Source organism: Hypomesus nipponensis, chromosome 8 (assembly GCF_054491055.1).
Source record: "Hypomesus nipponensis isolate SF chromosome 8, ASM5449105v1, whole genome shotgun sequence".
Taxonomy (NCBI): Eukaryota; Metazoa; Chordata; class Actinopteri; order Osmeriformes; family Osmeridae; genus Hypomesus; species Hypomesus nipponensis.
This window is the reverse complement of record NC_140368.1, coordinates 7,807,627-7,878,643: the sequence shown is the minus strand read 5'-3', so window position 1 is coordinate 7,878,643 and position 71,017 is coordinate 7,807,627. Positions and strand designations below refer to the sequence as shown.

General features: G+C 48.0%; 2 protein-coding genes across 6 annotated transcripts; both read left to right on the top strand.

The window, feature by feature from the left end:
• The first annotated feature begins 11,743 nt into the window (after positions 1 to 11,743).
• LOC146274992 (kinesin-1 heavy chain-like) lies at positions 11,744 to 26,476 on the top strand. The gene is made up of 26 exons (XM_084702875.1): positions 11,744 to 11,883; positions 15,286 to 15,373; positions 15,521 to 15,594; positions 15,738 to 15,842; positions 15,970 to 16,018; positions 16,183 to 16,238; positions 16,494 to 16,581; positions 16,860 to 16,984; positions 17,652 to 17,756; positions 17,915 to 18,060; positions 18,159 to 18,307; positions 18,610 to 18,803; positions 19,113 to 19,181; positions 19,474 to 19,680; positions 19,884 to 20,027; positions 20,269 to 20,457; positions 20,666 to 20,783; positions 21,030 to 21,085; positions 21,202 to 21,311; positions 21,523 to 21,624; positions 21,716 to 21,776; positions 22,012 to 22,083; positions 22,836 to 22,940; positions 23,086 to 23,302; positions 23,526 to 23,655; positions 23,883 to 26,476. Exons 1-26 carry the CDS (start codon positions 11,758 to 11,760, stop codon positions 23,887 to 23,889), a joined length of 2,892 nt encoding a protein of 963 aa, XP_084559001.1. The 5' UTR covers positions 11,744 to 11,757; the 3' UTR covers positions 23,890 to 26,476.
• Positions 26,477 to 27,182: 706 nt separating this feature from the next.
• arhgap12b (Rho GTPase activating protein 12b) lies at positions 27,183 to 64,147 on the top strand. 5 transcript variants are annotated; one of them, XM_084703127.1, is made up of 20 exons: positions 27,183 to 27,353; positions 31,107 to 31,902; positions 53,999 to 54,280; positions 54,635 to 54,778; positions 55,143 to 55,223; positions 55,789 to 55,914; positions 56,585 to 56,662; positions 57,123 to 57,200; positions 57,853 to 57,914; positions 58,020 to 58,101; positions 58,355 to 58,477; positions 59,065 to 59,169; positions 59,298 to 59,396; positions 59,634 to 59,736; positions 59,849 to 59,968; positions 60,161 to 60,259; positions 60,911 to 60,988; positions 61,232 to 61,366; positions 61,611 to 61,716; positions 62,335 to 64,147. In XM_084703127.1, exons 2-20 carry the CDS (start codon positions 31,207 to 31,209, stop codon positions 62,504 to 62,506), a joined length of 2,769 nt encoding a protein of 922 aa, XP_084559253.1. In that variant the 5' UTR covers positions 27,183 to 27,353; positions 31,107 to 31,206; the 3' UTR covers positions 62,507 to 64,147. The 5 variants fall into 5 exon arrangements, with proteins under 5 accessions (XP_084559253.1, XP_084559248.1, XP_084559250.1 ...); XM_084703122.1 differs by lacking the exon at positions 56,585 to 56,662 and having other exon boundaries at positions 27,184 to 27,353; XM_084703123.1 differs by lacking the exons at positions 27,183 to 27,353; positions 56,585 to 56,662 and adding an exon at positions 28,011 to 28,127.
• Positions 64,148 to 71,017: the final 6,870 nt, after the last annotated feature.

Sequence of the window (71,017 nt, the reverse complement as noted above, 5' to 3'; positions counted from 1 at the left end):
GAGATCGATTCACCATCACATTCACAAAGAGACTTGCCAAAACACAATTCACTAACACACACACATAACCCCCATTGACACTCCCCCCATCAAACACATAGGGTATACTACACTCCTCGGGTATATTTGGTAACCTCTGGCTATATTAGATACCTGTTTGACATTATTTCTTTGCTGCATTATGTATCGATAATGACGGAATGTCTTGGCTTCCAGCTCTTGCTCTCTATTCTTTATTATTGTGTTGTAATGCTTAAAACACAATATGTGAACTAAAAAAAGGGAGAAAATGGGGGGGAAAGAGAGAGGCTGTGTATCTTTCTTGTACTGCAGAATTGAAGTCGGACAAGTCTTGGTTTGATAACAAATGAGTTTATTTTGTTGGCCTTTGCCTTGCCAGGTGTGGAATATTGTATTCTGTGTACAATTTGGTCTGAAAAAGAAAATGATTGAGGCTTGCTGCCCCATTTCCTGCAGACACATTGATGATAGCATGAGGCCCTTCTCCACACCTCGCTGGCCCATTCTCTCAGGGCTTGTTCATTCTCTCAGGACTTGTTCATTCTCTCTGGATGTCTGCTCCTTAGCACAAGGCAAGATGGAGCAGCAGGAACTGTTGTGTGCAGCCCCTTGAGAGAAAATTGCCTCTCTCAATAGAGGCCATTCAGTTTGTATGGTACCATAAGTGCTCACTCCTCAGTGAAGAGGAAACTTGGAGAAAACAGTGCTGAAATGCTCTGGCAAGCACTGCTTTTTAACAGGAACACTGGGTCTCCATCAACAGTAGCTCTCACAGGGCTGACTGGTGGATTTATCTCTAATAAGCCAGCAAGCAAACTCGGCCAAAGGGATGGTACATAGGCTGTGTGTGTGTGTGTGTGTGTGTGTGTGTGTGTGTGTGTGTGTGTGTGTGTGTGTGTGTGTGTGTGTGAGTGTGTGTGTGTGTGTGTGTGTGTGTGTGTGCGCATTTGATCTGATCTATTTGTGTATATGTGTGGCTGTGTGAGCATGAATGTGTCACTGCACTGTCTTCTGCGACTTTGCCCAGTATCACGTCAACCTGGTGAACTGGATAGAACTGCTAAAGGAAGTGAATCATTGAGTGCTCGAGTGAGGGGACCTTCAGGTAGAAGGCAAGCACAGCAGAAGAAAATGTCTTGCAGTTTCCTGAGAGGCAATAGAAACAGCTTTCAATTGTTGTCTTCTTAATCTGGACGATTAAACCATCAATTGTATAATTGCTGTCTGTTTGTCAAGAAGAGGCAGGTTCAGTCTTGCACACGATGGTTGACAAGAATAACCAATGTATTTTTTCTGCATATTTGTAAGCTTTGTTGCCACAGCAACCTTTTCTTGACATCCAGTTTCTGGTTCTGTTTCTGGTTTAGTCTTGCGTGAGTTTTTTCTGTGGCAGTGAATGCTGCTACAGCTGTTAATTAGAGGAGTGCTTGAAAGGTCAGAGAGGCACTCTTGCACCGGAAGGGTTATGTTATACATGTATAATGCATGTCTCCACACAGGTGCCAAGATGTGGGTCAGTAATTGAATAAACCTATATACAAATATAGTTTCTGTACAGCCTGCATTCTAGTCAACGTTCCTCTTTCATTTTACTTGTCTCCCATACCACTGGTGACTAATTCTGCCCCAAAAAATCGAAATGTTCTTTCCAATAGGCCTACCCAATTAATCAAAACATATTCAACCTGCAACCACAAACATTTTAGTCCACAATTTTGGAAACCAACCACACATGGCTGTATTTCCCTGAAATGAACACGTTTCAGCCAGCATTATCAATGGCATAAGGAGCCCTGAAAATCAATCTGCATTCAGACTGGAAACTTTCATCAAGACAATAATGTCCAGTTGTGCATGTGTGTTTGGAGAGGAAGGAGTTGATCCACTACACCAAAGCAGAAAACAGTTAATTTCGGTGCCTTGGTCCTCTGTAATTATTACGCATCTTTTGTGATGTGGTTCATAAAAGGATAGGGGCAAATCAAGACTGAATCTCATGATTCAGATGTTGTGGAGAGAAATTAGTGACATGCATAGCCAAGCTTTTCAGCAATGTTGAGAGGCCTATTTCTCTGCAGCATAGACCAAGCCTTTTTGGCATTGATTTTCCGCCGTTATACTGTCGAACTGGCCTCTGTAGTCGTCAGTAGCTTTTTAGATCTTGCTGATTTACCTTCAGAAGAACATTGTCTGAGATTTTTCTACTGTGTGAATTTTGTGGTTCACTGCATACAACGACAACAAAACTCAATGTTGAAGGAAATCTTCATATTTGAAAAGATGTCCCTAGCCTTTACACCGCCACAAATGACAACCGGGGAGTGGAGAATTGGGTTTCAGAGAGAAAACCAACTTTTTATTTATTTTTATAAAATGAAAAATACTTCAACTCCATCCATGAGCAGGTAAAGAAAACCCTTTCCTCTCACCTTCCTGAATCTATTTCACTGGGGGCACAATAGTTTGTTTTCTCAGTATCACTAATTCAACCCAATCCATTTACAAATGTTATTTGGATGATAAAATGTAATTGTCGAGTATTAACTAACATAACTATTCATGCTATTGTAACTGCATTCTGCATTTTACTGTGAAAGAAAGTTGACTTTTCAAATTCAAATAAAAAGTAGATCTGTTTTTTTGACCTTTATTATGAAATAATAAAATCAACCAGAGATCCATCAGATAAATAGAACAAGGTTGTTCACCTAGTCAGAAGGATAGCTTGACAGCTGACAGAGGTGTGATTCAAAGACACAGCTAGGACCAGTACTGCTAGTACATATGACTCATAGCCGCAGCTATCAGTGTTTGAGCACGTCTACCTCCCCTCTTCACTCTCGAGTTCTCTCAGCTTGCTGTGGCAACATCCCTCCCTATGTTCCCTCAGCCTATAATCAGGGCAGTCACACAGGGAACTACAACAAAGAAGACTGGTGCTCATGTGACAAAGGTGTGTGGAAACATCAATCCAAAGCTTTTGAAATCATGAACTACTATCGGACAGAAATCACACCACCAACCTCGGAAATGAGGCTGGACTTGGCTCTCATTGGCCATCGGCCTGCCAAAGAGGCTGAACCTTTGTCTCACAGACAGGCAGACAGGTCTTCTTGGAAGTGTTTTCTTCCATTGATAGACCAAGCTGAGGAGAGCTGTGACCTTTCAATCATCCCCTCCGGGGACAGGAAGGGGAGGATCCACCACCTCGATGCAAGAGATTGAAGACGGCGGCAGGCTTTTGTTGCTAGGCAGCGAGGTCCTCACAGAGACAATGTCAACAAAGGTGGAAATGAAAGCTGGATCACGTTGGCCATTTGAGAATAAACACAACCATCCGAGTCCAGGGTCCATCTGTGTGTGTCTGTCTATCCATTCATCTGTCATATGTCCATCCATCCAGCACTCAAATTCATTGGTTTATCTATCTATTCCTCCATCCATCCATCCATCGCAGTCTGACATCAGCAGCAGCCTGAGACAAGTAATGCTTGAAGCACATTTGTATCCTGCTCTGTATGATCTTAAACATGTTCACTGACAGGTGATCATACCCCTCTGTCGTGTGTTGACCTCAGCAGTGCAGCACCAGTGAATTACATTGTCCTAATGGACCATTTAATCAGTGCCGACCTAAATGGAACTTTGATTACTGTTTAATGGTGTTTTATTGGCCCTATCAGAACTCATTACCCTTGACAATGTGGCCATGACGTTGATGGTACACTGAGACGGTTGAGCTTGTGGTCTGGTGACCGGAAATAAATGGAAAACTAATGGGATGCAAGTGTGTGTGATGGGGTTAGAACACCTTCCGCTCAAAGTTGTTTGGTCCTCTCAGTTTCTCTGTAGTGGCTTATCTGTACTTCAGCATCAGTGTTTGCCATGCTTTTCCATGAGATTAGATCACACAGGTAAACATTTGGGCAGTTTGATGTTATGGCCGACATGTTTTGAAACCACAAAGTTGCATCTCACGTTGGTTGACATGCTCTTTTCCCATCTAAAGTACAGTTTTAGATGCAACTAAAGTACAGTGTGCTCAGACCTAAAGTATGCAGGATATCCTCGTGACCCGAGGCTCTGGCTAATCCAGCTAGTTCAGAACCAGATTAAAGGTCGTTCCTGTGGCCATGCACAAGAGGCAATAGATGCAGTACAAAAGAGAGAGCGAGTGACAGAGATTTGGAATGGCGCAGGCAGAGATTCACACTCACACACCTGTTCCCAGAGATGGTGGGAGTGAGAGACTGTGGGATGAGAGACTGTGGGATGGGAGACTGTGGGATGAGAGACAGTGGGATGAGTGCAGGGAGACAGAGAGAGCTCGCCACCACAACAGGCCCACTGTTCCCTGGCACCTGCCTCCTCCCTTCCTCCCTCCTCTCCACTCCCCACCAAACAGACCCCTCTCTTAGGGCACTACTTTGAAAATGTAAAGGAGGGGGATAGTAATTTATCCCTCAAACCATGTTTAAAGCTCCGAAGAACCACTCACAAAGAAGGTCTTTCAGTGTACTGAGAAAGGCCAGGATAAACCAGCCTGCCTGCCAGGTATCTGCTCCTGATGTGGTTTTGAGGTTGCGTTCATAAAATGGCACCTGCCACCCATAGCCTGTTTAGGTCCTGACTCTACAGCTGACATAGGGAAGTCTACTTCCCTTTCCTCCTCTCCTGTTCAGAAGCCTTTCTGTGAGGCAAATCTCAAGATACCTTATTGACTCATTTATTTTTCTTCGGGAAATCAATGAGAGAAAAGTATAAGAATAAAACTGAATTTTGCAAAGCAATTTTCCACAAGGACACATCCTGTCAGGCAATGGTCAATCAATGAGATGGTTTTCCAGGAGGTTGAAGATAATTGCAATGATTGAATCAGTGGATCTGCTGACTAGCCTCTAACTCTCCTTTAATTTGCATGTGTGGGAGAAATTGATATCGTGTGAAATGCTTAGCTTGCCTTTCATTTAATCTTTCACAGAAGTCTGTGTAAGTATTCGTTCCTTATTTTACATTTAAAGTACAATGAACTAAAAGTCCAGTTGAAAACTTCTTCCTCACTAGCCGTTTTGCCCTTGACAGAAAAATGTCCTGTTGATGATCTTTTCATATATATATATGAGGGGTATATATATATATATATATATATATATATATATATATATATATATATATATATATATACACATATGTATATCTTGTTTGTGTTCAGTGCATGTGTGTCTGTGTGTATGTGTGCATGTGCTCCATCTGTCTGCGTGTGTTTACTGCACCAGGATACTAGATCCTGATAGGATGGGAAATCATTGGTCATACAGTGTATTGATTGAAAAGCCACTAAGGTGATTTTCTGTACCAATTATTATGTCAGTCAATATGACTTTAACTAAGTACATAAATGGTTTATGAATTCTACATGGACCATTAGATTCGGGGTTGGGACAGGAGGTAACATTTATAACTGTGTTTTTCAAATGTGATTCTGCAGAACATTCTGCAAAGCAATAAATAGATTGAGGAAATGCAAAAGATTGTTCATCCCAATGGCGTGTTTTGTTTGCCAGACTGCCTCAGGATTTACACTGAAACCTCTATTTTTGGAACCTGACACAATTGTTTTGTTTACTTGATGGCTACACTCATGCTTATTGGCTTAGGAGCCAGTAAGTGTCCCATATAGAGCTGTGACAAAACCCTTCCTGTGGCAATTTTTTATTCAGTCATTCACCAGTGATCAGTAGATCTTTTATGGTCTTTATTTGTTTAATTTGTTTGCATGTTTGTGTAACTGTTATGCGATGGTGCTTGTGTGTGTGTGGTGGTGGGGGGGGGGGGTATGTATGTGTGCACCTCAGTGTGTGTGTGCATGAGTTGTGCATGCTAATGATCATGTAAAAATGATGTGTATGTATCTAATGATCACAGTGTCATAGGTAATGACGTGTGAAGAGGATTGCCTGTATTCCTCTGAGAGACATCCCCCCACACGCAGTTGTGCAAACACACATGCTCACACACAGAGACACACACACACCCCTCCTCTGTTAATGAGGGGGAACACGCAGCCAGCTGGTGTGGCTCACACACACCTAATCCCCCCCTTCAATTTGTCAGCTCTCCAAATCCAATCCAGCCCATTTCCCATTCAGCACGTCATGCATTCTGTGAGGTCCTCTCACAGAATGCATGATGGTCCTCAGCACCATCCTGGTTCTTGGTGTCCTTTGCCCTCCATGTAGAAGCCTTTATCCCAGTGCTCTACCTGGCCAGACTTTGCTGATAGCAACAATTGTGTTGACCAGCTTTTGAAGAGAGCTGCCAACCACACCTAGTTTTTGTGGGCTTCCAGCAGTCTTCCACCTAGTTCCTGTGAGTTCAACATTTGAGTCATGGAGCTTGAAACCAACTCTAAAAAACAACAAATGCCCCAAGGCACAGAAGACAGGAGAGGGTGGATGGTGGTTTCATGATTTTGAAGGTGTACTCATGGCTTGATACTTTTTCATGCACTTTTGGGCAGAATTATAAGACCAGAATTTAGAGTTCTTGGACAAAATGACCCACGTTACAACTGAGGGATTTTCAAATGACAGGTAATGAGTTGTGGTAGAAGAGCACTGTTCGTCCAATGGTTTCTTTGTAGCTAAGATATACATAATCCTTGAACAATGTCTTCAACAAACTACTTAACAGTAATCTCGACCTACCTTCTGCTAACGGTACTAAACTAGCCCAGGACTAAGGCTAATCGTCGCAGACACCAACACCAGGTCCAAGCATCCAATGGCTGGTGCGGCAGGAAGATTTGACATGACCTGTGGTGATTTATCAGCAGATTACCTGGTCATCCTAATCATCCAATGTGTTGTACTAACGAACAATCTGGTTAGCAACTTGCTGACAGCCATAATTACGGCTATTATACTGGCTGACCAAATGTTTGCACAATTATTGATCCATTAGACAGCACCTTTGCAAACTTTTATATTCATGAATAATTAAAAACATTGTATTTCCTTAGGGATCCTTCACATTCAAAACAGATGCACTTGCTGTCAAATCTGTTTTGCATCACCCAGGATAACATAAAAGCCCAGAGTATATCCACACAGCCCTTGTATCACAGTGTTTCAATGTTAGTGTATGGTGATGCAGGTTCATGCTCAGTATACATGTTGTAGATCACATGTGAGCTCTTTCCCAGTACCTCTCCTCAGTGCAGGCTAACTAAGGACCAGCTGTGAGGTAAGCGCTCATGGCCTCTCCAGTCCCAACACCACCCTGGATGCTGCAGTTCGACGTGTCTGTGGCTGAATGAGTCTGATTAAGGCTTGTTCAGACGCAAGCTCGTGCCCGGCCCCCAGCAGGAAGGCTTCAGAAACACAGTATCAAATCAAACGTACCCCCAGAGGAAAGGCTCCAGCAACACAGTATCGAATCAAATTCACCCTCAGAGGAAAGCGACAAAACATCCAATCCAAAGGGTTTACCTGTTGACAGCTTACCTCTTTAGAATCCTTATGATGAAGTATCAGACAAGTATGGTGAATCATTAACTTAGAGGATAATAAATAAGTAGAAAGAATGTTGAATGTGTGTGCATGTGTGAACTGTTTCTCGATTAATTGAGTGACAGAAAATGGGGTGAGTGTAAACAAAAAATATGATTTTTTTTGTTTTGATGGAACTGGTAAGATAACAGAATGGTGCACTTAAAGTATAAAGATAAAACTAAAAACAACAAAACAATATAATTAACTTATGTTTGAACCTTTTCTTTGATTGTTTCATTTTATCAAATATTTTTTTTGGAATAGATAGGTAATGATATTAAACATTAATAAAAACTTGTAATATATCTAAAAACACAAAAGTGGTTCTCTAAGCAAGCATTACTGAAATGGAAGGACCATCTGCCATCTAGTGGTAAAGGTAGTTACTGTTGGATCCTCCTGCTACAGTTCACATCGTGTCACACAAGTTAAAAAACGAATGCCTTTATATAAATAAATAAATTCAAGTGTAAAAAAGTTCTTGGTTAATTCTTTACAGGCATAGTAGAAGTCAACATATTCAGTCTGCATTCTTTGTTTTAAGGTTTTCAGGATTCAGCATCTCAAGGACATCTCAATGTAACAACAATTGTGTCAACTCTTTTTATCATGTTTCTGTTTAGATTTTTTTTTTTTTTACATGTCCTTTATCAGGGAAAAGTGTGCCATGACAACAGACATCATCTTTGGTCCAGAAAAAAAGGATGCACTCTCTCTAATCAATTGTTATGCTACACTGCCAGGTTTGTCTTTAGAGGTCAAACAATCAACCGACAACACACTGGAATCAACAGGAGCATTTGCAAAGCAAGCACAGCCCACCGTTACCATAGAAACTTCAGATATATCCAATTGCCACTGAACACATATGTGCTCTGTCTGCTGGATGGTTTTTAGTGAACATTCTGTGGACTGAAAGCTATATGGATTGTTCTTAAGACCATTCTGAAAGGATGTTGTTGCATTGTCTATATAAGATACCTCCAATTCATATTATGTGAATGACCATCATTCATTGATTGTCTTTAAGAGGTTAACAGTGTGCTATACCTATGTTTCAGGTGTACTGCTCATTCAGCCTATGATTATGTGTATCAGGAGCAGTATGTATTTATGTTTGTGTGAATTTGTATATCTATAATCTAAGTCTATTCGTGTTTTGTCTCTTCATCTGTTCTTTCATTCAGATGTATGGATGTACAGCATCCAGCCATCCATTCATCTCTAGTCTACATGATGTGTGTATGTGTTGTTACTATGGTGACAGCCTTAACAGACTCTCTGCATGAGATGAATAGGGGGACACATGAGGCATCTGTCTTTGTGTTGGTGAAGGCTACACCACCCTATGGCTGCCTGCAGTCCCACCTGTTCCCTAATCAACATCCCATGGCCACATCAAAAGACAGTCAGGACCATGTCTTGTCTTGAAAGGAAAGCAGCAAAGCTGAAACCCATTCAAGCCAAACTCTTTAAGGTTCATTTTTTCTGATTGTATGCCAGTGTGCGTGGGATGCATGAGATGCATGGGTTGAATCAAACAAACCCGTTGGACAGCTGCCCAGTTTTGCTGGATCCTAGCCAGGTTAAATGTTCAGAATACTCCCACTCTATGAATACAGAAATGAGAGAAAAGGAATTCTGGAATTATATCCGATGTTTTGAATCATCATTGAACGTGTAGAAAAGGAATGAAGATAACAGATGACTTCCATTATTTAGAGAGACTACTCAAAACTCGGAAAGCCATGAATTACTCATCAGCACAATTCTTGGAGAACACTCATGGAAGAGTGTGTCAAGTATTTATTTTACATCCTGTGGAGACACAACGTGTTCAGTAGATTTCACCGCAGACAGAAAACTGATTTGTTTCAAATGGTCATAGCTATGATACAAATCCCCTACAAAGGAAATCTTTTGGGGATTCTTTGTTTATTAGTCTGCACCCCCACCCCCTTATTCACTCCCAATTACACCATATTTTGGAATCTATATGAATGAAAGTGGAGAGTGTTTGTATGTGAGGTTTCTGTTGTACTTATTATCAGGCTGCTTGGTATAAACAAGGCTGCTGGGACGCCTGTGCTGATTAGCCATTGCAGGGTTGTAATTATGACAAGACCGAAATATTGCGAGGCAGAGAGGACAGGGGCTGTTAGGCTGGGAAGAGAGATGCTGGAGTGGACAGAGTTGGCAGAGAGGACAGTGTTGCTCAAAAACAATCTGAAACAATTCAATATCAAGATGTATTGTTCTACCTTTTCAAAAAAAATAGACAACACAAGGGACTAGAACACATTTATTTGAAAACAAATTATATTTAAGAGATTCATTTTTCCAACCAATTCAACTTGTCAGCTCTTGATCTCATTATCCATGCTTGGTTTAAGTGCCAAACATGAAGCAATTCATCTTGACGGTGCTCACTGTTGTTGTAGTGGGGAGGAGGCGTCCACATCCCAGGGGGCAGTGTTTGACAAGCAGAGGGGAGCATATATTATTATCTGTGGCTCTACAGTTCTGTCAATCAATCCTCATTAAATAAGAATAAAATAAGAATTAGGATCAGAGTTTGTATCCCACCAAATGTACAGTACTATAAAGTGGGGGGAGGAAAGGAAATACAGGGAAAACGGGCTAAAACATTTAAAGAAAAAAGGAAGTAAGTCTGCCCACTGTCCTTACGCCCAAAGACCCCAAAAAACTACAAACGGTGTATTTCCCTTTCATCCAGACACAGCTGACAGTACAGGTATATTTGTCTGGGGTCCACCTGTTCCATCTGGAACCAAGCCCAGCCCTCTGAGTGAGCTCAGCACAACGCTGGCAGGCTGGCACAGCTCACATGTGTTAGATGAGAGGAATGTCTGTCTGAACACTGCATGCTGCCATCATTGATCTTCTCTTAGGCTCTCATTTGTTATCTAAACAAACACCTGTGCAACTGTGTGCTGTGAACTGTGCAAGCCAAAGGTGTGCACTAACTCAGCAGCATGACTCGGCAGAGATCTGTTAACTTTCAGAAAAGGATAGAGTCAGTTTATACCATGACACAAATTGCACAAATTGATGCAAATTGACATTTGCATCAAACAGCTTGTTATGTTTCCTGCTGGGTTTATTGTTACTGGCAAAATGCAGATTTATCGTAAAGTATTTAAAGTAGAGCTACCTCCCGCATACACCACTCAATCCCTGCTGAGGTTATGGTTGATTCACTGATTTCTGAGTTAATTACAGTCAGGCCAGGCCGCGTAGTGGTTTTGCTGTCGTGCAAACTTCCCCTTCCCTGTTGCGATTTCCCTGTTTGCTACCATGAGACAGAGCAGGCAGAACGGGGAATCACAGTGGGGTCCTGTGATAAGCCTGCTGTGCACCCAGCCTGATAATGACAGGACTGCCACCATGAGGTTGTTGTCGGTGGGTGTATGGCAGTGGGGGTAAGGTGGAGGCCATTAAGAACTACCAACAGGTTTTGACTGACCACACAATTTTCTTTCTGTGTTTGTTTGTTTGTTTGTTTTATTGCCAAGGAAAGGTATAGAAAAATATAAATGTGCACAAACTTAATAAAAGTAATGCATACAAATACAAGCGAGAAGGGCCAAAATAATACAATGTGTTACATATCGTATAAAGTTTCACAAAATAACTTAAAGCGGTAGCATAGTGCTTGCAGATCACAGAAAAAAAAGTATTATACCATAGGCCTACTCATTATTTTCTTCATTGTTAATGCTAATAATAGAAACCAAACAACAAATCCTTAAACAACATTGAGAAACCCATATGTAAGTTAATATAATAAACTTACCTGATCACTCTGTCGTTCTTGTGGGACCCCGGGCTGACGTCACCGGGACATTCAGATCACCCTGGCCTGGGTGAGTGGATCCAGTACAGCACGACAGGTCGGGATCGAGACCGGACTGTCGGCTGGCGCTGCATCATTATGTCTTCCACCATTGTGTGGAAATTATTTCCTTTTAATTGATATTTTTTCTCTGGAGTTGACCAAGTCAGAGAAGAGGAAAGACTGAGCCCATCATTGAAGCGTTCAGGGGTGCGGCCTCGGTTTGCCTCAGGACTTGTCTTGTTGTAGCCAGATACTGATAGCAAGTAGTACTGTTGTGTTGCAGCCGGATCGGTCTTGTAAGTTCATCTGTGGACGTAGGCGAAGATGGCGGACCCGGCCGAATGCACCATCAAAGTGATGTGCCGTTTTAGGCCATTGAACAGTTCGGAGGTGACGAGAGGGGACAAATATATCCCCAAGTTTCAGGGGGAGGACAGTGTACTACTTGGGGTAAGTCTCTTGCCACCCTGCTAACTAGCAGTTGCTTCGCCTAGTTGTAGCTTAGCTTGTAAAGTACTAGTAGGTGACCCTGTGGATATTTCATTAATAATGCACCCATATTTTTCATAAGTTTACTGTGTGGATATTGACAGTCCGTACCCCACCCTGAATGATCAAGTGACAAGAAATTGTTAGGATAAAACAAATTAAAGTGACAGAATAGAAAGTTAGCTTGCTAGAGCTAGTTTAGCATACACAACAGCAGCTACTGTAAACTAGATTACTACAAGGACAATTTGACAACTACCAGCTGAAACATTAATCAATTTAATGACGTTCAAGCGATCATTCTTTTCAGACTTGTTAACTTTAGCCTGTCAATTAGATGGCTAACTGGCATGCAAGAAATACTTTGATTTTGCTAGAAAAATCTTGGAAGCGTAGGCTACATGGTCCCAGTTAATGTTAGCTAGTTGACTAGCTAGCTAGCTTGTCATCATCGCACGGACCCGACGTCTCCAACAACTATTAGCTAGCTAGAGAATGTATCACATTGTATGGATCACATTGAAATAAGACTAGACAATCTCATCAAATAAGAGTTAACGAATTTCTTTTGGCTGGTCTTGGTAACCTTAGGCTAGCTAGCTGACTGGCTAACTACTCCCAGTTGACACATGACATGGGCATGGTCACGTTGAAGACGCAATCATCACAGACATTAATTGACAGATTTATTAGCTTAACTTCTACAACAAAGTAGGCCTACTTCTCTTTGTGTTTTATGCAAGCGGAGTATCTTGAGAAAACACAAACGAGGTTGAAGAATAGTAATGCATTGAAAACAGAAATCTATCTAAATTTCTTTGCCTAGGTCACACGCCCTTACAATTACACATGACTCCAGTCATAATCGTAAAATTGTTAGCTGGGTCAAACTTCATGGTCAAATTTGACGTTCCGAAGCAAAACGTTAGCACAACCAAAGCTCAACCCTCGGAGTGTTACATAAATGTGTGACAGACACTCCAGTCAGACACCAAAAGACAACATTTGGTTTGTGCTAGATTATGTTCTGAAGGGTGTGGCGTGCATCTCAATGGCTTTCAATTAAATGAAAGTTGTATGAGACTATGTACTTACTAAGATTTTACCTACAGGGGATTGCATAACTTGTTACGACTTGAGGGCTCTGCAGTAAATATTGTATGAATCCAGGATATTCTTCACTCTTTACATTGAGGCATGAATGTGGAAAGAAACTGGTTTTGTCCAACATCTGACCGATGATCATTTTAGACTGTGCTGTGTTGTCATTCGCACAGTGAGAACAACTAGATGGTTGAGGGGTGTGGTGCTATTATGAGGTGAGGAACTATGGGGTATTACGGGATAATACTGTAATAGGAGTGGAACATTTCTTTGACCCCATTTGTCTTTAAATAGATAACCCTGGTGGTGGATACATTTCTTTACCCAGAACAATGGGAATCACTAACAGTTCTCACCCCCTAGCAGACTGTGCCTGGGTAACAGTCCACCCCCTAGCAGACTGTGCCTGGGTAACAGTCCACCCCCTAGCAGACTGTGCCTGGGTAACAGTCCACCCCCTAGCAGACTGTGCCTGGGTAACAGTCCACCCCCTAGCAGACTGTGCCTGGGTAACAGTTCACCCCCTAGCAGACTGTGCCTGGGTAACAGTCCACCCCCTACCAGACTGTGCCTGGGTAACAGTTCACCCCCTAGCAGACTGTGCCTGGGTAACAGTCCACCCCCTAGCAGACTGTGCCTGGGTAACAGTTCACCCCCTAGCAGACTGTGCCTGGGTAACAGTTCTCACCCCCTAGCAGACTGTGCCTGGGTAACAGTCTACCCCCTAGCAGACTGTGCCTGGGTAACAGTCCACCCCCTAGCAGACTGTGCCTGGGTAACAGTTCTCACCCCCTAGCAGACTGTGCCTGGGTAACAGTTCACCTCCTAGCAGACTGTGCCTGGGTAACAGTCTACCCCCTAGCAGACTGTGCCTGGGTAACAGTTCACCCCCTAGCAGACTGTGCCTGGGTAACAGTTCTCACCCCCTAGCAGACTGTGCCTGGGTAACAGTTCACCTCCTAGCAGACTGTGCCTGGGTAACAGTCCACCCCCTAGCAGACTGTGCCTGGGTAACAGTCTACCCCCTAGCAGACTGTGCCTGGGTAACAGTTCACCCCCTAGCAGACTGTGCCTGGGTAACAGTTCACCTCCTAGCAGACTGTGCCTGGGTAACAGTTCACCCCCTAGCAGACTGTGCCTGGGTAACAGTTCACCCCCTAGCAGACTGTGCCTGGGTAACAGTCCTCCCAAGCAGGCTGGCTGCAGGCGTGTTTCTCGTCGACACGGTCGATGCAGCATCTCAGAGCAAATCTTTGCACCTCTTCCTCCTGTGCCCCCAGCTAAGACTGAGCCACCTGCATCTGTGCCGCAGTTTCGGTTGTGGTAAGTCTCGCTGAATCAGCGTATGCAGTAGGCCTATGTGCTGCCTAGACAAGGCTTTGATGGGGGCCTTCTCATGCGGTCCCTAAATCCCACCAGACCACCCCCGGCCCGGCCCGGCCCGGCCCGCTGCTGTGTTCTGTGGCTTCCCAGGCCTGAACACAGCTTTAGAATGAGCAAACACAAATCTCCCTCTCTTCCAGTCTGTCTTCTTGCTGTCTGTAGGACACATCTCTAAGCCTATCATGAAAAATCCTTCTCTTTAGCTCTTTTTTTTTTTGTCCCTTCTTTGTCTAATTTAGACCAGACATTATACGATGCACATCAGTGTCTGTTGTTACGGCCAGTAAGACCCTTTGCATATTAAACAGAGACAGATGGGGATGTTTTCTAGGCTAGCTGTCTCTGGGTATTAGTCTGGTCTTGTCAGAGCTCTTAGAAAGGTTAGATTGTAGATCTCCCTTCAGTAATGACCATCTCCTCACTGGCTAACCTGATTTGGAATGAGTGTTTGCCTTGTGAAAGTGGTCTGTCAGTGGTTCTCAAGAGCCAGCAACTAGATGGCTAATGGTCAGACTATTAATGACGTACCTGTACACTTGCATTGTGGTTTGAGTTGTCCGACACATAAGTTGTTTGAAGTGGGGGTTGTGTAGATATAGACATAAAGGTTGGAGGCACAGTGTGAAATGGCAAATAGGAAAGGCAAAGGGTGAATGGGCTATTTTATGCTTGGGTCAAGGTGACTATGGCCCAGTTTCCCCGACATGGATTAAGCCTAGTCCTAAGAAAAGAGAAAATTCAATGAAGATCTCCATTGAAAAAAGTGTTTAGGCTAGGGCAAGGCTTAATCCATGTCTGGGAAACTGGGCCTCTCAGTTGAACCTACTTGTCTTGTCTTTTCGAAATCATTCCTGACCTCATTGTTTTCGTCTCCAGGGCAAACCGTACATGTTTGACCGTGTGTTGCAGTCCAACACGTCGCAGGAGCAAGTGTACGAGGCGTGCGCTCAGAAGATCGTCAAAGGTATGCCTGGGCTACCCACACACAAGTGTGGTAACTTTAGCACCAAACACTGGTGTCAAGGTGACAGTAGACACATTCCACACTTCATTGGTTTGGCCTGCCCTCACACTAGCACTCTTATCATTTCTATATCCTCTTCCTCTACAGATGTCCTGGATGGCTACAACGGTACCATATTTGCCTATGGGCAGACCTCCTCTGGGAAAACGCACACAATGGAGGTCAGAGCTAGGGCTAGCTACGAGTTAGCTACTGTTGAATTACTGGTTCTAATGTGGTTGGTTCTTCCAGTAACTAGTGTTACTGACCTCCTACTACAAAGTGAACCTACAGATGGTTGATGATATGTCTGGGCTCTGTGCAGGGGAACCTCCATGATCAGGATGGTATGGGCATCATCCCCAGGATCGTCCAGGACATCTTCAACTATATCTACTCCATGGACGAGAACCTGGAGTTTCATATCAAGGTACGGCAAGTCAGCATTGATAGCATAGACCTGAAGATTGTTAGGAAGCCCACGTGTTCAGGAAAGTTAATTCATGTAGGAAGTCTGCTACTCTTGGTTGTTCGGTAACCAAATCTCTCCTTTACAGGTCTCCTATTTTGAGATTTACTTGGACAAGATCAGGGACTTGCTGGATGGTATGTAAGCGCTCTGACACTAAGCATTTGTCCCTAGTTATTTTCTTGTACTAGTCCTACATACTGTTGAGGCCTTCGATGTTAACAGTCAAGACAATCCAACCCCATGAAACACTGAATAACCGCGAAACACCGTGTCTTCATCTGACTCCCCTCATCCACAGTATCAAAGACCAACCTGTCTGTGCACGAGGACAAAAACAGGGTGCCGTACGTCAAGGTGAGAACCTTCTTTTACAGGAAACCCGAGGACAGCCTGGTTTACGGGAAAGTCTGGGCCTAGATGTGACACGCGGAACATGAGTGCATGACGGGGTAGAAGTAAAGGTCTTCATTTTAGTGTTCTCATTGATCGCAACGTTACCCAACAACACAGTCCCTCCCCCCATATCCCAATAATAATCATCCCATTGTGGAAGCCAGTATTGCTTTGCCCGTTGAAGACAGTGGTTCCTTGTGCGGCCCTTGTCTCCAGGGGTGTACCGAGCGCTTCGTATGCAGCCCTGAGGAGGTCATGGACACCATCGATGAGGGCAAGTCCAACAGGCACGTGGCCGTCACAAGTGAGCGCCCCCCCCCGTCTCCCACAAACCTCCACAAACATCCCAGATTCCAACCTCATTCCCCCCCAGCCCCTGCTGTCTCTCATGGGTTCCACCCCACCACATCTCCTGACTCTCTGGAGGTGGAGGCCTAGCTTATGCCTACTCGTACTCAGTTCCATCCAGCCACTCGGTAAACACTGAAGAAATGTTGCATGAGTAAAGTGACTGGATAGAGGCCCTCAACTCCTATTGTGTGTGCGCGTGTGTGCGTGTGTGTGCGTGTGCGTGTGTCGTAGACATGAACGAGCACAGCTCCCGCAGTCACAGCATCTTCCTCATCAACGTGAAGCAGGAGAACACTCAGACGGAGCAGAAGCTCAGCGGCAAACTCTACCTCGTCGATCTGGCCGGGAGCGAAAAAGTAGGAGCCCGTCTGTTTGTTTTCTTTCTCTCTCCTCATTTTTCTGCCTCCGCTTGCCATTTCGTCACACAGACACTCCGTGCTGACACGCCCCTTTTCCCCTTAGAGACCACAACCCCTCAACATGGGGATGTGTTAGCATCCTTAGCTAACTCAGCGCACGGTCATTCAGGTACAGGATCTGGGAGCGCCTGCTGCCTCCCCTCACACACGCACACCTCCTCATAATCTCCTCATCAAATAAGCTGACGATAAGCCAAGGATGGCATTAAGCTCCAACCAAAGACATGAACATTCCTCTTGTCACCATCTTCGTCATAATCTGGTTACTGTCACAACTTATCATGCACGGTTCTTATTGATTCCTCGTCTATCTGGTGGTGTTCAGAACGTACTCCCTGTGTGTCGACTTGACACTGTCGAGGGCCTTTATCTGCAGGTTGGGAATGTCCATCTTCTCTCAGATGATATGATCTAAGTTGGGATCTGAGTTGTCACAAGGACCTGTTTGTTGGGTTTGGGTTAGGGTTGCCTAAAATAATGTGTGACTGTGTGTGATGCTGTGTGCATGTGACCGTGTGTGTGTGACTGTGTGTATGTGAGACACTGTGTTTGACGTAGTGTCTGTGTTTGTCTCTTCCTCTGTGTGTCTGGTGCATGTGCGCAGGTCAGTAAAACCGGAGCGGAGGGTGCCGTTCTGGACGAAGCGAAAAACATCAACAAGTCGCTGTCGTCGCTGGGCAATGTGATCTCAGCGCTGGCAGAAGGCACGGTGAGATCACATTGGTGTGCAGAATCCAAAACACAGTATTGCCAGCAGGTTTTTAGGAAAGCCTTGCTCACAAAATATAAATCCACAGTTGTGAGAACTGCTCCCTAGCTGTGTAACTGCACTCTGGAGGCTGTTCTAACCCCCCCACCTCCCCCCAGTCCTACATCCCCTACAGAGACAGCAAGATGACCCGTATCCTGCAGGACTCCCTGGGGGGAAACTGTCGGACCACCATCGTCATCTGCTGCTCCCCCTCCTCCTACAACGAGTCCGAGTCCAAGTCCACCCTCATGTTCGGACAGAGGTGTGCCCGCCGGGCCTGGAACACACATGACGCACTCACACGCACAGCCTGCCACATGAACCTTCACTGGCCCCACCGTGTGTGTGTGTTCCCCTCAGAGCGAAGACCATCAAGAACACGGTGTGTCTGAACGTGGAGCTGACGGCGGAGCAGTGGAAGAAGAAGTACGAGAAGGAGAAGGAGAAGAACAAGAGCCTGCGCAGCACCGTCACCTGGCTGGAGAGCGAGCTCAACCGCTGGAGGAACGGTGAGCGCTAACCCCCCCCCCCTCCCCCAGGCCTGGATGGGATGGGCAGGCCGGCCACCTCGAAACAAATGCCCCTCTCCGCCTTTATTCGATCCACTAATCTCAGCTGATTCTCAGTAGAGTGACTTTATCGCCGAGTCATGGTCGTCCTCTCTTGGGCTCAAACAGGAAATCAGACCAACGTGTTGCCTGGATACCAAAGAAAGAGTCTTTTGTCTGCTCAAGGCCGCTTCTTATTAGACACGCACAGGGTCTGCGCGGCTATGTAGTCGACTGTTGGTGCGTGTCGCCCCCCCCTGCAGGCGAGAGCGTGCCGGTGGAGGAGCAGTTCGACAAGGAGAAGGCCCAGGCCGAGGTCCAGGCTCTGGACAACGTGGTGAACAACGAGAAGATGGCGCCCTCGCCCGCGGGGATCCCAGGGGTCCGGCTCACCGACGCCGAGAAGGAGAAGTGCGAGGCGGAGCTGGCCAAGCTGTACAAGCAGCTGGATGACAAGGTGGGGGCGGAGCGGGGGGGGGGGGGGGGGGGGCAAGGGCAGTCTGGAGTAGTTGTCGGGGTTTCAATGCCTTCACCTGAAGGACGAGGACATGTTCCGAGCAGCTGTTAGTTATCCCAAGACGTGTCATCCGCCGGTCTCTCTCTCTCTCTCTCTCTCTCTCTCTCTCTCTCTCTCTCTCTCTCTCTCTCTCTGTCTCTGTCTCTGTCTCTTTCTCTGTCTCTCTCTTTCTCTCTCTCTCTCTCTCTCTGTCTGTGTCTCTCTCTCTCTCTCTCTCTCTCTCTCTCTCTCTCTATGTCTCTCTCTCAGGATGATGAGATCAACCAGCAGAGCCAGCTGGCTGAGAAACTGAAGCAGCAGATGCTGGACCAGGAGGAGGTGAGCCCCCCCCACACACACACACGTCCCCCCTCCCCACCAGTCCTAGCCTCTGGCCCCCATCAGTCTGTTATTAGTGAGCCCATTAGTCCCTCCACGGGGGGTCACAGCAGCACTCCATTAGGGCTTTGGAGTCTGTCTCTCACTCCACACACCAGCATACACATGAGATCCGCACTAAGTTTTGGGCGGCGTCTATCGAGTTAGAAACACCGAGGCGATGCACTGCTACCTCAGCTGGTGTGGCATGGCGTGACTCGCGTGATCGACATGATCCCCCCTCACGCCGTAGCTGCTGGCCTCGTCGCGGCGCGACCACGACAGCCTGCAGGGGGAGCTGAACCGCCTGCAGGCGGAGAACGAGGCGTCCAAGGACGAGGTGAAGGAGGTGCTGCAGGCCCTGGAGGAGCTGGCTGTCAACTACGACCAGAAGAGCCAGGAGGTGGAGGACAAGACCAAGGAGTTTGAGGCTCTCAGCGAGGAGCTCAACCAGAAGTCGGTGAGAGACCGAGGAAAAAAGCTTCAATCACCCCCCCTCCCCTTCCCCCTCCCCCTGCTTCCCCCTCCCCTCTGCTACAGGGAGCCCCACTTCAACATTCACACTCCACAAAAAAAATAAAAAAGATCTTCTCCCAAGCTTGACGGACGTTCTAGAACTTTCTCCTCGCCCCGCTCTTCCCCCCCTGCCCCTCTCTCCTCCAGAGCATCCTGGCCTCCATCGACTCGGAGCTGCAGAAGCTGAAGGAGATGACCAACCACCAGAAGAAGAGGGTGACGGAGATGATGTCCTCTCTGCTCAAGGACCTGGCGGAGATCGGCATCGCCGTGGGCAGCAACGACATCAAGGTCGGTCTCTGGGGCCACCAGGAAGTCCTGCTGTGAGACAGGGATGCTTCTGGAACCATGCTTCTTGGAGGGACTTGACCTGTCTCTTATGCATGCACTGATTGTGGAAGATTACTACAATAGCTTCAAGAGCCAAGTCTGCCACAAAGTAAACTTGACATGTTTGACTTGCATATTTTTCTCTCTCACTTCTCCACACACACACACACACACACACACACACACCCCCCACCCCACGCAGCAACACGAGAGCAGCGGGCTGATCGACGAGGAGTTCACGGTGGCGCGCCTCTACATCAGCAAGATGAAGTCTGAGGTGAAGACCCTGGTGAAGCGCAGCAGGCAGCTGGAGAGCGCGCAGGCCGACAGCACCCAGAAGATGGAGGAGAACGACAAGGAGCTGGCCGCCTGCCAGCTGCGCATCTCCCAGGTAACGGCCGCCCGTCGCCGGCTGGAAGCACACAGGTGCGGTGGGGGGGTCACAGCGCTGGGAACAGTTCGTTTAGCACGACGCGCAGATTACATTTATACTTTGCATTGGGCGACCCAGGTTGTGATGTCTGATTCATGTTCAGTCCACGAGTGCTGACCTGTCTCCCCCTCCACCCCCCTCCCCCCCCCACCCTTCCTGCCTGCAGCACGAGGCAAAGATCAAGTCTCTGACGGAGTACCTGCAGAACGTGGAGCAGAAGAAGAGGCAGCTGGAGGAGAACGTGGACTCCCTCACTGAGGAGCTGGTCAAGATCAGCGCCCAGGGTAAACTCCGCTGCTCTCCAGGGACGAGCGTCACTCACCTCATGGGACCCGACACACCCTCACCTCCCCATGCAGGCCTCACATTCCACCATGACACAATTGGATGATGTGATTTTATGATGAGTAAAGTCAACAGGAATCGAATACATGGATCTCGGTGAAGGGGATTTTAGAGAACTGATTTATCTCTCCACTGGCGCCACCAAGTGGTCATATAGTGGCTGACACAAACTCCCTCCTTCACAGAGAAAGTCCACACCTTGGAGAAGGAGAACGAGGTCCAGTCAGCCAATGAAGTCAAAGTATGGGCACACATCCAAAAAGACTACACCAAAGAATGAATGCAATGATTTTACAACCTTTGGCTGGTTAAAGCATGATTCCTGTGGTGGTAAACGTGTGTGTGTGTGTGTGTCAGGATGCCGTGGAGAAGCAGATCCAGTCCCACAGAGAGAGCCACCAGAAGCAGATCAGCAACCTGAGGGATGAACTGGACACCAAGGAGAAGCTCATCACCGACCTCCAGGAGTAAGAACACACACACCTGTAGACTCACTCACACATTTATACACTCACATATTTATACACTCACTCACACGCACACCTGTGCACTAACTCACACACATTTATATACTCACTTACACACCTTTACTCTCACTCTTTCACACACACCTGCACTTCCTCTGTCACACACACAACCCGAGTCCAGAAGGTTTACTGGTGTTTGCTGTGTGTCCAGTCTGAACCAGAAGATCATGCTGGAGCAGGAGATACTGAGGGTGGAGCACGAGAAGCTGAAGACCACCGACCAGGAGAAGAGCCGCAAGCTGCACGAGCTCACGTATGTACACACACACACACACACACGCGCGTACGTCAATAAAGAAGTGTTTGTTTGTGTGCTCACTTGTGTGTGTTTGGGTTGTTTCCAGGGTGATGCAGGATAGAAGGGAGCAGGCCAGACAGGACTTGAAAGGACTTGAGGAGACAGTGGTGAGTTGGTGTGTGTGTGTGTGTGTGTGTGTGTGTGTGTGTGTGTGTGTGTGTGTGTGTGTGTGTGTGTGTGTGTGTGTGTGTGTGTGTGTGTGTGTGTGTGTGTGTGTGTGTGTGTGTGTGTGTGTGTGTGTGTGTGTGTGTGTGTGTGTGTGTGTGTGTGTGTGTGTGTGTGTGTGTGTGTGTGTGCCTATGTATGTGTGTGTGTTTCTCTAAACTCCCTGTCTCCATACAGGCCAAGGAGCTGCAGACACTCCACAACCTCCGCAGGCTGTTTGTCCAGGATCTGGCCACCAGGGTCAAGAAGGTACACACACAGATTCACACACACACACACACACAAACACAGGCATGCAGCATTTATTATTGGCCTTTGTCAAATATCCTCCCTCAAGGTGGTAAGACTGGAATGGAACCAATCATACTTTATTGATGCACTTTGGGTAGACTCCACCCACACACACCCCGTTAGATGTTTATCACTTGTTCTGAGTCTGGGTCTGAGAAGGAGACGCGTCTGACGTTATCTAGGTCAGCTCTTCTTCAAAGGCAGCGCATGTAAATACGCTTTTGGCAGACACTCACATTCCCCAGTAAGGCTCCGAACCCCCCCTCCTACAGGAAAACCCAACTGAATGGGAGAACATCCTTCTCTGGGATCGGAGCGAATGCGATCCACCCTGCCAGTTTAGCGTAGCGGCCTGCTGGCAGAATGGGATTTCTCATCTGCTGGGAATGACCACATTGGATTCCTGTTGATGTCCCATGTCCCTCCCACGTTCCTGTTTTTGACTGAGCCATCGCCAGAGGTGGAAAATGAGCTATTTTGGAATCTACAAGGACTGCAAACATGAGAGAGGGGGAGGGGGAGAGAGGGTGTTCAAAGTTCTATTGATTTGAGTGTGTCACAATAGATAAAGAAGACTCCATCAGTTCCTCCCCACTATATACGGCCTCTGCCTTGCTATATCACTAGCTTTCATGTGAAACCTTGGTTGGATGCAGTATGTCTATGTTGCGGTCGCCCGGTCTGAACTCCAGTCCTGTGTGTCCATCCAGAGTGCCGAGATGGACTCTGATGACACGGGTGGCAGCGCCGCCCAGAAACAGAAGATCTCCTTCCTGGAGAACAACCTGGAACAGCTCACCAAGGTCCACAAGCAGGTAAATGCACGCAGACACACACACACACACACACACCCTGTAAGCTTAGTTTCAGCCAGGTGCTCTGTGAACTGCAATCCTCCTTCCCGGTGTGTGTCCAAGCTGAAGTGATCCCGCAGTAACACCCTCCCCCCCCACCACCCAGCTGGTCCGCGACAACGCCGACCTGCGCTGCGAGCTGCCCAAGCTGGAGAAGCGTCTGCGGGCCACGGTGGAGCGGGTCAAGGCCCTGGAGACGGCCCTGAAGGAGGCCAAGGAGAACGCCGCCCGCGACCGCAAGCGCTACCAGACGGAGGTGGACCGCATCAAGGAGGTCGTGAGGGCCAAGAACATGGCCAGGAGGGGCCACTCTGCTCAGATCGGTGAGGCTGGGCACACACACACACACACACGGAAGGGTAAAGGAATGCACAGCCGGCACACACTCACTTTAAGGACTGCTCTCAATGGGCGTGTGTTTCCAGTGTGGATGTATGACACAAAGCAAAGCACACGGTGACTAATGTCCCTGTGACTGACCTGACCTGGGTCCCCAGACTGGGTCTAACCCCCGCTGTGTGTTGTCCCTGTCCTCCCTCTTCCCAGCCAAACCCATCCGGCCAGGACAGCCCCCCGTGGCCTCCCCTACCCACCCCAACGTCCACCGGGCCGGATTCTTCCAGAACAGCCCGGCAGTGAGCATCAGAGGAGGCGGAGCCAACAAGCAGCAGGAGAAGTGAGTGCCGGAGGAGGCGGGCGCTCGAATCCTCCTGTTAACATGGTCTACACAGCACTGGGCCTGTCCACACCTCCAACACAACTCTCTCTCCCTCTCTCCCTCTCTCTCCATCTCTCCCTCTCTCCCTCTCTCCCTCTCTCCTCTCTCTCTCTCTCTCTCTCTCTCTCTCTCTCTCTCTCTCTCTCTCTCTCTCTCTCTCTCTCTCTCTCTCTCTCTCTCCTCAGCTGCTGAAGAGAACACGCCAGAACAGAGAGAGACGCGAAGATCCCCCAGAGACGCTCGCATTCCAGAACAGTGTCCTGTCACAAGGGACCACTCCTCTTCATACACACACCCTAAACACGACACACACACACCCTAAACACTACATACACACACCCTAAACACTACATACACACACCCTAAACACGACATACACACACCCTAAACACGACATACACACACCCTAAACACTACATACACACACCCTAAACACTACATACACACACCCTAAACACTACATACACACACCCTAAACACTACATACACACACCCTAAACACGACACACACACACCCTAAACACGACACACACACACCCTAAACACGACATACACACACCCTAAACACGACACACACACACCCTAAACACGACATACACACACCCTAAACACGACACACACACACCCTAAACACGACACACACACACCCTAAACACGACACACACACACCCGCACGTAGGGTTCACACGTCCTAGTCCTGGGTGGGGCAGTTTCTCCCTTGAGCTCGTTTTGTTGCCCAGCACAAAATGTTTTCGCAAAATAATCATTTTAAACATAAAACAAACATGACGAGCAATCCCAACAAAGAATTAACGTCTACTAACACCCATGGCTCCATTTTGATTGCACCGAATTTATTGTTCACGTCCTGTGATTTTAGTCTACTGTGCCAAGATGAATGTAACCTTGTGGGTTTTCCTGAAGAAAAGGAGAAGAAAAAACACTAAAAGAAAGAGGAAAGGATATAGCGGAAGATTGTCTGCAGGTGATGGTAATAATAATTAATGTACTGAAAGTACCCCTCCTGGCTGAGTCAACAAACTTGTTTTAAAAGTTAAAGGCTTATAAAAAAGAAACTACTGTTCTGTTTCGCAGAAAGCACTGGATTTTTTTTTTTTTTTTTATATAGCTCTTTTTACATCTTATTTTTGGGGATTCAAATCCTGTATAGCACATATTTTATTATTGGCTATTTCAATGCACTACTGTAGAAGACAGAACAATTGGACTGTGAAGTGAGGCGGGTGGCAGGAAAGCAACCGGACTCCTCCCCGCATCCCAGTGGAGCAGCTCACAGTATCCAAGCCACTGTCACCGTCACCGTACTGCATGACGAGGACGTGACAGAGCTACCTCGCCGCTCCGCCAGGCCTATCTGCACACGCCAGCGCGTACTGTCGCACTCCCTCCGTCTCAATGTCCAAGTTACCACAGACGACAAATTCTTGATATATCTGGATCGATGGAGGATGTATCAGACCTCATTGTAAAGTGGGAACCATCAGCCAAAGCGGTAGTGATCTTTTCTGTGCAAGCAATCCCTTAAGGGGATCCTAGTGTGTTCCAAATCTCCCAGGCATTGAGGTTGTTTGCCCCATCCTCTGGCCTGTGGAGGAGTGTGGCAGAATAGCCGTTAGCAGTGGGGAGTGTCCTATAGAAGAGAGGGGGGTCATCTCATATACTGTTAACCCCTCCCTTTCCAACCTTCCCCATGTTCCCCTCTTTTTTAATCATGTTTGATTATTCGATCATCTGATGTGTGCACATTCATGTCTTCCATGTGCCTGCGTTGAGGGGTATTGTCTTGGTGTTGTTTTGAACTTGTACTGTACTTGGAGTAGTTTTTTTTGTTGTTTTTTTGCTTTCTTGCTGTTAGCTATATTTTCGATGAATTAATCTGTGTGTCTGATTCATTCAAGAGTCACCAATTCCTCTGTTGCTCCAAACCGATTCATCATGTGATGGTGACAGGGTGGATTGGGATAGAACTGGCTGGTCTTGGTAGAGGCGGGACGGCTCTCATAAAGGTCCTGTTTTTCCTCTCAGTGGTTGCCTGTTTGCTTTAGCAACACCTCTGTGCTGTGGCTGGTAGATACTGTTTATTTATGACAGGCAGGCTGACAGATGGGACTTGTAGTTTTACTTTCTGTATTTCATTTTATACCCCTCCACCAAACTTGTTTTATCCCACCCCCCCACCACCACCTTTATTGTTCACCGTTTTTGTGGACCGAGTGGAAAATAAACTATCCAAAACCACTCAGGAAGAGAAGCTTTTGTCATATTGGTAGCTCCAGGATCTTTTACAAACTCCTGACTGATTGTAAAGATTAACTACTTGGTTAAAATAATGTTGTGAAAACCTTAATTTAAAACTGGTCAAAGACACTTAATCGGGAGAAACTGTTTCTGGTTTATTTTAATGTCTTTTTGTTCAATGAAGTTCAAATTTACCCTGAAGCACTTTGAAATGTACTTTTAGAACTGAAAGTGAACCGTACCTAAAACAAGCCTCTCTCTCTGACGACTGTTTAACGGAAACAACTGGATGTCCTCTGGGTTTGGCTTCAGGTGGATAACTTAATGAAGTGATTGTAGCAGTTAATACGGTTCACTCTGCTCGGGACAGCACTGTACATGTATATGATGTTTGTGTGTGCTTGTGTGTAACCTTTGGGAGATTGATGCATTGCAGTATAAATCCTCAAGATTTCTGTAGCCTCGGTTCCTCAAGTTTTTACCCTAGAGATAAAGCCAATAAAGTCTCAATGAGAGCTGACTGGTGCAGTTATTTTCTTTTCCCACCGGAAGTGAGGTGCCTTCAGTATAGTGCTTCAGTATATTTGTCTTGGCAATTGCAGGACTGTATAAAGATGGAAGAAGACGTAACATGTTGCTGAGTGAATAACTTCAGTTAGTGAGGAGTTAATTAGCCTACACTTGCCTACAGAAAGACCATTCCACAAATGGTTAATTCTGGTAGCCTTTAACAGACTTCAGTTGATTTCATGTGCTAACCTAATCACACCAGCAGAGGTCGCTATGAAAGCTTTCTTTCCATAAGGAAATTATGATTTAGATTGGAACGCAGTAAATGTACGCTTTAATACCTTGTTTCACCTACTGCATGTCATGCCAGAACAGAACAAAGCCATAGCCAATAAATAGTCCAGTCTCAGTGTGGCTACCAAATGACGTGACAAAAGAATTATGAATCTACACTCAATTATTCATGATGAACTCGATGTCTTATTTGTGGAAACCTGTGTAAATGTTATCTTCATTGGGACAATATGCTCAGTAAAAAATGCTTGTTAGCTATGCTGTCTATTGAACCCATATATTTAATTACAGATGCATTATCCTTCATACTAACATCGGTCCAACTGAGAGGGTTGGTGAGCCGCGAGAGGGCATACCGTGAGTGTTGCAGTGTACAGTCCATCAAGGCAGGCTGACGGGCGGGGTGGGAGTGCGTTCTCCTAGCACAGCGTCGGGTAGGTTGTGAAAGAGGCGGGGGACTGCGAATCCGCAGACTACAGTCTGTACGGTCGCATACTCCTCAAGAGTGAAGCCTGGAATAGCAGGAGAAAAAGTTCCTACTAAACAGTTACTTTGGTTGGTGTGTTTCACGAGAAGAAAGACTTCAACTGCAGGTATTGTAGTTTATATCTGTATGGATTGTTTGTTGCGGATTTTTTTTTCTCCTGAATCTAGGATATTGTTCCTACTGAGTTGCTACTTTGTCTGCTGCTGTTGCTAAATAGCTCACTTTGTAGTGTGTTCACCGCGAACAATGTTGTTTGCTTAGGCGATCATCCAAGGTTTACATGACTTTTTTTCTTCAAGAAATGTCGTCCTTCAACGATATGGTTTGGTTTGTGGATCTATTTATTGTCGCAAGTAGCCTTTGCAAGGTTGTTTTTGGTAAATGGTTATCAACGTTTCGCGCTGTTATTATACATAGCGAACCTGCCACCAAATAACGGGATGCTTGGGTCAATAGGCCTAATTGTCGATAGCATACGCACTGATTTTGGACTCTTGTTGAAAAAATAAATGTGTCCGGAGTATCCAGTAGCCTTCAATCGATTTTTAATTTCTTTGAAATCTGTGATGATTTGGACTCACGAATGCAGCCTGGGAATGCTTAGTAATTTCGAATCACACTCTTTTGTTGTGAATGAATATGGATTAAAGTCTTTTGTATTTCAGCAGTCTATTGAAAGTCTCGTCTAAGGACCCCTGCCCCCACATTCGGTTTCCCCTGAAGGGTAACCCCAGCCTCAGGCATTGTTTGGACGCTCACAAAATGTGATTGTCAGTGTGGTGTTCAATCCTTCCCAAGTTGATGCGGAGAAAATACTTTCTCCGTGAAATCAATAGGCTAATCAGAACCAGAATAGATAACATCTGAACAGCAGCTGTTGGTAGGTGCACATCCAATGTGGCATGTTTTGAATTAACTATATGGACAAAGGCATGCATATAAAAAGCGCAGAAAAGAGTAGCCTATCTTCGAAACCAGATTTTCAAGACCAGGTTCAGACTTTCAAATCTTTTCTGGGCTTTAGAAAATTGGCTTTCTAAGATACACATTTAAATTATGCGTTTAGATCCAGTTTTAGGCATACACTTGCGATCTTTGTGACATACATGCACCCTTTCACGGTATTTTGTTGCTTGGATTGCCGAGCAGATGCTTGGAGACAAACGCGTGGGTCGTGCACTTTAGCCTAGCTAATGATGATATCCTTATTCAAAGGTCTGGCCTTGTGTGTGAAGAGACTGATAAATGGTAATCTGACTGTGGTCTAGTTTTCCCAGGCTATTACCGCATTCCTAGGAAGCTAATATTAAATATCAAAGATATAAGTTCACTTTTCCCAATGGAGCTTAATCGACACATCATATGGATCATTCAAATCTAAAAGCGTAATACAGGTCAAAGGAGTAAAGGTAGAGAGACCTGCAGACCTGTTTTTAGTCAAGATTAAAGGTGGAAGTGGTGTTATTATTTATTGTTTTTGGTGGCCTCATAGAGTGGTAACAGGGAAATAGGAAGCTACAAGAATCTATTTAACAATCAGGTACAATACGAGGCAATGTATTAAAATACCACATTACCAACCAACATGTTGACTCAATTCCAGAAGGCATCAGACAATTCCTGGCTCGCCCGAACCAACTTCATTTGAGTTGGAATTCTCGTGATCCATCGCCAACCTTATCACACAAATAAATGATGCGACGATGAGAAGAGGGTTAGAGAGAGAGAGAGTGCCTTCAAAAAAAACTATTTTGTTGCTCAGGAGGCTTTTAGCAATATTGTTTCTCTGCAGCAGGTATAATTTAAAGGGGAAAATATTTGTGACAGTGTGAGAGGAATTCAAGCGTTGGCGAGACCTCAGTGAAGTACACTTACATTTAAAGCTGTTGCAATACAGCTTATTCCGAGCTAACTTTTTACTTTGCCTTGAAATAATGTTTAGGCAGTAGTTTTCCTTCAAATCTAGGACATGATAGCAAGTTCAGAAGTTGATGCTGCCCAGGGCAATGCCATCATAATAATCACAGGATTTGTGGTGGTATCTATTCCTTTTTGGGAACCAGAATATGCTTATCCTCTCTGAAACAGGATAAGTGTGTCTTGGTCCTAGCATTGGTGTGAAGAAGCACTCTAGACCCAACAGATAGCCCCTATCTGTACAACGCAGCTCGCATCAGCGTCAGCAGCCTCATGGTCTCCAGCTCGCACGTCAGACACAATGCCACACCATGGCTGTGAGGTAATGCACTCCTCTGGACACAATGGTGCGAGGGAGATCGCCACTTTCACAGCTCTGGTGTTGAATGTTGGTGTGTGAGCGAGTCCTGACAATGTGTGCAGACTGGCTCCAGTGGTGTCAGGGTTATCTGGTATCTGAATACCTCAATGTGCTGCATAGGACTGGAAACAGGGTGTGTGTTTTGGGAGGGGGTCCTGTTCATTGGTGCATGGCACATAGACCCTGACTCACATACGACCCCCCACCCCCCCCACACACACACACAAACAGACTAGTTCATTCACATTCAGACACACCATCAAATCACTCACACCTCCTTAAGTCATGTAAGCCACATAGAGTCTCTGTGTTCAGGCCTTTGTATGGACAGGCCCAGAAGTCTGTCACACACACACATACCCACGAAGTCGTAGGTATTACCTAATGCAGACCGCCTAAGTCTAGGACCTGAGGGGTTACGCATCTCTCTCTATAACACACACACACACACACACACACACCATACACCAATACATCTATTTTGAGCCTATGGATGTCTGGGTATGTCTGCGTCAGTGTGCGTGTGTTTCTGAAGAAGAGGAGCCCTCTTTGGGACACAGTGTGCTCTCACGGGCCAATGAGAAAACACCTGCTCTTCCTCCTCCCCCATCACTCCCCATATCCAGCACTTAGACTGTGGCGGTGGCTATTTGGAGAAGAAGAAAGAGAATGTGATATGGTGCCGGGCCATGGGAGGTTCTGCTGGGCATGGGGCTAACCCTGAGCACAGCGAGGGCTATTTGAGGTGAAACGTCCAGGGGATTCACCCAACCAGAAAGGCCAATGACAAATGGGATCACAAGGAGGGACCCCCGCCGGCTGTTTACCCTATTGTGTTAGTGACTGTCTTTCTGTGAAACTTCCTATGGGACCGCTGAGGGATATACTGGATGTAGCCCTGCGATCCCCCTTTGTGAACATCAGTCATGTTCTGTACCTGCTGTATGAGCAGCATTGCGTTTGAGTAGGCTAATGCTTTGTATGTAGGGATGAGGCAGTGCAGGCAATGTATAAATAGGACATGGTCTCGTGTGTGTGTGTGTGTGTGTGTGTGTGTGTGTGTGTGTGTGTGTGTGTGTGTGTGTGTGTGTGTGTGTGTGTGTGTGTGTGTGTGTGTGTGTGTGTGTGTGTGTGTGTGTGTGTGTGTGTGTGTGTGTGTGTGTGTCGTGTCGTGTCACCTGATCACAGTCAGATCTGTGCAGGGTTGCTTTGGCATCACGGTGTGCACCGATGAGAGGGTCGCTCGGGTTACGCTGTTGGATTTCCTGTCCGCTCGGATCAGTTACCGCGGCGATCGGTCTGTTGATCCAGTTGGTTTGGAAGACGGATGGGGGGCCAAATAGCTTCGGTTTGATCTGAACTCATACAGGCATGTCTGGCAGTAACTCATGTTCATAGGATGTGTCATGTAAGTAAGAGGGAGTTGTGTGTGTGTGTGTGTGTGTGTGATTATGGATTCAAAGGTGAGGTTGTTTTGGGGGTGGGAGTGAACACATTGTTATAATATATGTAAAGATAACAGTCTATCATATCTAACTGTGGTCCCCATCCCACTCCCCCACCATTTCTCTCTTCCTTTAGGTTTCAACGGACCTCCCCACCCCTGCCCTACCCCAGCGAGACATGAGGCTCCTCCCAGCCCTCCATCGCTGAGCGGAGGTCGTGAAGTCCTTTTCCAGTCATGGCAGAGAGGGAGGGCCGCGCGGAGCTCGGCTTGGCTCCCGGCCAGGTGTACGTGGAGGTGGAGTACGACTATGAATACAAAGCTAAAGACAAGACAGTGAGCATCAAGCAGGGGGAGTGCTACCTGCTGGTGAGGAAGACCAACGAGGACTGGTGGCAGGTGAGGAAGGAGGAGGGGACCAAGGCCTTCTACGTGCCCGCCCAGTACGTCAGGGAGGTGCGCCGGGCTCTCATGCCCCCTCAGAAGCCCATCCTCCCGGGGGGCACGGTGCGGGTAAAGCCCACGGTTCTGGATATACGCAGGGCCTCGGACGAGAACCTCAACAGGCCCCTGGAGATGTCCAGTTTCGGGCGGCCCTCGCCGTCCTCCACGCCCTCGCCGTCGTCCGGCCACACGACCCCGCCCTCCCTGGCCCGAGACAGCAACCAGAACCCGGGGAGCCCACGGCACTGCAAGGGCGTGGCCGAGCTGGTCCTCCTGCACAACAACAATAACCATCTCCTTGGTAACTCCACCCTGCCACGGCAACGGGCCGATTCGCCGCCTCTCCGGGCGCCCAGAAACCACAACAAGAGCCCGGACTCGGACCAGAGCCCGCCCTCGGGGGACTCGCCAGGGGAGGGGTCGGAGAAGGCCCGGAACGACTCTGAATCTGGAGACGATCTGAGCAGCAGCTCCACTGAACACATGCAGGTATTTTCCTCTTTCTTTTTGTCAACTTGTCCTTTTCTCACTCGCGCTCTCCTGCCTCTGAATGGGTGTCTCTCTCTCTCTCTCTCTCTCTCATTCACCATCCCTCTTTCTCCCGTCTCCCCTCAGAGACACTCTTGCGCATAGCTGTCCTCTCCTCCACCAGCTACTGTCAGCTTAGATAATGAACAGCAGCGCTCTCTCCCCTCCCTTCATCTCCTACCACGCTGTGTCCGCTCATGACACCCCGTGGAGAGCACTCCTCCTTCCACACCAGCGCCCCGCCGACTCTCCCGCCTCATTTACCAGACGAGACGAGAGCTGCAACAGTTTTGCAGGTGTTTGTTACAGTCCCCAGCCAAAAGCGCAGTTCTTCCGTTTCACTCGTGTGTTTGGACAGGTGTGTGTTTGGGGAGTGTGTGCATGTGATGCCTGGGCAAGTGTGTGTGTGTGTGTGTGTGTGTGTGTGTGTGTGCGTTCTAAAAGCTGTTTTGAGTCGTGACTGTTAAACGTAGGTTTCTTTTATTGAGAAGCTCCAGGAGGTCCCTCCCCATTGCAGTCTCACTCACTGATCCTTCCTGTATCATTACCCCCCCCCCCCCCCCGTATATCGCTGGTTGAACGATAATGATCCTGATATGAATCATGGAGTCCCAGAAAAATGTAAATCATCTCCTACCATCACCAATCACACCCCACCATGACCAATCACACCTCACCATCACCAATCACACCCCACCATCACCAATCACACCTCACCATCACCAATCACACCTCACCATCACCAATCACACCCCACCATGACCAATCACACCTCACCATGACCAATCACACCTCACCATGACCAATCACACCCCACCATCACCAATCACACCTCACCATGACCAATCACACCCCACCATCACCAATCACACCTCACCATGACCAATCACACCCCACCATCACCAATCACACCTCACCATCACCAATCACCAATCCCCTACGGGTGGGTGTGGGGTGATGATCAGTATCAGGGGGAAACAAATTAAGACAGAGGGAGAAACTGGGGGGGGGTTATTTATAGATGAGGTAATGAAAGCAGATCCATTTTGGAGGCCACCCTTTTAAAGGTTCTACAGGAGGGGTGGAGGGGTGGAGGGGTCAGGGGGGTCCTGGCTAGACCATTCTGTTTGAAGGCCCTCTAGTGCAGCTTGGGTTTTTTGTTGTTGTTCCGTGGTCTGCTGCCTCCTGTATGGAGCAGAACAAAGAGACTGGGAGAGAGTGAGTGTGTGTGTGTGTGAGTGTGTTTGTGTGTGAGATGTTGTGAATGGAAAGTAGGTCATATCTGCTGAGGATCAGTCTATAGCACCCCAGTTGTCCTGCTATGGGGACGTGTGTGTGTGTGTGAGAGAGAGAGAGCTGTGGTGTGCCATGTGTTAGAAAGCGGAGGGAAAATGGAACAAAATGGGCAGCTTGCAGAACCGTTCTGAACCGTTCACTATTCTGGACTGAAAATGTTGATACTTGTCATACTTACTGTTTGGTGATTGTAATTGTACAATTTTGAGCACCAGAGAATCGGCCCCTTCGTTTTGAAATGTGTGTCTGCGGCTAAGTCACAGTCAACAGGCTCCACAGATTTCATTTCATTTCACGCTTGTCCGATTACAGGCCAGAACAGTAGGCCTACACTTTATTTTCTTCTTCATTCACCAATAGCATTTACATGTGTATGACTGTTTTGTCTGACTGGCTGCAGGGGAGGCTGGAAGGAAATTGGAGCATGGATGCAGACTGCAAACCAGTCTACTACTTCTGATTGGCCGGACAGCCAACACCTTACTTGCCTAATGTGACTGCGTATGTGTGGGTGCACTTCTGTCTGTGTGTGTGTGTGTGTGTGTGGTTAGTATCCAAGGGGGATATGTTCATGGGGACTTGATTCTTAAGCACTTTTGAGAATCGGCAGCGAGGAACTGTTGCTGCATGCCCCTCCCCAACGCTGAAGGCAGCTCGCTCCACAGGGGACCGAATCAGGGGAAGGAGGTGCGAGGAGGATTTGTCAGTGACAAGCTTGTGTTCTCCTGCCAGCTGCTCTCGCCCGAATTGATTAGGGTTGATGAGAGCGAAGGGGAGAAATGCATTGTCGCAGTTCCATACTCCAACCTGCTCCCCCGATGGCACGCTCCTATCTGTGGGCATCAGAAGGAGCCCTCATTCCTGCCCTCACTGTTAGGGTTGGCCAGGTCCAGTGTGTCCCCCCCACCAACCGCACAACAACGCACAATCCCATGTAAATCTATAACCCCCCCCCACACTCTCCTATTAAATGCACAGCCTCTCCTATGCTCTTAACGGATTGCCAACATAAACCTCTTTTCTTCCTCACATCTCAGGAACCCTGGCTGGAGCAGCCCATATGTACAGGGTGTTTATTCCCCGGGAAGTGTCGCGGCCGAGCTGAAGAGATGTACAACAGTTGTACTCGTTGAGATATGCTCTTCTGGTGTAGGATGTAAATGCTCCTAGTGAACTGTGTGTGTGTGTGTGTGTGAGATACAGAGACGGACGGACAGAGACAGAGACAGAGACAGACTCTGTGTATCTGCTGTGTGGATCTGTGGAGAAGCTTGTTGTTGTGAGTCATTGTGTGGGGGATGGAGGTGACCCAGGCTTCTCACCGTGCTGTCTGTGGCTGTGGCTTGGCCCTCTGGTGCCAGCACAGCACAGCACCCGCCTGCTGCTGGATTCAAATGAGACACAATCCAGCCTTAAATAGCAGCGCACACACACACTCCGAACATCTTTACTCCTAACACACAGCGGGGGGGACACAAATGTCACTGATGTGGAGTCTCGGAGCAGGCCACTGTACACGTTAGTGAAGGCCACCGCAACCCCCTAGAGACACACCTCCCAGTATATCACATGTCCCAGTATATCACACCTCCCAGTATATCACATGTCCCTGGAACTATGGGGGCCCTGTAGTAGCACTGCTTCCATGACCACACAACCACATATAACCTCTCTGACATAACTTAGTCAGTGTGTGTGTGTGTGTGTGTATTATATAAATATACACCCCCACCATCACTGCACTGAGACGTTGTATAGAAGAAGACAGCTGGGCTGACCCGAGGTCAAGGTCTATCCCTCCGTCTGCCTTTCATCACATAAACTGTGCTCGTGGGAGAAAGCGATTCAGTGTCGGTCATGGTATCGTATGGATCTACAGGAAGAGTCTGGGGCAGATCCAGACATCGAGGCGGTCTCTGCATGTGTGTGCGGGAACGCCAGCTCGACGTTACGTCGAAGCAGGAAGGATAGATCAAGTCCAATGTTTATCAGCTTCTGAGCATCCCGCTCAGGAGCAGAAAAACACAATACTGGAAAAGGGCCATCTTTGGGAGAGTGGTTTACATCAATGTGTCTCCACTCTTCTGCCAGCAGGTGTGTTTACCCACTCCAGAAAGAGGAGCAAAGGTTGTCAATGTGTGGCAAAGGGGCTTAACAGCTAACTGAAATAGCCTGCTATGTATGCATGGTCTCTGGGGTACTGACAGGCTGTGGACTGGCAGTGAAACACAATATTGACCACCTTAGGAGAGTTGCAACATTTTCTCGCTGTAAAAAGGTGCTGTTTTGAGACCCTGAAGTGTGATGGTCAATATACATTGTCAGACCTAAAACCAAACGTTTTGCTTTTTTCGAAGACAAAGTAGATGGGGCCCAGTTTCAATGAGGACAACATGAACTAATACTAGTGTACCATACCACAAACATCATTAGGACATCATAGCACAGTCATTCCCGGGTAAGCTAGCAGAAGCTGTACAGTAGCACCCAGTGTGTCCAGGCCCACCTTTGTGTGTTGGTCACTAATGCACAGCTGAGCCTCACTGTTCCTACTCTCCAGACCAGCTGAAAAGGAGGCCTCTACTTGTTATCCAGCACATACTTGTCATTCCTGCCACTGTGCCTACACACACACACATACTGGTACAGTACAGAGCTGGCTGGGGCATGTGTCCGCTCTGCGTCTAACTCAATGAAGGCCTTCTTATCCTTCCTAGCTGGTGCATTGGAGCTCCCCCTAATCTAATATTTAACCTGGGCTAATAGAACTTCAAACTGTCAATCTGTTGCTCTCTTTCTCTCTCGCTCAGACCATTCCTCTCTCTCTCTCACTCCCTCTCCTCTTTGTCTCTCTCTCTCTCTCTCTCTTCCAGTCTCTCTCCCCATATCTTTTTCTTGCGCTCCCCTTCTTTCCCCTTGTTCTGTGACACTCCTATTTCTTTCTTGCTGTCTCTCTCTGTGTGTGTGTTGCGTGCACGTCTGTTTGTACTTCTATTGGTGTGTGTGTGTGTGTGTGCGTGCGTGCGCGCGAGCGCTCATGGTACCATTTGTACATGTGTGTGTGGGTGTGTGTGTGTGTGTGTGTGGACGCTCTGACCCTGATCCGGGGTTCTGAGTAGAGGGAACAGGATTAAGGCAACAAGCTCCCTCACGGGGGGCCAGGCCCCCATCCCCACCTCACCCAGGGCTGACACACTCAGTTTGACAAATCGTGTGCATCTTCTAATGCCTGGGATCTCTCACTGTGTGTGTGTGTGTGTGTTCACCAGAGAGAGAGAGAGAGAGAGAGAGAGAGAGAGAGAGAGAGAGAGAGAGAGAGAGAGAGAGAGAGAGAGAGAGAGAGAGAGAGAGAGAGAGAGAGAGAGAGAGAGAGAGAGAGAGAGAGAGAGAGAGAGAGAGAGAGAGAGAGAGAGAGAGAGAGAGAGAGAGAGAGAGAGAGAGAGAGAGAGAGAGAGAGAGAGAGAGAGAGAGAGAGAGAGAGAGAGAGAGAGAGAGAGAGAGAGAGAGAGAGCGCATTTCTCCCGATGGGGCCCCAGGAGGGTTAGGCTGCCGGTCAGCGTGTGATGCTGCACTGCTTCAGCTGTTTCCCTCGGTTGACCGGGATGCATCGCTCTCTCGCTCTTCTCTCCAGATCTCTCTCTTTCTACACCATATCTATCTCTCTCTCGCTGGCTCTCGCTCTCTCTCTTCTGTTGTGGTAGTGTGGCTGAGGGCTCTGTGTGGGAGCCAGTGTAGGTCAGTGTGGATGGGGACAGCATGTACCCAGAGGAGAAGGTAAGCAGCGCCTGCAGCCTTTGCTGCAGAGTCTCCAGGTCCCTCTCCTCCTCATCTCTGTCCCCGCCGCGACGGCTCCCTCTCTCCCTCCTCCTCTCTCGCTCCCCCTCTCTCGCTCCCCCTCTCTCGCTCCCCCTCTCTCGCTCCCCCTCTCTCGCTCCCCCTCTCTCGCTCCCCCTCTCTCGCTCCCCCTCTCTGCCTCTCCCTCCTCTCTCGCTCCCCCTCTCTCGCTCCCCCTCTCTCCCTCTCTCGTTCCCCCGCTCTCGCTCCTCCGTCCTCTCCGCACCCTCCCTCGGGCTCTCGCACACCTGAATGAACCGACTGACACTCACTAATCCTGAATATCAGCAATCCGTCACTCGTTGTCAAACTCAAAGCGAGTTTGCAGCGACGAACAAGGGCTTGCTATTCCTTTGTTTGGCCATCGTGGGGTTTGTACCCAGGAACTCAAGATGGACAGATACATTTGTGTGTGTGATTGTGTGTGCCCCGAACAGCAGCTATGTGAGGGCTTTAATGTGTGTATAAAGCACATGGGAATTAAAAAGCAATCATGGTCCACAAACCATCCCATTATGCAGATGTTAAGCAGTCTATGTGATACTATGCGGTTCTTCTCTCTCTCCCTTTCTCCCTCATCCGCCACAGAGTAGAATGTCAAGGTTGGTGAGATCGTCGCTTGTTTCAGTAAAGGTGAAAAAGCGATGCCTTTGTCTGGTTGTCTGTGAGTCTTCTGCTACAGGTGGGTAAAGGAGTAAGATGTTCCGTGTTCCTAGCCTGTCACCGTGCTGACTGGCTTCTTTGGGAGAGACTCTCCTCAACATGAAGGACAACCAAGACAGGTTTTTGTCTACTAGCTTGAGCAGTGGAGCGTGGGTCTTGACGCGTGTTTGTCGCCTACTTCTCAGAAGCATGATGCTTAGAGTGTCGGCAAGGGGGGGGGGGGTGGGTGGGGGCGGCCGGGCGGTGTGGAAGGTTGCTGGTGCATGGAACGGGGGGCCGGCACAGTGCGTGGGCACGGCGGTGTGGGCGGCGAGGAACAGACGAGGCTCCGCCTCCATTGTGCGCCACACCAGCGCTCTCGCTAATTACAGACGAAGGCTCGCTGCCAAGGAGACGAGCTGACGTTCTCCTCGGATCCCCAGAGATGGCAACCGTGTGCTTTTGACACGTCAACACAGGAGTTCATTTCATTTGTCTTTGAGTGGGCGCATGCTATAGTGGCACACAATTTCAAAGCCATAAGGGTTATATGTTGCGTGGGTGTGTATTAGCCTACATTAGTATTGGAACAGTTGCTGGGGTATGGTGTTTAACCCCGAAATGATCGTTTAGGGAGGGGAAGACGGGTCCATCGCTGGAGATGAGGAGATAACTGTTAGATCAGTCAAACCATCCAGAACTGCAAACAGTTTGGAGCTGTTAGGACAGCCCAGCCCTAGGTTACCAATGTTTCACTGAGAGAGGTCTGGTGCTGCTCTGGTGGTTCTGTGCCGGTGAATTGACTTTCTAGAGAAACCCACCTCTTTGTGCTGTACACTGTCATCCCCGGTCTCTTTTAGCTGAAGAGAGATGTTGCTCGCATAGGACAAAGAGGGATCACCGGGAGGGTCGCTGTAGAACGTTCACCAAGCTTCTACCAGCTCGGCTGGAAACAGTTCATTTAGTTTAGCAGCATTGCACATCACAACAGTTCAGATCCGATTACCAGGCGCTGTTACCTGAATGATTGTCGACAAAAAGGAGAGTAGGGTGGGGGAGAGAGAGGGAAGAGAGAGGGTTGTTGGAGAGAGAGGGAGAGAGGTGGGAGAGGTGATGGGGGAGGGGGGAGCTAGAGAAACACCGTGAGTTCCTGTGTCACCCATGTCCTTGTCTTGGATTGAGAGCTCACCCCCCCCCGTTTCCGACAAGTGTCCGTTAGGAAATGGATATCTCTATGGTGATGGATGTCTCCACGTTCCATTCAAACCCCTGTGGTTTCTGACACGCCATTGGTGCTTGGTTACCTCTTCACAGAGATGATTGGCAGTTGTTGATGACGCTGAAAGTCAGAAAGACTCAAGGATTCCAGTCACATCATATGATGGACCAGCAGGTTTTAATGCATGCGAGATGGGGAGAACATTTACAATGCTGTCAAATGTGTGAAGATGGGTCAAAGTAAGAAATTATTTAAGTGAATCTGTATTAAGCATGCGCTTGTTTGCACATAGAAAAATAACTTCATGAAATGCTTCCTTTAGAGTAGGTTTAGGGAAACCGTAAACAAACCAGAGTCCCTGAGGGGCCATCTAAGTGTTATAACACATCTCTCTCTCTCTCTCTCTCTCTCTCTCTCTCTCTCTCTCTCTCTCTCTCTCTCTCTCTCTCTCTCTCTCTCTCTCTCTCTCTCTCTCTCTCTCTCTCTCTCTCTCTCTCTCTCTCTCTCTCTCTCTCTCTCTCTCTCTCTCTCTCTCTCTCTCTCTCTCTCTCTCTCTCTCTCTCTCTCTCTCTCTCTCTCTCTCTCTCTCTCTCTCTCTCTCTCTCTCTCTCTCTCTCTCTCTCTCTCTCTCTCTCTCTCTCTCTCTCTCTCTCTCTCTCTCTCTCTCTCTCTCTCTCTCTCTCTCTCTCTCTCTCTCTCTCTCTCTCTCTCTCTCTCTCTCTCTCTCTCTCTCTCTCTCTCTCTCTCTCTCTCTCTCTCGTCTGGGGTGAAATGCTGTGTGTGTGGGATCACTTCCTCCTGAGGGCTGACTGCCACTTTCATTATCACCCAAGTCTGAACTAGTTCCTCAAGCTCCTCAGCCACACCAACATTTATCCTCCACACTAAAGTCATTTAATGTGTAATAATGATTACATTAATAAGACCACGCACGCACACATATACATACATACAAGCTTACCAGTATTTCATCTGTCGAACTTGATACTATACTGTTTCTTTGGAAGCATAATCCAGATATAAGACATGTGACCTTACTTTGCTCTGCTGAACTTCCAGTTCATGGTTGTTTGTGTCATGACCTGAAGTCTAGACTGCAGCCTCTGTCATTTCCGAACTGGGGAGATTTGGGTTTGGCGACAGCTATTCTCTGCTTCACATCTACTGTTAGTCAAATGCATTCCCTGTAAATGGGGATGTGTTTTTTGTACTTTGTGTGTGTATATGGATTAGCGCTGGTGAAGCAGGGACTGCTGTAATCGTCTAAAGTGTACTGTCTGGGAAGCGTTGCTCGTAAGGCAAGGGTCCAGTCACTGTAGAACAGGGAGCTTACAGCTCTACCAGGCCTGGACACACCCCAACCCCTACAAACACACTCACACACACACACACACACACTCATACGCACACACACACACACTGCCTCCAATCTTCTTATATATCCGAAACAACGGCTGGAGCAGATGAAGGGGTGGTGTATATAAATGCCACCAGTTTTTTTGCATTTCAACAGTGTGTTTAAATTCCCAGCATGCATCTACATTCTGTTTAGGTTCATCCACCTTCACCATATTGGAGCCACAATGGCTACCAGACTCCTTGCCTGTCGCTAAATGTTTGCTCAGGACCCAGCAGGGCTGTCAGGAAGTCAGCAGGGCACGTCCTCAGTGAATTAGGTTTCCCCGCATCCCTCTTTCACCCTCCCTCCCTCCTTCACTCCCTCTCTCAACCCCCTCGACGCTAATTGAAAGGCAGAGAATCTCTCTTTCTTCCAAGCGGGTGGGATGCGGTGGCAGCCAGCCGGTATTGGCCGGGGCCCTTCCTCGTCCCGTTTGCCAAAACCCGGCCAACCAATCAAACCCACTGTCAATGGCGGCCATTGATTTCTACCGAGGGGGTGTTAAAACCATGACGACATATGCAAATGAGGTGGCGGGGACAGGAAACGCTGGGGCTGTTTGTGGGGGGGGGGGGGGGTGGTAGCTGTTTTGTCTTTGTCCAAGCTTTTGATCCTTTGTCTCTTAGCCACACCGGCTAGAGTTCCCGAGGGACTCTCAGACAGGTGCCCACAGGCGCCCCCCCCCCACTGGAGGATTGTGGGGGATTTGTCCCCCCGGGGCCCCCTCTCTGCGTGTGTGAGCCTGCTCCGGCCCGGGTGCGTTGGGACTAAGCGCGTCCTTCTCGCTGACGTGGCATGCAGGACACGGTCCTCTGGGAATGAAGAGGCCCGGCCGACAGAACATCCTGTGTTGGTCAATGATCCGAGGAGGATCGCCCTCCCACAGGTCGCGCACAGGCCTGCGGAGGATGTGGGAGAGGAACGTGTGTGTGTGTGTGTGTCTGGTCAGACATCCTGCTTGCCCTCCACACGAGCTCTCAGTATGTGTGCTCAAACGGCTGCGTGGTATTCCAGCACCTTATTATAGGTACGGCACGTCCATGTCTGGTGCTTCTTGTGCCATTGTTGTGAGAGGAGCTCGCGGCTTGGCTTCACCCTCAGCAGGACAGACATGGCTTTGCCCTCAGATGGATAATGGTGGATGACGTCCAGAAAGCCACTGTGACCAGGCGACTTATGGGGGTGTGGAGGAGAGTTGAAAGGGGGTTTAACCCACAACAAAACACAACAGGGACTTAGTGTGTGTGTGTGTGTCTAGAGTTGTTGTCCTCTGTAAAGCTCCACCCAGTGACAGGAGGGCAGCGTGGTTGATAAGCCCCGCCCTCTCTGCTCTGTCCCAGACAGGACAGGACAATGGCCCTCAGTGTGGCCCGGTGCTGAACAGAGGGATGGAGGGATGAGCACGGAGAGGGCTGGCTGGCTCAGTGGATGTGAGGTCGTAGGATGGGTGACCTTTGACCTACTCGAATGGGACACAATGCGCCAGTCAGCACAATGCACCTTTGTCACTTTGTACTGTACCTCTCACTCCCCCCCCCCCCCCCCACACACACACATGCGTAGCAACATCCTGACTCATGGTGTGTGGGGGGGGTTAAAGAGCAAAACACGCTTCCAAAATGACAGGCCGTTCTTTCATCATATTAGTGGGAGCATTTGGTTTGATAAAAATACTTTTTTAATCATTTGAGTCTAGACTAGTCAGACCATTTTCATTAGTTTTCCAAGAGAGCGTCCTGTGGATTCAGGATGAACGTAGTGCTATTTTGTCGCGTCTGTTGAAAACTATTTCTGTACATGTATTACCTGAGGGGGGAAAATATATTATATATACCCTGCTGTGTTCTGGACACACACACACACACACACACACACATGCCGTGATGAGGCCATGTGGTCTGCCCAGAGAGGGCTCAGTAGGGGGTCTCTGCTGTCTCCACATGTCCCTTTAGTGACTGTCTGCTCTCCTGTCACCCTCCCTCCCTTCCTCTCACCATCCCGTCTTCATCCTCATTTGCTTCACTTGCACTTCCTCAGTCCTAACCCCCCCATCTCCTCCTTCTGGATCGGCCCACGTTTGCCATGTCTGATGGAGATGCGGCGGACTACGTGGGCCTTGTGAAGAGCTCAGACTTTCACCCTTGACAAGCCGTCAGGGCCGGAGTCGTGCCACACTGGCGTCTGACGAGACGAGGGTGATGTTTGAATATGGATGAGTGTACAGATCACCACGACGCCACTTGCCCCCGAGCTGTTCTTGTCAGATGTGACGCAATCTCTCTCGCTCGTCTTGTTGTTGTTGTTTGTGAAGCATCTTTGCCTGCTGCGAGGGAGCCAGGGCAGGAAATGACAAAACGGCGCACCAGACTTTCACCTTTACCCCAGACATACAGCAGACATAAGTATTACTTCCTGTGTGTGTGTGTGCGCGCACATCTGCTGTGTTCTACCCACAGGCTGATGGTTACTGGCCGCTCATCTCGGTGGATGTTTACGCTTCCTTTTAGGTCTGTGTTGCATGTTTGAAGTGGTGTAGTACACACACACACACACACACACACACACTGACTGTCCGACTTTAAACCAGACTCAAATAGCAGGATGCGGGTGTAAGCCAGGGCCCTGAATAATTTAGTCAGTGGTCACACATGCGCAGACACTTGTGTATATAGACACACACGCACACACACACATGCGTATGCACATACACACCCTGTGAGGGATCCAGTAGCAGTGTGAACAGGGTTATGGGATCCTGCTGGAGTGCTGGCTGAGGGAGGTGTGTGGAAATGGGCCACTTCACCCTCCCTGGGCCGTCCTTATCTGGGTCATATTGAACAGTGGAGAGGCTCATTCAATCTGCAGCTCCGCGGACGCACACATGTACACGCATAGACATTCATGTACTCGCCTACTCTTGCGTACACAATACAGCTCTTGTGTATGTGCATACCTGCTCACACGCCAACACTCTGTCACGCATTTCCTACTTTTGAAGCCTAAATGGGGGGATGTGATGGGGACAGAGAGTGGTGTTTCCCAGAGTGTTTGAGTTTCAATTAACCTGATTGGCCAGGGTTGATTCTCTAAGAGCCTGTAGCCACGCTCATGTGCATGCCTGTAGCTCTTCACGGGTAATGACCTGTTCGTTCACGCACTAGACAAAGGGATTCTTCCAGACACTTGCCACACACGTCTATAACTCTCTCTCTGTCTCTGTCTCTCTCTAACTCTCTCTCTGTCTCTGTCTCTCTCTGTCTCTCTCTGTCTCTCTGATACACATACACACTGTAATCACTGGTACAGTTTTGTGTGCACAGTTTGCTCTTTGTCTCCACTGTACAGAACACAAAGGGACCTTGGATATGTTGACGGACGTGGTTGAACCCCCACAGAGACATGCGACTCTGTAAGAAATGTGCTGGCGCTGGCTTAGCTCGTCCGCGGTGACCCGGTCAGGGCCTGGGATGGGTCGAGCCCCACCCTGGGGCGTGGTGGCGTGGCACGCCGGGGCTAAGTCCAAAAAAGAAGACACCCTTCAAGGGCAAGGAAGAGCGAGGGCGGACCTGTGTGTGACTAACACCTGCCCCCCCCCCCTCCTCTTTCACCAAACATGAGATTTAATCATAGCCCTCCTTTCTTTGTCTTGTCATCAGTGTTTGATGTTGGAATGGCATGCACCGGTTTTTGAGTGCCCAATGCTGGTCTTCAGAGAGACAGAGATTACTGGTTACTGATCATTTATTTGTAATCCATCTCTTCACTATCATTGCTATGTTTTTGTGGCCTGTTATGGACAGATGACACGTTGTCGTCAGAATGTGTTGGGTTCGTTCACCGGCCCTTTGTTCTCACAATGGCCACAGCTGGCACGAGAATTACACAAATTCCTGGTGATAATCTCAGTAATCTGCCTTCACACACAAACCTCTGGATTGTGTTTCATTTGATGATGGCGCTTCTAGGATCTATATGTTTGGGGTATTACAATATGTGGAAAGCCCTGGAAAACAACAAACATTTGAGGCGTACAACCTTTTTAATGCTTTGAATGGTCCCTGCTTGCTCTGTCGAGATGACTGTGGTTGTTTATCAGGGTTTGGAAAAAACGGATCTGGAGAGAATCTTAGAGGGCAGTATCCCGTTGCAGGTGCCGAAACGTCTGCCAGTGACACCAGAGCGTGTGAACCAGGGACTATAATCACCACCGAGGTTACGACCTCTGACCTGTGGCCCCTCAGTACGACCACCCGCTCTGAAGCTGAATGAGCCCTCACTTTCTCGGTCTCTGTCTCGTCTTTCATCTGCCTCTTGCACAACATCTCCCGTCACACAGCGACTGAGGTCGTCCAGCTAATGAGGGCTCCTTTAAGGCCAGCAGTGTGGCTGGAAATAGCCATCTTAAGATCCTGTAATCGGCCGGCGAGTCCTCCGTCAGCCTCGGGTGACGGCAGAGCGGACGCAAGCAGCCGACGGGTACTGAAGGAGGGAAGGGAAGGACCGGGGGGGAAGAAGAGCGCAACCGTGACCAGCCCACCTACAGGAGCGCCTGGACCCGACCTGGGGCCGCGCTTTAGGACCATGTTCTCGTACCTGCGGACGCCACACTACATCGTGAGTTGCTTTTAAGACTGCTGGTGGGGCGGGGGGGGGGGGGGGGGCTCTAGGGGTTAGGTGGTCCTCGGAAGCTCGGCCGGCGGAGAGATCTCGAGGCGGCGCAGGTGCGTGCGGTCTCCGAGTGATTGGGCTCATTGGTATACATTTGTAATAGCAGTCAGCGTTTGTGTGTGAGCGTAACATCCATACTTATGTGGAAGTGTTAGCCCTGTAGCGAACACGCTTCTGTAGTCCTTTGTTGGGTCTCTTTTCCAGTGGGAGATGTTGCCCATGTTTCCGCCTATCTGGAGGCACACGCGTGTCCTCGGGGCGTAGGTGTGATTCATGCCTGTCTGAGGAGGCTGGAGGGGGTCTTCAGCCCCCTGTCACCGTCAGAGGGACTGTGTGGTTGATTCAGAGCAGGGGGGGGGGGGAAGGGGGCTTGGGCTCGACCCCGTTATGCTCCCCCGCATCGTTGACAAGCAGAGGTTCTGTCAGTAAACAGAGTTGATATTGTGTGATGTGACAATGCCTTAAGGGTGTGTGTGTGTGTGTCCACGCATGCGACTTACTCTCTTATTCATGTTTCAGGGAATATTCATACATCTTCTACTGTAGTTTCTAGATGTCGGTCTCAATACTTTTCTCTTTTAATCTGCAAACAGGGAACATGAGGTTGCCCCCCCCCCCTCACACACACACACCAGCTGTCAGTGAAAGCTAGTGACTACTCCCTCCTGTGTACCCCCCACCCCCCACCCCTGTTCCAGCCCATTGTCTTCTCCTTCAGGAAGAGAATGACCAGGCGGCCCTTTCTCCTGACACCTCTCTCCTGACAAAAACCCTCCTCCTCGTGTCCCAGTCAGCTGTGCTCTCTGAGCTGACCCCTGTAGGTCTGAAAGCCCATTGTGTCTCAGCAGTACCAAGGGCCCTTGTCTCACAGGCCAGCTCCCCAGAGAACCTGTGTGTGTGTGTGTCACCTCTGCCAGCAGACCGCCCGCCAGCTCACCCTGCACCGGGAACAGAGCTGGTGGAAGGGTAGTCGTGACAACAGGAGTCTGAGTGAGAGGTTGAAACCCTCTCGCACCTGCACTTGTTTAGTTGTTTAGGTGTTTTCAGTTCTTGGTAGATATGAAGACCATGCCGGAGGAAGAAACTCACGCACACAAACACACTCATCCCAACCAACATGTCTGCTCTCATGGAAAGACTCTAGATACATCAATGGGATCTGGTTTACCTAGTGTTGGGCACACTGTCGTGGTCCTGACATGGGAGATGTGCGTGGACGCGCTAGACGAGATGCAGTGTAGGAGGGATGGAGTCGGCAGAGCAGCGGTGGAGCATGGGAGTACATCTATGCTAACACCCACTGGCAGGCTAGTGAACTCTGGCTTGGTCTTTGTGTCTGGACTTCCAGTCACGGACAACAGAAAGGACCCCAGCTTTTTTTTGTTTTTTTTATCTGGTCACAGGATCATGACAACCTTCAGTTTATCTGAAAGAAGCACATTGACTGTACAGACTTCTGAGGCTTCTCAGATAGACATGAATAATTCAAGAGTGTGTGTGTGTGTCTCCAGATGTTTGAGGGAGGATGTGTGTGTTTGTGTGGACGTGTATGGATCGCTCCCTTTTCTCCGCTCCTCGCCAGACGGGATTGTTCGAAATCTCCTCAATGTATGCAAACTGCTGCCTTGGCTTATGTTTGTGACGTAAACCTTTCATGTCTTGGTGGGCACAAGTGTATTTGATTCCTGGATAGAACTGCAGGTTTTCTATCAAGATTTGTAAGCTTTGTAAATATGTTTTGATGGTGTCAACTGGTACAGTTGGCAATCAGATAAAAAAAACACCTGCAGCTAGCACAGCAGCTGCATTTCACGATAATCCAGTTGGGAAAAGCCTGCCCAATGATCCTGTTTACTGTTGGCTCAGTTTGTTTTTGACTTCAGAGATGGAAACATGGTTTTGTGGTCCTCTGGTCTCGCCATTCTAATTGTCAGGCGAGATGTTATCACCCTAGGTCTTTGGGCACCACACACACATTCACACACATGCATACATGCAAACATTTGATGTGCCTCGTAGGCTTGACTGCTGTACAAACTGATGTTTTTCACTGAACTGAATTGCTGTCCTGAGAGGTCCGGTTGTCACAGCCTCTTAACTGTATCAGTGTCTTGGATGATGACCACTAACACAACCTGGCCCACTCCTAGTGTTGGCAGCCAGCGATGCAGATCATCAGGGCTTTACCCACTGGGCTGTTGACCTCTGACCCCTGACTGACCGCAGAGGGACCTGTTTTTCTTGTCAACAACCCCCCCCTGGCCCAGCCCTAAACCTTGCCCCACCCCTTTACTGTACCCATACAGAGCCCAGAGGAGGGAAGGAGTGTAATTAGTTGCAGCCAATCAGAGTGAGGGCATTATGGCGGGATTAGCCATTAGCCATGGGCTTAGCTGTCAGCTGTCTGCCACGGAGGAATGCTGCAGCTAATTCCAGCGCTACGCTAGGGCTCTCCAACACAGTGAGAGAGAGAAGGGGGGGAGAGGAGGGGAGACAGAAGGGGCGGGGAGGGAGGAGAGAGAGAGCAACATTCTGGAAAAGGAAAAAGTAGAAGAAGTTTTATGTACAATATGATCTACTATTCTGGTGGTAGTTGTCCAAGAGAATACTACACTATGACTGAGTGTCCCAAGAAACCCAGCAAGGCTAACACTTTACACAATCATGTGTGGCTTGCTGAGTCATCCACTGTTCGGTGGCAGGGTTCTGAGCAGTCTTCCTGTGGAGACTTGGCTGGATGAGCTAAAACAAAGGTATGAGTGTAGCCCCTCCATGTTGCCAGCTCTCCAAACCTCAACAATGTCACCCCTGCAGAACAGAACAGAACTAATGAACCCTGTCAGGTTTGTCAGGTGGCTGTCCGGGCCAGAAGCCATTCATTTACATCCTGTACCGTCTGCCTCTCTCTGGAATGCAAGCATCCATCACACCGCCTCTGTGTGTGTGTGTGTGTCTGTGTGTCTGCCCCAGCACACACGCATGAAAGCCACACAGTGCACAGTACCACATACACAGAATTAGACCCAGCAATGCGAGCAGGAGCAGCAGGTTCCCATGCGTCCGAGGGCCTGACTCCTCAATAGAGGGTTTCCTGAGCCAGCAGCCCTCCCAGACCTGGCAACCCCAAACCCTCCGTTAGGAACACAGGTGGTGTCTGGCTCTCCAAACTCTCCAGCTGACAGGAACTCCCACACACCTGGTGTCATGCTTGCTCTTAAACACATACTGAAAGAATTTGTCATTCTCATATAATTATCTTCTCTGGTAGTTTATTCTCCCCCCAAATCTAGACTAGAACTAATCCCAAACCAGTCCACTCTGATCCATTTGATGACCCTAAACTGGCATGAACATCTTGTCCTAGATATGAGTTGGGATCACCATGCTCTGCTAGTAAGTCTGTAACACACACACACACACACACCCCAGAGTGTTCCCAGACTGTGATTTTGGAAGGCTTCAGTGTTCATACTGCACAAGGCCAGAAATCAGCCAAGACAGAATGGAGGAAATCACTCTAGGCATTCCTAACCCCCCCCCCCCCACCACCCCTCCATCCTTCCCAGCCGGCTCAACCCCCCCCCCCCCCCCATCCCCCTTCCTCCTTCCCTGCTGTCCACCATCCCTCTGTCCTCATCCCTCAGTCCCTTTCTCTCCATTCCTCCCTCCTTCCAATCTTCTTTTTCCGCAACAATTATCCATCCATCCACTCCTCCTCCCTCCCTGCTTCCTCTGCAGCCCTCAGCACCACGTCGGTGCTGTGACGCCCGGCCCAGGAGAAGGACAAGCCACAGCGATATCTCTCATGCTCAGCCACGCTCACATGGGTCACAGCTGCCGTTCGGAGCTCTGTTTAGACCGTGATTCGGTTCCCGGAAGTACTGCCACGCGTCTTTAGCCGAGGGATAGAACAGCCAAACACACACACACACACACACACACCCCAAATCCAAGGGTTTAGTCGTCAGCTAGCTTGTTCTCTGTTAACCGTACGGGGTTGTTAGCGGCCTGGGTGTTGGCTTGCAGAGAGGCTGTTAGCGGTGCCGGCGTACCGCGCGGACGTGCCAGCAGCTCTCTCTGCTCCCGGGCCCAAAGGTTAATTGGCCGTCACTCCGTCTGCGTCGGTGATTCAGCGAGCGCCGCTGGCCCGTGAAATGGAGAGAGCAAAGAGAAAGTGTCCGCGCTTGCCCGTCACCTCTGCGTGGAGAGGGGCCGCCCCCGCCCTCATCGCGTGGCTCAGCCTTCCTGAGGGAAGCGCAGTTGGAAGCACGGTTCTGGACTCGGTTTGCGTCGCACTCTCACATCCTGTGTGTGTGTGTTCTGTGAGACTACCACATGTCTGGGAAGCATGCACTGCGCACGTGCAATGTGCCACTCCAAGCTGGCGCAGAGTGGGAGCTGGTTGCTATGGGGAGAGAGATTGGCGTGAGGCGGGGGGGGGGCGGCGGTGTGGGTGGGTAGGGGGGAGGGGGGGGTTGTGGATGGAGGTGTATATGAAAATCCACAGATAGTGGGGGGCGGGCAGTGAGGTGGAAATGTAGGTTAATCTGCTCATATGGCCTGAGCCATCACCACCATATTCTCTGGACCTTGGTGGAAAAAGGGGGGCAGAAGGGCGTTGGCTGAGCCCCATAGTGAGAGGAATATAGAGGGAGGGAGAGATGGAGGGAGAGGGTGACGCGAAGGGAGGGTGGGGAGGTGAAAATGAGAGAGATAGGTCTGAGTGGAGGGGACATGGAGTGAGAGATAGATTAAACAAGGAAATAGGGTGACAGGAGGAACGAGCCTGCTCTGGAGAGAGGGATGGAGAGGGGAAGAAAACGCGAGTTGCGTGGTCGCCGCGGTGACTATCATCTGTCATCGAGCAGCCGCTCTATTGACCGCTTGATGGGCTGAGAGAAGCGCAGTGTCGTCATGAACCCCCCACCCCCCCCTCTCTCTCTCTCTCTCTCTCTCTCTCTCTCTGTCTCTCTCTCTCTCTCTCTCTCTCTGTCTCTGTCTCTCTCTCTGTCTCTCTCTCCTCCACCCTCCTTCCTTCCTTCCCTCTCCCCTCCACCTCCTGAGGGTTTAACCTGCTTTAGTGTAATTCAATTAGTCCGTCCTGTTACGTAACCCGGTTACGGGGAGAGACGCCATGCTGGCCCGGTGTGGGGGTGGAACTGAATGTCCACCATGGCCAGGCAGGGCGCCGCACGCTAGCTCTTAGCACCCGACGGATTGTGTCACTCGCAAGCTATCTTTAGAGTGGCTTGTTCTCTGTCTGGACATAGAAATGAACTCAGCCTTTGTTCAATGGCGTGCATGTGCTTGTGTGTGTGTTTGGAAGAGATGGTGTTCCTCACTCTGCCTGCCTGCCTGCCTGCCCTTGGGTTTGGTGTGTCTACATATGTCAGTGTCTTCATTGAGGGGTGACTGAAGCGTTATGGCCGGCAGGGAGGGAGGGAGGGCACTGAGAGTGTGTGTGTGTGTGTGTGTGCGTCAAGCGTGCGGCAGTGATAACGGAATGCAGCCATGAGTTGCCATGTGTGTCGTGTGCGTCGAGAAGCCCTCCCCCTCACGCTGCCTTCCTCCTGGTCTCCCCAGACCACAAGAAGCCCCACCCACCAAGAATGACAGAGACACCTAGTGGACACGAGGATGAACTACAACACATGCTGCCACTGTGCCCTCAGTCTGACCTGCAGTCCCCCTCACTGGGAGTTACGGTTTCATTACCAGCAGAGACAGTCAAGCAATCAGCCTGAGGAATAAGGATGGGTTTCCACATAGTGAAGGTGGGGGTGATGGGAAATGTAGTTGCCAAAACAAATGGCTTCACACTGCAAGCAATCTCAGGTCAAATCTATAGAGGAATTCATTGGAGAGCCAGCCAGCCTAGGATGCTCTAGCTTTAAGTACAATACTTCATTAAACTACCCTCTAAACTGAATAAATGATCCTGATCTGGGTGTGTGGAAGTACAGCGCAACACTCTGCATAATGCATTCTAATGCGGCTGTGACCGATCGGGAGCTAACCAGCGCTGCGAGGCTCATTTATCACTGAGCAGGCGGACAGGCGCCTAACAACCTTGCTCTGCTTTCTGCTGCCTGGTCTCTCTCACACAGCTTTTGCACTTTCTTGCCGTTATTCCTCCACGCGCTGTTTTTCCCCCCACTCTAACCCAAACTGTATTCATACGCAAAGTGGGATCAATATAGTTTGTGTGTCTGTGTAGTGCCGGTCCAACAGGCGGACCCTCTCTCATCCAGCCAGTCAAACTGTCAGCACCTCTCAGCGTTCCCAGTTGACCCCTGCCACGAGCACACAGATCCTGTTTAACTTTGAACACGCACACACATGTCCACACACACATGTCCACACACACACGTCCACACACACACACCACACACACACATCGCCCCACAAAATCAGTCTGCGATAGAGGAAGCCCTGGGGGAGGGACTGATACTTACTGACACTTCCTGTTGTGTCAGAACTGTGTGTGTGTACACTGTTACTGTGTGTGTGTGAGTACTTGTCGTCTGCGAGGCTACAGAGATCCTGTTCCCCCGTCCAGTTGTCAGAATCTAAAGTTTCTTCCTACCTCTGGCCAGTCTGACGGCCCAAAAGAAAGAGAGAGGCAGCTAAAAGTAGACGGACAGATAGCTAGACCGAGGGGACTGCGTCTTTGCGGCAGCAGCTGACCGTGAGCATGTTCACAAGGCTCAGATCCCGCAGCAGAACAGAAGAGGAGGATGACGAGGTGTTTGTCTGCAGTACGACTCGACGCAAGGTGATCTTCTTCTCTGGGGCTTGTCTGGCACAGGGGGAACTGGATGATGCCTAGCTGCTAGACTGATGTACTGGACTGCTCTCCCTGCACCGTATCCCCCAGTGGTTGGTGTATTATCCCTTAAAATGTCCAATTCAGTTGTTTTCCATATTGAAAGTCAATTATTGCACTAAAGGTTCCTAGTTAAAGAGTTCTGTTTGAGTTTTTTTCGGTTATTATATTGGATGCATTTCCTGAGAACCAAACTTGACTGATATCCTAACTCTCTGTCTGTCCAGCCTGTGTTCAGAAGCAGGCCACATGGTTTCTGCTCGCCCTCTCCCCAGACAGTCTGTTCTGCAGTGTGGAGCTCAGCTCGTAGCTGTGTCACAAAGAGAGGGAGGACAACGCGTGTGTGTGTGTGTGTGTGTGTGTGTGTGTGTGTGTGTGTGTGCGCGAAGGTGTGTGTGCGACCGACTGGGTGATATATTGAATGCATTTTCCATATCTCTCCAACCAACGTAGCTTTCGCTGAATCTACATTCGGCACCTCTTTTCTGATTGACTATTACTTAAATCAGTTCAGGTTTTGGGTTTTTGATTCATTTGAGCCCCAAGTTCATCTAAGCTCTCAGGACCTACACACGTGAGTGTGTGTAGAAGAGCGGATACTGACTTACTAATAACAGCAGGACTCCACACTACTCAGTGCTCTGCCTGCAACAGCCCTTCAGGATATTGAAAAATTATTTTCTAGTCAAAAAAAAAAGAAAAGATTCCTATTTTTCTAAGCGCAGCAGGAAGCTCCATCTGTTTCCATGGTCGTGTCTGTCGACCCTGTTTTGGTGTTGATGTTTTTTGTTTTTTTTTACCTCAAATTCCATAAATGTTTCCCTCTTCACTCCTCTCTGGTCAGATCGACATGAAGGCCAATGTTTCCCTGGTTGGAATGGTGAATTGTGGTATGAATTGCATTATGGATCTGTGAGAGGGGGTGGGTTTCAAGTTGGAGAGACTATTAGCTGTTTAGTATTTTAACTGGAGTCGTTTTAAGAAGCATATTTGATCCAAAGGCCAGAGTCAAGCTGTCTGTCCTCTGCTTCCTCCTGTCTCTCTCATGTTACTCCAAACATAAATATTATTCTACCCAGCTTTCATTGCTCTGTGGTCGTCATGGAAACACAACTCTCTGGCCATTGTTGTGCAACCTAGACCGTTGTGCTTTGTGAATGTTTCAGCGATGCCAGCTATAGCTTTCTGGAGCATAATACAAATTAACGTATAGATATCAGCATTAAAACTTAACTTGGCATAGCTTGGTTTATTTTAGCATTGCAGGATTTACAATACCCCCAATTACAAATGTGCCATGCACTTTCTGCTGTATACCACCAAACACCTTGTGCAAGGCCGGTGAAACTGGAGAGGAAGTACTGTCTATTTTGCTACCAAGGTGTCAGTTTTTGTCATAACTGCTTCCTTGTTGGTTTGGTAAGGATGAGCACATTTTAATAATGAATTCATTATCATTATTCAGGGGGGGATTTTGAACGTGGTACCTCTTGATCTGCAGTCACACTAGTCTACACCCATCTCCTAGACCTGACTTTCCTCAGCTCTGGATCGTTGGACGACCTTGCTGAATGCTCTGGACGTCTTTTCTTGACTTTTTGGTTTCTTTCCATTTCTTACTTCCCCTTACTATTGCAATGTAGCACTCTCTCTTCCTGTTCTTCTCTCTTCTCTTCCTCTCTTTTTAGTCTCTTTCTCTTGCTCTCTCTTTACCTTATATTCTGTAGACTTTGAATCATTCATCAGGACTTGGAATAAGATCTGCCATTGTGTAGCTTGATCTATTTAACATTTCGGCAAAACTTCTTTTGCAGTAATGATTTAGAGTCCTGTAAATAAATCACTGCTTTTATAGACAGCTCTCTCCATCCAGCTTTTATTGTTCTGTGTGTGTGTGTGTGTGTGTGTTCCAGCTGAATGCGTATTATTGCTGAAACTGTATTAGAAAAGCCAATGATTTGGAGCAGTGGCTGGACTGGGATGGGTTGTGGCGTGGTGCCCACATGCAGCCTCTCATTTCCTGGATCACTCTGTCTGACGTCTGCATCCTGACATGCAGACAGTGCTGCCTTCTGGAGCTGTCCTCTCGCCTCACACACACACACACACACACACACACACCCACAGGGCCGCAGGTTTAACCCTCTCCCTTCTCTCTTGTCCCCCCCTTCAGACCACTTCCCCCACGGGCCAGGGCCGCTCCGAGTCCCCGGTCTACACCAACCTCCAGGAGCTGAAGATCTCCCAGGCCAACCTGCCCCCACTGCCCTCCCACTCCCCACTCCACATCCTGGGCGACTGGGAGACCCACAAGGACCTGAGTGGGCGTCACTTCTACTTCAACCGTGCGTCGGGCGAGCGGACGTGGAAGCCCCCCCGGACCAGGGACACCAGCAGCAGCACCAGCAGCAGCAGCGGGCGGGGAGACCCCCACGGCAGCACAGGAGAGACGGAGGTATGCACACGGGTCGTCCCTCCCACCCTGCCACACCAGAGAGGAGGAGGGGTTCTCACTCTGCTGTTCCACTGTGTGCTGCAGCTCCAGGGTAGTGCTGTAGTATTTGGCAAGGGTGAATGAGATCCCCTAGACCATGAGGCGAAAACAAAACTTGACTTGGTCATGTCTTGTGGTTTGGTATTGCATCCTATCGTGGTACAACACTGCCCTCTTGTGGCTCTTTAGAGTACTACCACAGGACTTGGAGAAAGAAGGGGCTTAGAAACTGCAAAGAAACAGAACCGTTCTCACTTCTTTGAGTTAAATGAAGCTCTCTCTTCTTCTTCCCTTCTTCCCTCCATCCTCCCCCAGCCTCTGTCCTCTGAGGAGAACTGCCTCAGCAGCACACACTCCAGTCAGTCAGACAGCCAGTACGGCTCGCCCCCTAGAGGCTGGTCCGAGGAACTGGACGAACACGGACACACGCTCTACGTGTCGGAGCACACCCAGGAGAAGGTACCTGCGGCATTCTTCTCTCCATCGACTTGACCTCACACCCAGCCAGCCTTCTGTGGAGTCCTCATGTACCCTCTGAATAACCCTCTGAATAACCCTCTGAATACGTGTGGGGGGGGGATTAAGATTGCAAAGAGGTGGAAAGCATCTTTAGAATTCTCCACTAGTTCTTCTCAGGCCCTGAGATGACATGTCTGTTGTCAGCTTTCAGCCATCCATAGTCCATAGCTCCTCATCAGTTAACCTTTCTCCTGTTCAGCGTTGACACCCATGGACTGTAATGACTGTGGCGTCTGCTCCCGTAAGGCAGCAGTGAGACAGGGAGGCAGTGATGGCGGCTGATGGGGATGTTTTGTGGTTTCAGTGGATAAAGCACGTGGACGGGCAGGGGAGGCCGTACTACTACAGCGCAGACGGATCCAGGTCAGAGTGGGAGCTGCCCAAGGTAGGTCAGCTCAAACAACATCCAAACTGTAACCACTGAAAAGTACAGTTTTAGTATTCCGCCTTCATTGATCATCCCTCCTTCTCGACTCTGGCTCCCCCCCGTCGAGATTTAGCCCCGTCTAGTTAATGCATCTGGACATCTCGCTGTTCATTGTCTGGCTGAGGTGGTGCTCTCGCCTCCATGCCAGGTCTATTAGTGGCTGACCGAATCCTAATCTGGTGTGGCGCAGAGTAGCACAGTTAGTCAGTCCAGAGTCCAGCCGCAGGACGGATGGGAACATGGCTCAAAGCGTAAATCTAGGGGTTTGATAACAGGAAATAGCCCGGGAGCGTGTTCCTGTGTGGAACCAGTGTGTGGAACTGTGTTCCGACGCGAGGGGTCCAGCCGTCCAATGGTGCTGTGGCTAGGGAGAAGAGAGGTAGGATAAGGGCAGTATGGGTATCAGGACTACCTAGTAGTTAGTCTGTGGTGTTATCTTGTCTGCTTAGGCGTCCTAGGCAAACTTGACATGCTAACTCTTTTGTTTTATTTTGACTTTCTCTCCCCCCTCAACCTCCCCCAGTACAACGTTTCCCCCCCTCATGCCGAAGACCCCCCCAAGAGTCGCAGTCTAGAGCGGAAGCAGCCCGACCCCATTGTTCTCACCAAGTGGCGACACAGCACCTACGTGCTAGACCTCAACGACAAGGTAAGACACCGGTACTATCTCAACGTACAACGTAGGTTATGCCTGTCGCCACAGAAAAAGTTGGAACAACCGAGTTGGTGATGATTTAGCTGTAAGCCCTTTGTATGAGATCAAGAAGAGCCGAGTTGAAAATTCTAGAATGTAGACAAATGTGGATGATAAAACAGGCGTTTATAGCTCATTGTTCGATCTTTTTTCCTGTCCTAAGAAGTGTAACTCTGTTGTTTTGAGGCATGTTTGGTTCCAGGTCCCCTGCTGGGTACTGGCTCTGTTCAATGGGAGTTTAATCTCTGAGAATCTAGAAAAGCCTTTTGGCTGGGTGGGTGAGCCTCAGATTATGCTTGTCTAAATTCATTACCTGTACCTCGGTGTTTGGTGATATGCTTACACTGTAGGCTTCAGGTCGAGGTTCTAAAAGGGTCAACAAAGTGAATATGGCCAATAGTATTAAGTTTTCTATTTGTACAAGACTTCTGTTGTTTGTGCTACCACATTTTCACATTATTTCTCGAATACATATTGTCCTTTGAAACAGTACTGATCTGATTGTTGCCATTGAGTTTGGTTTACCTCTATTCAAAGATATTAGTTTGGGGGTCAGAAGAATATTACACAATGAAGTGTTAAGTCAGTTGAACCCCAAGTTCAAGTTCTTGTGGTTCTGTTCCAGTTTTCTTTCAAACTCAGGCACTTTGGTTCTGACAGCCAGGGGAGGAGATTTCGATTCTTCTCCCGTTACCGAGATAAAGTTGGTACCGTCCATCTTTGTTTGTCTTGCCACCACCAATCGAGTACAGCAGTGATTGTATGCAGTTGATTTCAGTGTTGTCAATTGATAGAAATGATCATGATCTTAATAATCAGATGAGAATGTACTTTTTCTGTGATCTGTGTCTTGGAGAATATACTTTTGGATCCCTCACTTGCGGCACATACTTTTTTAACTAACAAGTATTTTTCCTAGTTTAATGCATGGCCTCTTGCCAATAACTTCCCAGCATGATCTCCGTTAGTCAATGACACAATCTAAAAAGTCACCACCAAGCGTCATATTAACCTATCCCAAACTAAACGAATCCTCCAAAATCTGAAATCTTTTTTCCCACAGGATCTCAACCCACTCACCAACCTCCTCACTAACCCTAACTCTCTCCATGTTTTCTCTAGTTGCTAGTCAACATGTTGACGTTGTTGCCTCTCGTTGCTAGGAGTGTGCCACAGCCCCCAAGCAGAGTTCTCCCGACTCCTCCGACTCCTGCCCCTCATCTCCCAAGCACCCCTTCACTGTTAGTATCCCAGCATGCACTGCTCCACCAAGGGCTGCCATACCCCCAAACATGCATGGCCCCAAATAACCTGTGTACACTTCACACCAGCTTGTGTGTCTCCGCTATGCATGCACAACCAACGTTTTAGCTCGTGTTCACTTGTTTTAAATGTTGTCCGTCTTGAAAGTGTCCATTCTGTCACCTACTGCACCCTCTGACCTTCTTGACTGGTCCCTCCACTAGTTGGGATGGGTCATTTGAAGGTCTTGTCTTGAAAGGTGCTTGTTATCATGTTCTATGGTCCATGTTGCTGCTTCTGTTGGTGTCCTACATTACCAATGTGAAATAGCAGGTGATAGGATGGATTAGTCTCTATGGAGGAATGCACTCTCACTGTCGTTGTTAGGAGTTAGCGCCATCTACTGGTGGTACCCTACTATGGCGTTCACACAGGAAATAGGCCTATTTCATTGGCCTATTTCTGCAGCATTGTGTGTGTGTAAGTGTGTGTGTGCGTGCGTGCGTTCACAGCGGGAGTCTTATCATGTAGCAGTGTAATCTTCTTGTCTTCAGTTGTCAGGCTCTTGGCTGTATGCTTCCTGTCTCCTGCTGGGAAATGCTCACAAGCCTGTGTGTGTGTGTGTGCTTGTGAATGTGCGTCCTCCCTCAGCCTTCAGAGAAGTGTGGAGTCCTCAACGTCACCAAAATCACAGAACATGGAAAGAAAGTCAGGTAGGTTTCAGCCAGCCACACCGCTGTTCATTTGAACCATTTCCCCATTGTGGGAAAGACCAGAGGGCTCACCTCTCCATGTTTCTGTGTGGTTCTGACTGACAGGAAGAACTGGACCTCTTCATGGACGGTCTTGCAAGGATACTCACTGCTATTCGCCAAAGGCCAAGGGGGTGGAACTAGCTGGGTAGGTAACCTGTCAGTTCCTGGTGTGGATCCTGTTTAGAACCTCGCCAGTCTGGAGCTCTCTTCTAATTCTTCCCTTAGTTCTGTCATTTGTCTGTGAGTCTTTATTTCTCATTTGTCATCTTTCCTTCCTCCCTTGGCCTCCTCCCCCCACTTCCATCCATCTCCCCCCTCTGTCCTCTATCCCCTTTCCTTCCCCATTCTCCCGTCTCCTCCTCCTTATCCTGGATCTCTCCTCTCATGTTCTCCCAAAGTCCTACTATCGTAGTGGTTCCATCCCTGAGCTGCTCCTCACGCTGCTAAGCAACTGGAAGCGCTCGGTCAAGCCCCGCCCAGCCGTCTCCTATGTCCAATCTGGGCGTGTCCAGGCCGCCTCTGTATGTCCTCCTCTCTCTGCATGTGGTTGGCTCCCCCCGCCTGTCCTTCAAACTCACTTTTTTCCCTCAACCCAATCCCCTTGCTTGCTCTCTGCTGATGCCCTCACCTGATTGGTCTATCGCTAGTGGGTTCTGTGTCTTGGTTGGTGCATCGTCATGGTTGTCTTATCAGCTTTGGTGTGCCACTAATGAGTGTCCCGTGAATGAAACTTAACTTCTTACTGACTTGCATCAACATGTGAGTACAAGGATGACAAAGAAGAGAAAGTACAGCGAATGTGATGCTTTTAATCTACAACTATTGAACTACAATTCACTACGATTTGTTTTTTTGGATAGTACAGTTCTAAACCTGCAAGAATGGGATAACATTTAGCCTCCTTCAAACTAAAATGTCCATCACTGATGACACAGAGGTGTGTGTGTCCTGTCACCTGTGTTCAACTGAGCACTCCATAACAATAATCTTAACACAGTAACCAGTACCTTTTATGACGGCTTGATTCTGAAATGACTCGAGGCCAACCCCCATATTTCTGTTGTAAGCCCATGCTAAGAAACATTTCGAACTTTCAATTTGATTTTAGAAGTTTGGGGGGAACCAGTCGAAACCCGAGTTCACCGTGGACCTCAGAGGAGGTTCAGTGGACTGGGCGTCTAAGGACAAGTCCAGCAAGAAGCACGTCATCGAGGTAACTGCTGTCACCGAGCCGTTTAGCTTTTGAGCGATGCTCGTGGCAACCTATGGAAAAAGTAGCCATTGACATTATGCAAGTGAAGGTTTGAATGGTACTGACCTTTGACCTGTTTGGTGCGGTAGCTGAAGACGCGTCAGGGGACTGAGCTTCTGATCCAGTCAGAGATCGACAGTGTCATTAATGACTGGTACAGAGCCCTGACTGACACCATCAGCACACACGTGAGTGGACCTCTCTCCTCTCCTCTGCTCTCCTCTCTCCTCTGCTCTGTTTTCAGAACTCAGCTATTACCTCAGTAAGAAAGACATACTCGTCTGGTCTGGGAGATGAATCTTCTAAATATGGATCGGTAGAAATGTTCTCAGTACCTTCATACAACCTTAGAGGGCGCCAAATAGCAGAAAGCTCAGTTGTATGCGTGTGTGTGTGTTTGTGTGTGCGTGTGGGGGGGTGGACAGGCATGGGAGTCTGACGAGGCCATAGAGGAGGACATGCCAGAGTCTCCTGGGGCAGAGAAACAGGACAAGGAAAAGGAGCATCGAGACTCCAAGAAGAGCAGAGGTGTGTTTCACTGACCTTAGTGTGTGTTTGTATTAGTATACTTATACTGTGCGTGCATCATGTGTGTATTGTGTCCAGTTGACCCATTGTGTGTGTGTGTGTGGTCACTCAGCCATGAAGACTTCAGTGAGTATGGACGCCTCAGACCAGAAGAAGACCAGGGTCAAGCTGAAGAAGTTCCTCACGCGTAGGCCCACCTACCAGGCCGTCAGAGACAAGGGTTACATCAAAGGTACTGAGCCCTCGTCATTATACTGTACACTAATACCTCCTAAAATGCTACACTCCTCTCTGACAGTTACACAGTCTCTTTCCAGGGTTCATTAAAACCCTAGTTTGGAACAATGAGTTTTAGCACAAGAAACAAGTCTGTTTCAGCATGAGCTGATGTGTGTGTGTGTGTGTGTCTATTGTGCCCTCTCAGACCAGGTGTTTGGCTGCAGTCTGTCCAGCCTATGTCAGAGGGAGAACACGTCCGTGCCCAACTTTGTCAAGATGTGCATCGACCACGTGGAGGACACAGGTACTGGATGACCCGCTATATCTCTCTCTCTCCTTCATTCTCTATTTCTCTTTCTTTCTTTCTATCATATCTCTCTCTCTCCTACTCTGTTGGTGTCTGAAGCCCAGTAGATGAATTTCTATCACACGGGTTGTTTCTCCCTCATTCCTTTTGCTCTCCTCTTTCTACTCCTCTTGATATCTCTCTCCTCCTCTCTATCTCTCTCCTCCTCTTGATATCTCTCTCCTCCTCTCGATATCTCTCTCCTCCTCTCTATCTCTCTCCTCCTCTTGATATCTCTCTCCTCCTCTCTATCTCTCTCCTCCTCTCGATATCTCTCTCCTCCTCTTGATATCTCTCTCTCCTCCTCTCTATCTCTCTCCTCCTCTCGATATCTCTCTCCTCCTCTCTATCTCTCTCCTCCTCTCGATATATCTCTCCTCCTCTTGATATCTCTCTCTCCTCCTCTCTATCTCTCTCCTCCTCTCGATATCTCTCTCCTCCTCTCTATCTCTCTCCTCCTCTCGATATCTCTCTCCTCCTCTTGATATCTCTCCTCCTCTCGATATTTCTCTCCTCCTCTTGATATCTCTCTCCTCCTCTTGATATCTCTCCTCCTCTCGATATCTCTCTCCTCCTCTTGATATCTCTCCTCCTCCTCTTCTCCTGCAGGGCTGAATATCGATGGCCTATACAGAGTGAGTGGGAACCTGGCGGTAATTCAGAAGCTGCGATTCGCTGTCAATCATGGTACGACTCTGCTCCCACACTGCTCAAATCCTGGCACCACACATACCCAAGCTTAGCACACACACACAAACATACACACTTCCTTGCTCCAGAATGGCTTTAGCGTTAAAACCTACGTTAAATTGCGTACACGAGGTTAGTGTTAAAACACACGTGACAGTCCCTTGCTGTGTGCACAGGAATTACTCGTTCACTCGTGTCTGTGTGCGTCTGAATGTGTGTGTGTGTCCATGTGTGTCCCAGATGAGAAGGTGAACCTGGAGGACAGCAAGTGGGAGGACATCCACGTGACCACAGGTGCTTTGAAGATGTTCTTCAGAGAGCTTCCTGAACCCCTCTTCACCTATAACTCCTTCAGTGACTTTGTTGAAGCCATCAGTAAGTACCACTCTACACTGGCACTCTACACTAGTATGAATCATTTGTAATATAATCATCAAAATCATTAGTAAATTCACTTTGATTAAACTAATCCTTACATTCATGTAAATGTAAAAAATATATATATATATATACAACCACAAGATGGCGCCCACTCATTTCAATTCTCCAGTGTCAATCAGGATACTGTCTGTCTCCTCAAGAAGCAACAATATTAACATGGCTGACCCGTCTATTACAGAATGCTCCGACCACAAGGTCAGAGTCAATTCAATAAAAGACCTAATCAAGCAGTTGCCAAAACCGAACCACGATACAATGCAAGTTCTCTTCAAGCACCTAAAAAGGTAAGAAAGGCCCACTTTGCCATCAGCTTTATTTTTCCTTATCTTTTTATAACCAACTGGTAACCTTACTTTACTTATCAACTGCTATGTATTTTATCACCTTGGTTACGTTGGAATGTATTATTGTTTATGGTTTATACAAGTCATTAACTTCTGGTGGACCTTCACATTCCTTTGTACATAACTCTGTTTGTTTACCTATGCTGTCTGATTGATTATCCCCCAGGCTACAGAAAAACTATAGGCAGGTTCAGGATGTATTCTTAGTCTGGCGGAACCAGAAGCAATATCATATGTTCAAGATGACATTTGCACAAGCTGCCATTTGCATTTATATGGCCTTGTGTTTGCTGTAATTTAACAGCAACCTCCGGGAGTTTCAATCGGAAATTTATAGCGTGACATTCAGTGTTCGTGCGTCGGTCAGTGTATATATTGGAGTAGTGGATTTTATCACCTTTTTCTGGCCCATGAATATGTTATTGTCTTATATGCAAGGATGTTGATTTGAGTTAAAGGTAATGTTATAGATCTTTCAACGCGACGCTTATGCGCCTTCAGTGGTAAACAAAAGAAAAAAGAAACAAAGCCTCCCCTGCCCTCTCTCCCCCCCCCCAGGGTGATCGAGCACGGCGAGTCCAACCGCATGACCACCCAGAGCGTGGCCATCGTGTTCGGACCCACCCTCCTGCGGCCAGAGACGGAGACGGGCAACATGGCGGTCCACATGGTGTACCAGAACCAGATAGTGGAGCTCATTCTGCTGGAGTACGAGGGGATCTTCAGGTAGAGATCACCAACCCAAGAGGACGCTTTCCACTACTCTTTTTTTGGGCGGGGGACTAAACATTGCTGTGGACCACGCAACTGCGAGCATAAAATAGCAACAGAAAATGTTGTGTTCATTCATTAATACCATTAAATAAAGGAAGCTACTATTGAAAAGACTTTGCACTTAAAAAAAAGAAATTGTGATCTGAGAAAATGTACAGATTTCATTCACTTATTTCCCGGTTGCCATTCCTGCATGTCGCGGGGCTTTTACTCTTGGGAACGTTAGATCAGTGGATTGGAGGATGCACAGGGATGCTTTGTGCAGAGCAGAATGGGCTGGAAGGCGCCAACCTCCTAGCGTTCCTGTGGATTTGCGTTTTCAGGGTAATGTGTGTCAGACATACACTGGATTCCTCTGGCCAGTATTCAAGCTCACTGCGAGCTAACAGACAGTTTTGGATTTGGAAGGAAGAGGCTCATGGGACTTTGAGTCTTTGTGAAAGAACTGGTGGAGTGACACTGCTGCTTTCTCAGATGTCTTTGCATCTTCCAGCTCATGCGCACAGCATACCCATTTGATGGCAGGTCAATAGCAGACCAACTGTCCTTTTTAGGCCAAATTGATTTGACGATGGAATAAGCTGAAAACTAACTGGATACATCTGTGTGTGTTGTGGATTGTTTACCTCTGTAATGTCTTGTATAAGCCCCAGTGCAATGGATCAAGTATCAGTGTTAGTAAGTATGGGGGGAGTCTGCTCTTTGATAAGGAGAGGCAGCCCACAGGAGAAACTGGAAGTCATGGAACCCTCCCTCCTCAGGCCTGGGCCCCAACCCCTCCTGCCCCTCCCACTCCCCTCCCAGTGTTAAGCAGACATTGTCCTGTGACAGGTCTGGGTCTGACTTTATGGAGGAGTAGGAACCTGTGTTTGGAATGCGTCTGACCTGCTAGAAAGAGACTAGCGGTAGACTTTGGGTGTCCTCTGACTGGGTGTCTGCGTGTGTGTTGTATAGTCTTGTATGTATGTGCTTGGTCGACCTCTGAGAAAACCTGTCATTTGTTCGTGGACGACCCCCCCACCCCCCATCCCCCTTCCCACCCATCCCCCCCTCTGGAGTTACTGGAAAACAGGAATTTGAGAAGTCTGGGAATTGGAGTCTCAAGACTACTATTTCAGATCAATAATGATTGCCTCGCCCTCACTTTCAATGTCCCAATAAAACAACAACCATCCTTCCCTGAAGGTTATATAAACAGTACTGGGACAGGAGAAACAATACCGCAAATAGTGTAACATTTCAAAAGGTTATTGTATGTAATTAAATGAATGGGACTGTGACATGCAAAACTAATGGATAAAAAAAAAAAAAGAATTTAAGCATTATGTACAGAACCTACAATGAAATAAAATAATTATTCAAAGTCATAGTGTTTGAAGTATGTATGGTTTGATGCGTGGTTGGGATGTGAAATACTTTTTGGGTTTTCTAAAGCTGATTAATCATAACTATACATATTGATTGTTTAAAAAGAAGAACTGATTTTTGAAAGTGTATCTGGGTTTTGGCGCATGGTCATCTGCACACTTTGAATGTAATTTTCAGACTAACTGCTGTTCGTGACATTGCTATGTCTAATAAAAAAAACTAAATTGTTGATTCAGATTCTTATTTTTTGTGGGATTTTACCAGTCTAAATTTCTACACCTGAATCAGACCTTGATCTTAACAAATTGTCATCTTCATTCCATTAAACATGAAATGGTGTGCTAATTCATCTTGACAAAAATTTCCAATGTCTCAAGTTTGATGTTGACAACTAATGTATCGGTCTATTGAAAAGGATTTCTTATTCTAATGCACCATAGAAACCAGTCAAGTCTTTCCTTTTGTAAACGTTTGAGTGTCATAGCTCATTAGACTATGTCTGGTTCCCCTCTTCAAGGATGTTGGATAATTGAGGACTAATTAGGTAATTGCACTGCTGGCAGCTTTGATTAAAGAGGCACAAGTCACTCTGTAAAGAGTGCTGAGTAAAGCTGCTTGTACTACCGCCCATGCTCTGAGTCAATCTGTAGGATAGACCCATCTGAGTTTTCCTTTATCCTGCTGTGTGTGTGAGTTGGCAGACTCTGGTGCCTTCTGTTCTACCTTCCTCTTCTGTGAGTGAGTGAGGAATAGGAATGGGAACAGCACTGCGTGAGACTGTCTGTCCCCTGAATCTTTGTGGCGTCTGTCTGGCTGTCTGCTCCACAGAAGAGCCGGAGCGCTTCCCTGTTTGTCATGGCCCTGGGCTCTGTGTGTGTGTGTGCGCACGCGCGTGTGCCTTACCTCCTGTGATCAGAACCAACACTACTTTTGAAGTCAATTTTTAGTGAGTCCTCTTCTGCCCTCGTGTTCATGTGCTGTTACAGGCTCTGACTTTTGGCTTGGCCCCTGTTCTGTTTTGATGAAGGTGGACCACCTCACATCTGACAGGGTGTCGGGGGTTGTGGGTTCTATTGAATCATGTGCCCGTTGGAAACCTCAGACCATTAAAAGGAAAAGACAGGGAATAGGAAAAAAATAAAAGCTTAACAGAGGCCCCCAGAATTTCCAAATGAGAAAACAATTATCTCATTTCTATAATTCATGACAGGGCAGGGCTCAGAGGCCCGTGGAAGACCAGAGTGCTGGAAGTGCACCATATGCCAGTGCTCACTCTTGGGCTACCCTCCTCCCCTTCAAACCCCGGTCTCTCTCTAACCCTTATTCCATGTAGGCTGAGGTGTGGGCAGGTAATTTGAACAAGCCATTATGAGCCATTAAAGATTTATACCACCTCATAGTTTCTTTCTCCAACTTCTTTTTCCATTCTGGTCACAGGTGGGTTGTCAAGGGAGAGTGGTTAGGTAGGGCTATTCTGGGTTGCAGATGTATAACTGCATGGCAGTGTAGAGTGGTTTATTTGTTTTTTTTGCAGAGAAATTTCGAGTGAGGACATTAATGTAATTTGATACATTTGATTTAAATAGTCCAGTCCAACAGTTAAAACCAAACAAAAATACAGGTTGCAAAAATTGCAACTTGTCAAATGCGGCAAGCCATCAGTTTACTTGCATTGCACCTCTTGAAACTGGGTAGTAAAATAACATTTGAATTAAATTGCAGAGTCATTGAGGGCCATCTTGATTTATTCTGATACCTCCCCCTAAAGTTGTTAGAGAGGACCATGAAGCTATTTGCATATGAATGGTGCACAGAATATTTCATTTGACACATTAACTACTTTTGCAGACCGATATATTACTGCAAACAGAGGCTGAAGCTGTATTTGGTCCCTAGAGCTGCACGCTTGACAGTTACGAGGACTGATGCCGTTGCCTTCCACGTATTCATCTCTAGGAGCTGTGGGGCTAGCTATGCTAGCCAAGAGACTAGTGATCGGGAAACGATAGAGTAGACCTTCTGTTTGGGCTCTAATGAAATTACACAACAGGGCCTCTTTACAGGACCTGCAAGTTCACTGTAACGGAGGTGGTTGAGATTTTTTTTTTTTTCAGATGTGAAAGCCTGTGCATGAAGTACAACAGCTGTGCTTTCTCAGAATAGTAATTTGTGAGTTTGTTTGGTTCGAAACGCGAATCGAGTCTATCAGAATCAGTCGAATCCTTATACCAGTGTAAAATAGCCTAGCTGTCAATCACACAGAATTCTCATGTCAGATAAGGCTTGTTACATTTTGGCATACATGAGTGACTACATTGATGGATTTTCCATACTTCCTAGTTATTTCTTACAGAGCTTTAAACAACACAGTGTCATTTTAACACAACAGTTTGTTTAACTAGCCTATAAAAAAAAAAAAAAAATGGGCCAGCAGTCAAAGACAAGGGGCAAAACTTGGTGTAATAATAGCAAAACTCGGTGTAATAATAGCAATTCCAGAAATTTGCAAGCCGGTTTTCTCTCCCTGCGTGATCAAAGATTGAGAAGCACTTTACTACTATAATGTCTTTCGCCTGAGAGCCAGGATATAACTCATTTGCTTAAGTACTTAATTTAAGCCATCCTTTTTGTAAATGCGCTGTCGCAGTGCGCAACGGGGCCGGGAAGTGTTGGCGTGCGCGCAGATGCTATAAGCGTGTAAGTATTCCAAATGTCATCGTCTTGTCGCAGTTATTAATGAGGTTGCAAGAGGCAGGAGTGGATCCCTTTCCATGGAAATCCAATGCATTTTAAATAGCCTGGGCACCAACATTCCAGCACGGAATTTACATAAGGTAATTGCAGAATGCCGAAAGTACGCTGTTGGCAATGCGCTTTTTTCTCTATCCTGCCTTCAGTAATACAATCAAGTCCATTAAGTAGGCAATAAATACAAGGCAAGACTGTATCAGCGCTCTGTGACAGATAATGGAACTGCTCTGGATATCTATTTATTTACCTAGGAGGTGAGGCTGGAGGTAGGCTAGTGCCATGCTCTAAAGTAGAACCACACAGTCTGTGTGGTCCTTAACTCAATAGTCCAATCAGGACTCATTTACTTGTCCACTTTTTTGATCTACCTTGATGTTGTTAAACCTGTCTATTGACATCTCAATCCAAGTGGTTACATTGTGTCTTCATATCTAAAATGTTCTTTAAGATGTAGGAGTTAAGATGAGCCATGAACTGAATCACATTTACTCTGTCCTTGGTTACCTCTCTCACATGGCTTGCTTCACCCTCAAGAGGGTCGGGGGAAATTACAGATTCGAGGATAAAACACATAAACAGGGGTATGGTGACAATAAAAAAGCATAGACCAGAGAGATGGAATAAGGAAAGCAAAAGAATGCTACAGCATGCGTAAACAAAACACTATTACCACTTCAAGGCACTCAGCTGATAAAAGTTGAAAGAAGAATTTAAAAAATGCTTCTGTAAGCCTAATGGCTACATCCTCCTGATCCCAACCTGACATGCTACAACACTCTTTTAATGATACCTGCTGGTGTGTCTCTTTATGCTCGTAGACGGTAGCAAGCCTGAGGTGAGGCAGTGGTTAGCTTGCATCGGCCTGTGACAAGGGCTATTCAGCAGCTCATTAGCAAAACAGGCTGAGCTTTGCTAACTGCTAAAACTTCTCTCCCCTTTCTCCACCCCCCCCCCCCCCCCCTAGGGACCACATGATATGTGTTTCATTACAGTATAGCTGTATTAGACTTTTAGCCGAAGTGATGATCACACTTAAAAGAGCTCTGTTTATTCATTTTAATTAAGGACTATGGAATAACCAGAGATGCTACAGGGGTGACACACATTGTGTCTGTGGTGATAACCTGCACCCCTCTCTGTTCCTTGCCATGTCAAAATCATTTCTCTGTCTAGGATGACCGTGTGTTGTACTGTGCACATGACAATGAATCTCTCTGACTTAGACAAGGAAACAACTCATGAAGGTTAGCTGTTAGCATGTTGGCTAAGATGAACAAGTGGCGAGAGAAAATAAGATTCTGTGATTAATTTTGGAGCAAAATGCCTCCGTGTTTTACAATGTCTCATTAGTGTTTGCTACAGGGCCCACATGCTTACAGAGCTTCAATTCCCTTGACACAGCTCCTCTGCTAAAGCACTAATTAGAACATATTGAACATTTCCAAGATGGCTGCCTCGGAGAGGAGAATTGGTCTGTATAATTAGTGAGGGCCTGGTCTCCGATCCAAGGACACTCTGCAACCTTAAATAAACCCTAAGCAAAACAAATCAAGAGTTGAGTACTTGGATGACCCTTATCTCTCATTCTACTCGATTTGTGACCGTTCACCCTGCTTGATTCAGCTTGATGCAGAATCAAGAGGATATTGATCAGCAAAGCTACTTTCAATTCCCCCGAGCAAGCATATTTTTCGCTCTCTGTCTCCCATCCCTTTTTCTAACCTATTTACTTCTCTCGTTCCGTTGCACCCTCTTTCCACCCACTCTTACCCCCATGGCTACAGGTAGGCTTGTCACAGAGAGGGCCTCCGTAGGCGTGTTTGCCAGCTCTCTCAGATCATTACGTTACGGTCTCCTCTGTGCCAGCCTTGTACTTAATTAGCCTGCAACTCTTTTTTTTTTTTACAGGCATAAATCGCTTTTACATCACTGCCAGGGAGTGCGCCCGCAAAGTGGGTCGATCATATATTACCCTGATCCTCTTTGGCACTGTTAAAAGCTATACATTACGTTCGAATCCGTCCAATAGCAGAGGACCGCAGGATAATTTGTCTTTGTTGCGCTGTCTCCTGCTAATCCCCATCCCCCAGGGGGTACGTGTTCTTTCCATCACCACCTCCTCCTCCCTCCGGTGAGAATGAGTCAGGTACGGAAGGATGAGAGTTAGAGGTAAAGAGGAGGCGGGGCACCCACACATTTCTTTGTGGCCCCTCGCTCATTTTTACTGACTGGTTTAGATGGTGAGGAACAGTGACGATATGCTTGGATGTGTCTGCCGCAATCACTGTCAACAATGCAATGGCTGTTTTCCAGTTTTTACGTCCACCATCCCCCTTCAGCTCGACCCACATCCCACTGTCGTGCCCACTTCCAATCCAATGGGCCACAAACCTTAATGACTGCACCTAATAAAAAAAAGAGCCATGATAACATTTGCTTCGCGACACAGAGCCACAGTAGGCCTATAGCAGACGCTGAGGTTTACCTGTAACCTGCAGGTGTTCATTTCAAACCTGCTAACGACACAAATCCTAATGGTCGAAACCTCCTTCCACCGTCCCTCTGCCGCCACTAGGGGGTAGCGAAGAATACCTTTTCTCCTCCTTCCCGACCCAGATGCGCAAGGCCGCAGTTAGCCTACCTGCTTCAGGCAGAACGGTTTGTTCTCCTAAAGGATTAGCTTTCCCCAAACCCCCTCCATGCATCCATCCATCCGCCTCCCCTTTCTCCACAGAGATGGAGAGAGTTGTGTGCCAGGACTCCCTAGCGAGGCCTAGATCCCCCCCCTCCCCCGCCTACTCCCCCTTCCGTGCCCATGAAGCAGTCTCAACACCCCCACACGTTTCCTCTCCCTCCCCTCCATTTGTGTGTAAGTCATCCATATTTATGCCAGGTGATTCATGTGGCGCCAGCCAGCCATCACACGCTTTCATTCCTCTCCCCTGTTTTCAGCTCAACCGTTATGCCCAGGTACAGTATTAGTGCTAGAAGTTGGAGAAGAGGTGGGTGGGTTGGTGGGTGGGGGGTTCCCAGTACCCCAGGGTTGAGAGACGATGGAGGTTTTTGTATTCTGAGATGCAGCCTAATTGATTTGTCAATCTGGAGCCATCTGGTGTGTGTGTAAGTGTGTGTGTGTGGTGGGGGTGGGAGCAATCTGCTCCATTTACAGAAGGGGGTGGGGGGGTGGGGGGCGGGGGGGCACCAGACCACTCTGAGCACCCTGGAGAGCAAGGAGTTGGATTACACATGACACACACACGTGCTCTCTGTGTACTCTATGAGATCACATACACACAATGTCCCTTTGTCATGGAATCATACCTCCGCATACATACACACATGCTTACAAACAAAGTCCAGACACATCTGCATCTGCATACACAAGCTGCCACAGGGAATCAGATGGGACCACATTGAATCACCTTGGTTCCACCGATCGGCTCTGCATTGTCAACAAGCCTCTTGGGTTGCCAGCTATGCTACGGTCCAACCCCCACTACGCGCCACCTTTTCTGGTAAAATGGCCATAAGGGTGACATATGGCATGAGAGAGCCCAGAGGGGTGACCAGCCAAACGGAAACCAACAAATCCCTTTAACCCTGCGTGTGGTGCCTTGGGGTGGAAGGTCGTGGGTGCTCGTGGTGAGACTGCAGCAGGACAGAGGGCCTCTAAGGGGTTAATGAGACGACTGGGGAGGAGACAAAAGGATGGATCCTACCAGGATTTATGATCCTCTAATGTCAGACCCCATCCCCCTTACCACACACACACACACACACATACCACACATGCATGCGCACAGATGAATACACACAGACACAAATTCATGCTCGCACACACATAAATGACATCATCACGGCTCCTGACCCTAAACACAGGAGAGTGGCCTTCCTCAGAGACATAACAAGAGATAACTAAGGCTTGTGGTTCGGTGATCTGTCAGCAAGACACTCAAGAGTGAGAGAGAGAGAGAGAGAGAGCGAGAGAAGGAGAGAGAGAGAGAGAAGGAGAGAGAGAGAGAGACAGAGGGGATGGGGGAAGGACAGGGGAGTGGTAGTGAAACTGAACTGAAACTGAAGATAATTCCTCGCTTCAAAACAACAGGTGCTCTCCAAGCATGTGAGTCAGTAGATTAGATAAACTCGGAGCATTCATATCTGACAGCTTGGTGTGGTGATGGAGGGATGGGATGGAAAACCACCCAGTTGCTGCAATGGGTTGTGTGTGTGTGGAGGTGTGTGTGTGTGTCGAGGCCTCAAGACAAAAAAGCTCCTCCCCCATCTCCCAGTGGAGCAGACAAAGGTCGAGGGTCATTTGTCAAAGGCTTGTCCAATGGGGGAGGACTCA

Bases quoted from the DNA above. Each gene is read 5' to 3' on its own strand.
- arhgap12b (XM_084703127.1), top strand. From the start codon at position 31,207: ATGGCAGAGAGGGAGGGCCGCGCGGAGCTCGGCTTGGCTCCCGGCCAG. The intron at 54,779-55,142 runs GTACCTGCGGCA...TTGTGGTTTCAG, and splicing joins CGGAGCACACCCAGGAGAAG to TGGATAAAGCACGTGGACGG. The intron at 58,102-58,354 runs GTAGGTAACCTG...GTTCTCCCAAAG, and splicing joins AAGGGGGTGGAACTAGCTGG to TCCTACTATCGTAGTGGTTC.
- LOC146274992 (XM_084702875.1), top strand. From the start codon at position 11,758: ATGGCGGACCCGGCCGAATGCACCATCAAAGTGATGTGCCGTTTTAGG. The intron at 15,843-15,969 runs GTACGGCAAGTC...TCTCCTTTACAG, and splicing joins ACCTGGAGTTTCATATCAAG to GTCTCCTATTTTGAGATTTA. The intron at 20,784-21,029 runs GTAAACTCCGCT...CCTCCTTCACAG, and splicing joins GGTCAAGATCAGCGCCCAGG to AGAAAGTCCACACCTTGGAG.